Here is a 56,801-nt window from a genome sequence, read left to right on the forward strand (position 1 = left end):
CATGCAAATGACCTTCAGACAAGCCACCAGCTCAGTTCCTGTCTTTCTGGAGGCCTAACCCCATATCACAGGTAGCGCTGTGGTTTAAACTACAGAGCCTAGGGCTTGCTGATCAGAAGGTCGGCAGTTCGAATCCCCGCAACGGGGTGAGCTCCCGTTGCTCGGTCCCAGCTCCTGCCAACCTAGTAGTTCGAAAGCACGTCAAAGTACAAGTAGATAAATAGGTACTAATCCAGCGGGAAGGTAAACGGCGTTTCCGTACACTGGCTCCCTCGGCCAATAAAGCGAGATGAGCGCCACAACCCCAGAGTCGGTCATGACTGGACCTAATGGTCAGGGGTCCCTTTACCTTTTTAACCCCATATCTGCATTATTTGGCTAGGGGATGTGGATGGTGCTGTGGTCTAAACCACTGAGCCTCTTGGGCTTGCCGATCAGAAGGTAAGTGATTCGAATTCCCACGACGGGGTTAGCTCCCATTGGTCTGTCCCAGCTCCTGCCAACCTAGCAGTTCGAAAGTACACCAGTGCAAGTGGATAAATAGGTACCGCTGCGATGGGAAGGTAAACAGCTTTTCCGTGCCCTCTGGTTTCTGTCACGGTGTCCCGTTGCAGCAGAAGCAGTTTAGTCCTGCTGGCCACATGACCCAGAAAGCTGTGGACAAACGCCGGCACCCTGAAAGTGAGATGAGCACCACATCCCAGTCACTTTTGACTGGACTTAACAGTCCAAGGGTCCTTTACCTTTACTTATTTGGCTATTTTGTACACTGATCCCACATGAAGCCTCAACGGGCTTTACTCCTGTTCTAAAAGTGCAATTTTATGCATGGATACTTGGAAGTCCCACTGAGTTCAATGAAACTTCCTCCTATAAACTTCTAACCACCATTGCTCAGAAGTCCCATTGAATTCAATCGGGTTTATTCCCAGGTATATTGAGTTAGGGGCTGCAGCTGGTTTAGTCTGTATACTTTTAAAAATAGTTCTAAGGTATAAGCGTTCTAACAATTTTTCTCTCAACTTTCTGAGATCAGTTCCAAGAGTCCTGTCATCTGTTGTTTGGTCGTTTAGTCGTGTCCGACTCTTCGTGACCCCCTGGACCAGAGCACGCCAGGCACTCCTGTCTTCCACTGCCTCCCGCAGTTTGGTCAGACTCATGTCAGTCAAGAGTCTAACACTCAAGAGTCTACAGGACTATAAAAACTGGCTGGTGGAGGAGTGGAGTCGGTTGCCATGACTACAACTAGGCCTCCGAGGGTCCAAGCGCCGGCTTCCGGCTTCCTTCTGGCGCTAAATCCCCATCATTACCTGCGCTCATCAGCCGCGCTGTAGCTTTCTGATTGGTCGATCTCGGAGCTTACCATCACGTTCAGAGGAAGGGGGGGGTGAATTCCTAAGGGACCGTTCAAGCCAAATGGGTTGCCAGGAAAAAGGCAACGCCGTTTCCGCTCCCCCCCTTTCATGGTTTACTTTTATACAAATTTTATACAAACAGTTTAGGCATTCCGAAGTAGAAAACGAATTGTTTCCACCGCGTTAATAAAATGGACCACACCACATGGAACGCGCCACGCACTCTGAGAATGGAAGGCGGGAAGCGCGCGCGCTGTGACGGTTGAAACGCTTCCCCCCCCCCTCGCGTCATTGATCAAATGGTACACCCCAACCGCCCGGTCCTGCTCCTCCAGAGTTGCCAGTCCGCCAGCCCGTCTCCACTTCCCACGGCTGGTGCGCTCTCAACGCAACTTGCTTCTTCTTCTTTCTCCCTCCCCGCGCGCGCTCTGCCGATATGCAAATAGCGGGGCTCCGGCAGCCAACGGGAAGAAGAGAGCCCGCCACGCCGCACGGCGATTGGCCGGCGTCGCGGGCAGCCGGCAAAGGCTAGCGGGTTAGGGTGCCCCCTTGCGGCTGAGGCCGAAGCGGCGGTGTCGGTGTGAGGCGCGGGCGGCATGAGCAGGAGGCACCGCGGCAGCGGCTGAGGCCGCGGCGGGGCGGGACCGTTGCCGAGCTGAGGAGCCAGGAAGGAGCCAGAGATGGCGGTGGTGGCGGCGGTTCCGGTGGCGGCGGCGGGTTCAAGCGGGCCGCCGCTCCTGGCCGCTTCCGTCCTCCTGCCGGCGCTGATGCTCTTGCTGCTCCCGCCGCAGCCGCCTCACGCCGTGGAAGGCGCCGGCCTGACGGAGAACGTGATCTGGGCGGTCAACGCGGGCGGGGAGGCCCATGTGGACGTCCACGGCATCCACTTCCGGAAGGACCCCCTCGAAGGACGGGTGGGACGAGGTGAGAACGTCCAGACGGGCCTGGTCAGCCTGTGGAACTCACTGCCACATGAGTTGAGGGGGGAGGGGGGACGCGTAGTTCAATATCTCCCATCACCACCACCAGGAATAATACACCTACACGTGAAGGATTGTCCTTAGCAATCATAGTCTCTGCACCCACATTTTAATTTTTTTAAAAAGGACCTAAGGCAGCCAACTAACTGTAGCAGGGAAAGGGATTCTCCCATAGGTTTTGCACTACTGCCCCAAAATGGGGAGTTGTAGCCCAAAACATCTGGACCAACCCACCCCTTTCCTGGAAAAAGGTTGCCTTAGGTGGCTTCTGTTAAAAGCAGCAGGGAGAGATGGGGTGGTTTGTTGGGTGTAATAGTAAAATGCAGCTTTCATGAGCAGGGGTAGGATGCCTGATGTGGTAGCGGTGAGAACAACTATGGCGTCCTGCGTACCAGCTCTTAGAGCATTTGTTGCAGACACTGGGTGCTAGGTGGTCATCAACCTTTTTTTTTTACTCTGCACCCACCTTTAATCTGGACACGTGTTTGGGGGCCCATTTCTTAATTTTCTACAGTATATTTCTATGGTGAAAGTGCTGCTGCTGTGACTCACCTTGGATCAGGCTGTGACCAGGTAGGGTCACAACCCACCAGTTGAAGACAGATGAGGGTAGAGGCTTATAAAGTTATGCATGGTGCATTTAGTTGTTTTTCTTGTTTGGTGCTAGAATTCAGAGTTGTCAATGGAGGCTATTGGCAGATAGGTTCAGGATTAGAAGGAGCACTTCTTCATATAGCACATAATGTGGACTTTGACAATTTGGTGCCCTCCAGTTCTTTGGGGTTGATGGGCATTGTAGTCCCAATCAGCACATCCGTGTATGATGCTGAGGCCGGTGGAAGTTTTAGCTTAAAACGACTAGGTTGAGGAAGGCTGCTATAATGGAACTTGCAGTTGTTAGAAGGCATGGCATAGCCAGCCACTAGGTGATTTTGTGTAGGCAACTTCATGGATTAAGATAAATCTTATCAATTGCTGCTTGCCATGTTAACTACGTGGAACTATATGCAGAGGCAGCACATCTGTGAATGTGATGCAACTAGAGTGGCTCCTTTGGAGATAGAATGCTGAACTAAGGGGGCTTTGGTCTGGTTCAGCAGGGCAATTCTTTATATTATTACTCCAGCAAGTCTGCTGCTGCTTCCTTTCCTAAGAGTCCTTTCCACTGGAATTATAAAGCCATGCTCTTGTTTAGCTCCAGATTGACTGAGCTGGATTAATGTCATTAGTAGCAGTAAGATGCCATGTGGAATGTTCATGCCTGCTAACATGAATTGGAAGCACTAACTGAGAAAGAAACTACCCTGCTCTTAACAACAAAACTCTGGCTAAAGTGGGTTATGTGACCCTATCGTTACTGTATGATGCAATAGTGGTTAATAATAGTTTGAAGCTGGTGTAGCAGCTGAGATGGTAGCCTGGAAAGTCCCCAGTTCAAATATTACCCCAACAGTGAATTCCCTGGGTTGCTTTAGGCAAGCTATTCTCTGATGCACAGCCAGTCTCTTACCCCACCCACTGAGGTGCAAACTTGGGACAATGGCCTACCTTGCACATTGTTCTGATGGTTCTGAGACAATGTAGGCAAAATGCTTAGAACACTCCAAAACACTAGAGTCAATTGCAAAAAAATTCATATTATTTGCCATATAAATTCTAGTTTTCTTTATGCTAGAATAAAGTATTGTCTGCTTTTATTTTTTTACTTGTTGAAAACATTCTTACCCCCAATCCCCCAATTTTCAGCTTTAAAATGCCCTCAGAGCAGCTTACAAATCAGTTTAAAAAAGAGAAAATCCCTGTCCTCAGGGTTTGTTTGTTTGTTTGTTTGTTTGTTTGTTTGTTTGTTTGTTTTGTTCGTTCTCTGGGCTCCTGCCTTGTCTCCTGGGCAAGTTGACTTTTTGTCCCACATTCCACTTCTCCTGCACCCATATTTGCATTCACAGAACCCCACCATATTTCCTATGCTATCATGATGTCAATTCTCCTTTCTTTAGAAGTAGAAATTCAAAGCAGCACAATATTATTCCACCTTGCCACTCTCTTGAGCTATAAAATGAACGGAGTGAACACATGCTTAGGGTAACCCATCTCCTGTGACCTTGAAACGTTGCTCCCACTGTCCCTCCTGTTTGCTGCAATGGCCTGCTTCCCTTCGTTCTGCTCTTCCTTCACCCAGGACTGAGCCAGCTTCTGTCTCTTTTGCTCCACACAACCCCTCTATTTGTGTCCTCTTTTCACCCAGATCCCTTTCTAAATGCACACTGCATTGGCTTCTCTTGCGGCTGGACTTTGTCCCTTCAGGGGCTGTTCCCCCTTTCCCTTATAATCCACATAGCTAGTTTATGAACAGGGAACAGCAAACATGGGGAACTGGACACTTAATGAGCATGTGGTCTGTTCTCATTTTGGTTGGTGCATGACACAGGGTGGGGTGGGTTTCTGTAGAGATGGGTGGGGTGACTGCTGACTCTTGCTAAAATGGGTTCCACGAAGGTTCCAGGTGCTTTTCTTGGGAACCGTTTGTGGTTACTGTAAGCCGGAAGCTGCTTATTATCAGACTCATATCTGCTTGTGTTACAAGACGGCCCCAACCATTTTTTTCCTTTTTATTTACATATTCACTGTTAACCTTCTCCTTCCTTCTGTGCTGTGCTGATCCTTTCAGGTGTTGGAGGACAGCATATGTTAAGTCATTGCTCAGCTTCTTAAAGAGAGCCCCTTGTGTTCGCTGTCATTTACCCAGAAGTTCACTATCCTTCCAGGCTAATTTCACCAAGGTGGATGTGTGTGTTGCTTTCTCTCTCGCTTGGCTGCAGTTTTTCTTCTTACATCTAATCCAAACTCTTGGCTTACGCTGGCTGCTGGCGTCTGTGCCTGCTAATTGTCAGGTAGCCAGCCAAATCTAGGCTGAGAGGCAAACTTCTGCAAGGAGATTTCAAGTGTACAAAGGACTTTGCCACAAAACTGCAGTGCACAGTTGTACACTTCCGTCTTGTTGGGGTGGGGAGGCATGCTGGGGAAAACGTCTTAACAGACTCCATGATTGTGCAATACAGGTTGTAAGCTGCAGTCATGTTTCTAGTCTACCATGCATTCTAGTCTTGCTCAATATCTTGCTTAGCAGAGGGTGGAAATTTCAAGGAAGCACATTTGGATGAAATGTTAGGAGACACTTGCTAATGATTAGAGCTGTTTGACAATGGAATAGGCTGCCTTGGCAGATGGCAGGCTCTCATTTGCTAGAAGTCTGTAAGCAGAGGTGGGATGATTTTCTGAGGTGTTGTAAGATTCCTGTACTGGGTATTGGGGTTGGACTAGATTACCTTTAGAATCACTTTCCAAATTTAAAGTTCTAGGATGTGGTTTTGAAGTATATCCCTTTCTTGTAATCATGTTGCAGAAGCTTCTTGTCTTCTTGTTTCAAATTTTCTTAGCACCATTGTACCAAGTAAAAATCAAGATTTCTCACTCAGAGCCATGCCAAGATAGTACAAATATTGCTTACCTTGAATAGTTAAGTGTCACTGCACTGAAGCGTTGCTAAAGATTTATTTTTTCTGCGAGTACAACCTGCCTCCTCCCTTTCAAATTGCTCTGTTCGGCAATAAATGAGGACTAAAAACAATTTCTTTTACAAGCAAGAGCAATTCTGATTGCTGCACCTCAAAAGTTATTGTAGGACTGGAATAGGTTCAGAAAAGAGAAAACAAAATGATCAAGGCTGGAACAACCCCTCCTACATGAGGAAGGTTACATTGGTTGGAGCATTAACTTTAGAAAGAAAATATAGTGAGGGCATTAAAAAGTTTTGCATGGTATGGAGAAAGTGGATAAGGATAACTTTGCTTCCCACTCTCATAATACTAGAACTCAGAGCCATTCACTGAAGCTGAATGTTGAAAGCTTCAGGACAGAGAAAAGAAAGTACTTCTTCACACGGTGTACAGTTAAACTCTGGGATTTGCTCTCACTAGATGTAGTGATGGCCACCAACCTGGATGGCTTTAAAAGGGTTTTAGACAAAGTCATGGAGGATAAAGGCTATCCGTGGGTACTCGCCACAATGCCTATGCTCTGCCTCCAGTGCTGCTGGAAGTCACAAGTAGGTAGAGTGCTCTTGCACTCATATCCTGATTATGAGCTTTCCAGAGGAGGCATGTGTTTGTCCAATGTGGGAACAGAGTGATGAACTCGGTAGACCTTTGATCTGATCCACCGGGCACTCTTTATGTTCATCGGAGTAAAGTACTCCCTTGCTTAACTTTTAGTGTGGGTCTGTGACAAATGTCACATACTCTCTCTAGGCTTTTGATAGGGACTCTTCTTTTATTCTTTAGATCAGGGTGTGTATGTACTATAAAATTTGCTGCTTGCTTATATTGTAGCTTTGCTGTCCGAAGCAGCATCTGTATATTCTGCAATGTTCATTTCATGCAATAAGCCAAACTATTCCTTTTGCCAGATAATTTCTTGTGGGTATAAGGTTATGGACAAATACATATTCATAACAAACACACAATGTAACTATAGCAAAAGGTCCTAAACCTCTTGGTAGTGTTTGCAGGAGTACACATAAGTGCAGGACATTCATGTGGGTTCAGACACACCTTGTCACACTGGTTCTGAGCACAGCCTTCCTGGTAGCTAAAATAGCCAAACCAACAACACGTCTGTTTCTAAAGTGCTATGAGGTGGGTGGGAAGGAAGGAACAGACTGTCAGTGAACTCAGGGCCATTGGTGTCACTGTGCTCAGGCAGGTGTTTGAAGTGGCATAGGGCTAGACCGCATGTAAGCCTCCTTCAAAGCTCCATCAAAGGTGGGGCTGGCGGCAGTTTCCTCCTGTATTTACAGCTGCAGAGAGGGGTTTGACTCTGTACTCAAATCTGTAGCACAGCAGAAACACAGAACTCAAACATTAACCAGTCTTTATTCTGAAAGAAAAGTTGAGAGAGGAATTGGCCTGTTTTTCTTGTGGGTGATCCACTCACCCCCACCGTTTTCAGTTTGACCATTTCCCCCTCCCCAAACTATGCTATTCATTGCTAACAAAAGCAAGGAGGTGGTGATGGTTTTAATTTTCTATCATTCATACAGGCTTTCTTTGGAAGAGCTATGTTTGGCTGCTTCTAGAAGTATTTCTCTATGAGTCCACAGCTGTTCTAGCTGCTTGGCTTGTATGCACACTGCAGTTTGCAGCAGGCCTTTTTCAAACTGCTGATAGCTGAGGCATCCCCCACCCTGGAAAGCATTACTTTTAGAAGGAAACAATACACACTTTCTTAACCCTCAGAAGAGCCCAAGCTCTGTGTTACTTGGCTCATGCAGAGGTGCAGTGGGCAGCCTCCCCTGAAGGAGTTGTTTGTGGTGTTTCTGCACTCGGGAGTCTTTGGATTATTCAGTTGCTCCCATATAGCCGAGTGGTCCATCCCTCAGAAGAGGCTGATGGAAAGGAGAGCAGATTGGAGCAGCTGATCTGGCAGGTGCCCAGCAGTAACCTCTAGGGGTAGTGTGTTGGTAGCCCTTAAATTTGATTATGAAAATTGCAAAGTCTTCTGTGGAAGCATAACAAACTTCACGCCTCTGGTTGGTCATGGTAACGTAGGCCCAGATATCTGATCATGAAAAAGTGGGTAGTCCAATGTCATTTCTTCGAGGTACATGGAATTCCCCTAAAGTACAGCTAACTTGGGCCTCGTAACACTGTGCATAAAAGCTTTTTCTCCCCACACCCTGCCCCAAATTCAATGAGAGAGACTAGTTGCTTCTGGCATGTAGAGCAAGACTCCAGTGCCCTGCAAAACTGTGAAGTGACTCTGTGGTCTTGTGTCAGAGGTCTGTTTGGAACACAAAAGCTTCTCAAAGATCATTTTTTTGAAAGAGGAACATGTAGAGGGGATTGTCATTGCTGACTCAGACCCAACTGAAAGCTCAGCAAGTGGTCCCCAAAGAGGACCAGTTCACCTATGTGTTTGTCACTTGTGAATCGCAGCATCAAGTGTGTCTTTCATGTGAGAGTTTGTCAGAACTTCCACCCATCTCTTTTTCAGATAGTGACATCTATAAATGAGAAATTAAGGCATATATGTGCATGTGTGACATAGTTCAGGGGTGGGGATTTCTTTTGAATTTCATGGTCCAGGGCCAAATTTCTTTGTGAGCAAACTTGGCGCATGCACGGGGGGGGGGGGGATATGCCAGTGGTGGGCAGAACCAGAGGCAAAAGTGGGCAGACTGCATTCCATCCATGCAAAAGTCAAAGATTTCTACACACTTACACCTCCATATCCAGGTAAGCAAGAGGCATTGTTAGAGCACAAGGATACATTCCACCCAGGTAAAAACCCTGAAGGTGCAGAGCAGGACGTGGAGAGAGCCCTGAGGGCCAGGCAGAGAGACACAGAGGGCCACATTTAGCCAATGGGCCTGAGGTTCCCCACCCCTGCTGTAGTCTTTCTCACAGAGTGTTCCAGCCACCTGATCTGCCCCCTGATCTAGGACTTTGCCCTTAAAATGCTGAGTTTGGGTGAGGAGCTCTTGGTAGGGACAGGTGAGTAGCCAGAAGTGTGGGAAGGGGGGAGGGATTACGAGACAGGAAAACTCCAGCAAGTATTTTGAGAGTGTTGCCATTTATTTTTGGAATCCAGCCTCTGATTATGGCATGAAACTGCCGATCTTGCGATCCAACCCAGAGGATCAGATTCTCTACCAGACAGAACGCTACAATGAGGAAACCTTTGGCTATGAGGTCCCCATCAAGGAGGAAGGAGACTACGTTCTTGTGCTGAAGTTTGCTGAAGTCTATTTTGCACAGTCCCAGCAGAAGGTAAAAAAAAAAGTACTGTGTTCTGGAAGGACTCCCTTCAGTAACACCCATCAATGGTTGGGTCAAGTGCCAGAGGCCTGCTGGTTTTGCCATAAGCGTATGTGGGACTCAAGCATGCAAACATTTCACGACGTGGGAGAACAGAACTCATGTCCCCCCCCCAAATGAAATATCCTGGAGTCACACACACAGATGCTCTTTCAGGGGGGGGGGGGGGACCAGGACCTATCACCACCATTTCTGCTGGTGGAAGTAACTGTTGCCAGTTGGTTAACTGACCTTTGTCATGGGAATATAGGAAGCTACTTCCTTATGACCCAGGCCATTTAGTTCATTAGCATGTACCCTGACTGGCCACAACTCTCTTGAGCTTCAGACAGGGATGTCTCCCAGACCACCCTGGAGGCACCATAGATTGAACCAGGAACTTTCTACATTCAAAGCAGATGCTCTACCACTGAGCCAAGACCCTTCCTATACAGTGTCATCCATTGCACTAGAGATCAAAAGACAATCGTGTGTCCTTCCAGCTCTGAAATATGTTTTTGCTGCTGCTCTTTGCAGTTGGTTGTATTGACAGGTCGTGGTTATAGAATTGTAGAGTTGGAAGGGACCACGAGGATCATCTAGTCCAACCCCTGCAATGCAGGAATCTTTTTGGGACTTAAACCCACAACCCGGAGATTAAGAGTCTCTTGCTCTGGGGCAGCCCCCTCACCCAACCTCCCTGGCTCTGCTAGAGGCCCTATCACTGGGTTCAGGCCCTTTCCCATCCTGTCCAAACTTGAGAGACCTATTTTACAAGCAAAACCAAAAGTTGCTTGTCTTCTTTATTTGACCAGCTAAGGAAATGGCTTTTCTGCCAATAGATGAGTTCCAGGTCTTGGCACAAACACACTCCTCCAGCTGAGATACAAAATCAGCCAGGCAGCATCTCTCTTAGTTCAATGACTGTCGGTAGCATCACATGTAGGGTTTTTGAGTTACACAGGATTTTTCACTGGGCAGTATGGAAAGGCAGCTGCTTCCATCCTCCCTAAGAAGTTTGTGTATACTTGAAAATTTGCATGCTGCTACACCTTGAAAGATGTCAGTTAGGCTTCTCTCCTGGCCCTGCACAGTAGCAAGGTCAGGATGATTTTCCTGCATCGGCGTTCCTCCAATCCATAGCTTGTTGTCCTCCCATCTTTGCTCCTGATCTGGCTTCTACTCTGCAAGAGGCCTCATTCCTTTTCCATATTTCTTTCCAAAGGTTTTTGATGTGCGCTTGAATGGCCATGTGGTGGTGAAGGACTTGGACATTTTCGACCGAGTCGGACACAGCACAGCGCATGATGAGATTATTCCAATTGGCATCAAGAAAGGGAAGCTGAGCGTCCAGGGAGAGGTCTCAACTTTCACAGGGAAACTCAACATTGAGTTTGTCAAGGTAAGAAAAGGCCATTGCTCACAAGTGGCTTCTCTCTCTCTCTCTCACTCACTCACACACACACACACACAGACACACGGTATGGATTAGGAAGGTTCACTCATTCCTTATATATTGCTAAGCCCCCTGGCCCAACTATTCCCAGGAGGAGGCTTAGGCAAGAGCAGGCTTGATTCTCGGTGATAATGGGTTTTGTCACATTCTTGATCCGGCCTCTCTTTATTCAGGTAAAGGGCTACCATTCATGCCTTTTGAGAAAGGTTAAGTACTGAACATGGAGAAATGTTTGTAGGGAAGTCAGATCTGATGCAGCCTCTGCTGGCTGAACATAAGAAGAGCCTGCTCATTCAGGCCAAGGGCCCATGTAGTCCAGCATCCTATTCTCAAAATGACCAACCTATGTTAAACCCCCTATGTCTATGCCTATGTTAAACCCCCAAGCAGGATTTGAAACAAGGGCTGCAATAGGACTGCACCCCCAAGCTGTGTGGGCAATCTTTCCCTTGAAAGAAATCCATTGTCAGAAATCCTATTGACAATGGCATGATGTCAGTGAGTAAGCAAATTTCCACAACATTTGGACTATCCAAAATAGTCTTCCAGGGCCAGATTAACAGAGATTTAAGGAATTTCACCCCTTTCCCAGATGGATTAAAAAGAAAATAAATAAAAAATGTAAAATGTCTTAATAAAATGTGTTGACATTAAGTGTCCTTACATAACTTGGTTTACAATTATATCTACATGGAATACAAGCATGACATGGAAGTAAATCTTCATATGTTTGCTTGGAGTATTTATGCTCCAGAGTTCTCAAGGTGGCTTTCAATATGTGTTTTAAAATACAACTAAACAAACAAGAGGTACAGAGATGTGTACAGGTTTTGCTCTCGGATATTCCACTTTCTGCTTTGCTGAATTATTTTGGGCCACGGCAGATATCAGATGAAATGGCTACTCTATTTACTTCCATGTTGTGGAATGGACTGTCCTGCTCAGTAATTGCCAGTTTGTGTGTCTAGGAGCTTCTGAGCACTGAGCCTTCATGGCTCTTTCTTCAGATCCTTACATGTACATAGAGAACCGAATAGTTGCCCTGAGGCTGTGGAAGCCAAGAGAAGCAACCCATGACTTCAGCTGTTAGGCAGTACAGGGGCCTAGGACTACTGGAAAATTCTTTGTGTACACACACACACACACACACACACACACACCCCATATCTGGCTCCTAGATAGAGCATCACAAGGGGGAAACAATTCAACCATTCTGGCTCCATTCCACTAGCCAGAGAAGCAGCATCCACCCCTGCCAAAAAGGAAAACACTGCCTATAATATTTGGATTGCAAAAATGAAGAGAAACATGTTCTTGCCTCTGGCACCATCAGGAACCACAGCACCCCTTTCAGCACCCATCAGCAAGGAGAGATCAGCCTGGCTATAAATGCCTGCCTGCATCTCATCACTTTGTTCTGACATTGTCCAGCTGGTCTCCATCCTCTATTTCCCCCCTCCACATCCCTTTCCTTGGATGTCTTGTCTCCCCCACCCCCTGTAAACCCATGTTGACCAAAGCTTCTGTATATTACAGAAGGGACATGGATTGCATGCCCAGAGGTTTTTGGCTCTGCATAGCTGCAAATAGAAACATTTTATGTGTATGTAGTAATCACATGAATTTGTCTGTTAAATCTTTGAATGAGTAAGTTGAAAACTTTATATAAATCAGTGCTTTTTTATTACAGTAGTACCTTGGTTCTCAAACTTAATCCGTTCTGGAAGTCTGTTCCAAAACCAAAGCATTCCAAAACCAAGGTGCGCTTTCCCATAGAAAGTAATGCAAAACGGATTAATCTGTTCCAGACATTTAAAAACAATCCCTAAAACAGCAATTTAACATGAATTTTACTATCTAACAAGATCATTGATCAATAAAATGAAAACAATAATCAATGAACATGATAAAAATTACAATTATTAGTTGTTCTTACCAGCACTGATGATAGTCATTGTTTGGATGGGGGTTTTTTATCCATTTCCGCAGTCACAATCAATCAATCAATCAATCAATCAATCAATCCATGAAGAACAAGCCACAGACACAAAAATGAAAAAGCCACACAAACAAAAACGCAAAAAAATTAGCAAAAACAAAAGCACCAAATATAAGCTCCAAATATCACCTCAGAACACTGCAATTGGAAATGGAAGGCTTTGATTACAGGGGGGCGGGGACACAAATTAGCAGCGCAACAGTGAAAACGGGAGGGAAAAGGCTTTGATTACAATGGGGAAGGATGCAAATTAGCAGCGCAACAGTGAAAATGGAAGCTCAGGAGCACGCTCAGCTTCTGAAGCAAAGTTCACAAACCAGAACACTGAATTCCGGTTTTGCAGCATTCGAGTTCCAAGTTGATCAGGAACTGAGCTGTTCAAAAACCTAGGTACCACTGTACTCGAAGTCAGTGGTTTAAGCTGCCTTTATTGGAAGTGTTACTGAATTTGGGAACCCTTGCCTTCCTCAAATTTGAATATTCCGCCAATATTCAAACTTTGATTTCCCTCCTCTTTTTGTCATTCAGACCCATATATTTCAAAGGCTTTAAACTTACCTTTGTTTTTGTTCTAAATAAAGGTCTAATTTTTAAAGGAACTGATGACTTCAAACTATTTTTCTATCTATTTAGTCATTCAATCATTTCAAGTATTTATATACCACTCAATATTCAGAATTTCTAAAACCTGTATGGTTTATATGAATCAGCATTGTAGACAATTTTGGAGTAGCTGACAGAGAATGAAGCTCATTTCTGCTTCTTTCTTTCTTTACAGGGGTACTATGATAATCCAAAAGTCTGTGCACTATACGTCCTCCGGGGAACAGTGGACGGTAAGTCTATTTCTTATAACCCCTCTGATTTCAACCTCCTCCTGGTCACCAGTTGCCTTTTCCCGTTACTGCAGTCAAAAAGTTTGCTCAGGTAAGACCCTATTCCTCCCTTAGACCCCATTCCATGACACCCTCATAGGAACAAAGGAAAGCTTCAACTTGCCTCTGCTAGAGGTTCTCAATATTCTGATTATCTGTGTCTGGGGAGCAACAATGGGAGAGAGCTTTTGCTATTGGGCTTTCCAAGAGGTATCTGTGTGGCTATTGTGGAGAAATTAGTCTGGCATCTGGTAGGCCTTTTGATTTGGTCTAGCATGGCTCTTCTGCATCCTTGTGGATCTTGCAGGACATTCTCTGATATGGACCAATTTCCATCTGTGCATCTTTGTACAGACACCCACATTAGACAAATGTTGCACCAACAAACACTGATCTCTCTGCTTAGAATAAATGATGTGTGGCAACATTCTTACTAAATGTGAATTTATTTGGCAGCATTCATGAATATTTGGTATGTTTGGTACAAATATGAACCTTGAATTCTACTGTGGAATATATTTTACACCACTCATTCTTCTTTAATATTTCTCTAATTATTATGATTATTATTTTTTTGTCTTTTGGTTTTATTTTTCCTGTTTCAAAGACTTTTTTTTTAAGCAAGCAATATACTGAAGACCAAATGTTTTTAAATGGAAAAAATTAAAAGAACGCTAATTAATTTGGGGGATTTACATGCAAAGTCAGTCTCTGGTAGTAATTAATCCCCAATAAGCTCGCTATATGAAGAGTCTCAAAAGTCTCTCTTGCTAATTATGTGTTCTTTTAATGTTTAAAAAAGTATTAAACTTCAAAAAAGAGAAAAGAATAAATGATTTGGTTCAGTGTTAACCAGTTTGGATGGCAAAACCTCAGTTTTTGCCAAATTTGGAATAATTTTGGGAAGCAGAGTGGTTTTCCCGAAGTCGGAGAAGGTTTTTCTAGGACACTCCAGTTGGCTTTGTTCTGCGTACATCACAGACCCTGCCATTTCTCCTTCTCTTCCTTCCCACAGATGTCCCAAAGCTACAGCCCCACCCTGGTCTGGAGAAGAAAGAAGAGGAGGAAGACGAAGAGGAGTATGAAGAAGGCTCCAGCACTAAAAAGCAGACCAATAAGAACCGGGTCCAGTCAGGCCCCCGCACACCAAACCCCTATGCCTCGGACAACAGCAGCCTCATGTTCCCTATATTAGTGGCCTTTGGTGTCTTCATTCCTACCCTTTTCTGCCTGTGCAGGTTGTGAAGGACAAGACTGCAAGGCCAGTGGCAGGCCAGAGGGGAGGAGTTGGACCAAACGCGGAGGCTGTTTCGGTTTCTCATAATTTAAGGAAAATTTTAAAAGGTTTGTTAAGGAGCAGCAGGTACAATAAAGGGCAAGTTTGCATCATCCTCTTTGAGGAAGGCAGCCTTCACCTACCCACCCTCGCAGCAACTGCCGCCTCCTTGAGCCACTCAGCTGCACCATGAGCCGCCACCTTTCTGGTCCAGAGAATCTTGAAAGCAAAGCCTGGGTAGTTCTGGCTCTAAGATGCAGATGAACTATCTTCCCAGCGAACAGCAGGATGGAGGGGCAAGGGCGAGCAGCGGGGAGAACGAACAGGGAGGGGCACGTCTCCCAATGTTGGCATGAAGAAGCAGACTTTGCCATCACACAGCCTTGGCTGGAATAATCCACGTTTGTGCTGGGACTGCTTGCGGGGGTGGGGAAAATAGGCTGGCTTTTTGACTCCTGCTGAAATGTTTGTAACTCAACCCATGGTACTTCTTTTCTTTTCTGAAAGAGAGAAAGGCTCCCCCTTGCTTTTTGGGTAGAAAGGCTTTTGGTGACTGGAGCAGGATGAACAGGTTGGTCTTGTTCAGCTGCCCTGCCTGGGAGAAATGTTTTTTCCATGGTCACTGCAGCATCTGACCGGCCACTCTGGAAAGGCTTAAGCCTCCAGAGGGCAGTTTCTTTTCTCGACACAGAACCCTTTGTTTGTCCCTGAATGGTTCCCACTTCCCATTTGCTTGTCCTTGGGGGATTTCCTCTAATGCCCCATCAATTGTTGCTTTAAATGTCCCTCTATTCTAATGCACGTGCGTGCACACACGCGTACAAACACACCTGTTTCGACACTCAGGACCCCTTTCCATTCTGCATGTCCCTGATGAGAACTTGGTACGTAAAGATTGGAGCTCTGGCAAAGATTTAGGATCTTTTTGATCTCCTTGGTGGCCTTTTAATCTCCCTTGTTCCAGGAGACCTGCCACCTTTTGAGCTGAAGAAGGCATTTTTTCCATTTGTTTTTAGGAGCACCAGTGCAGGGAGACCTCTGTCACAACTTGTCTCCATGCCCCTGGACCTCCTTGAAATGCTTCAGTTGTGTTATGTTTGTGTATTTGTGTTTTTAAATGGACTTTAAAAACCAAGTGCCAGTGTTTTGTTTTTGAATTATCAGGTATATCTCACTTTCACTGGTTTGCTGGCCACCAGTTTCTGGTTGTTTCTCTCCCTCCCCCCCCCAAAAAAAATTCTGGGAGATTCTGAAATAGCCCTTAAAGAAAGGAGTACCATCCCAAGAACTGCAGATTGTATAGTGGCAAATCCTGTGCAGCCAGAATATTTGCGATGCACTGTGAAAGGATGAGCCAAGTAGGCATCTTCTCCTTTCCTCGTTTTGGGGAGGGGGTTACAGAATATGACCAAGAGAGATGCCCACTTTAACCTTTTGTGGTATAGGAGAGAGCTGTAATATTGACCTGGATTGTGATCAGTTTTCAGTGACACCTACATCGCAGGGCCTGTCTGATTCCTGCTTCCCGGTGAAAACAGGGAGAATTATTTTAAATCTGTACATTGGGTTCTTGTGGCTTTCTGGTTTTTCATTGCTGTGACAAGAGAGTGAGAATTGGCAGTCCAGTTCAGGGACAAAACAGCATAGAGAAAGGCCTTTCATGAGGAAACTAAACAGAGGGCGCATCTCCAGTTGTTGGCTTAAAGAAGCAGATTTTGCTTTTTGTCTTGTCTTTCTGCACAGTGAAGATTCTTGCATAACTGTGAACTGGGCATTAGTTGGCACTTGGCAACTGGCAAGGCTGGAGCCCCCCTTGCACCCATTTTTTGCAGGCAATCTTTCTCCTCATGTCACCAGCCGAAGTGGTCTTGCCTAGGCCGACCATTGTGGCTGATCCAGACTGTCGCCTCTTCATTGTGCTCCTTCCCTGTACCCTTATTTCCCTCTGCTCCAAACACACACACAATAAACCTCCTGCCATTTCCTTACACAGTCACTTGAGGATGTCTTAGTATGTGGCTGGCAGCTTTTTTGTGTCCTCTGTCCTGCAGTCCTTGGCAAGACTGGCCTAGCTTTGGGAGCCTTGAGCCCTGAATAGCCTCCTTCACCCCTTCTTCAGAGTGCAGAAGTTTGCAGTTTGTTACTATAAGTTGTCCTGTGTTAACGGTTGGGGCATATGCGCCCCTTGAGGTCCTCTGCTGATTTCCTCCCAGGTACAGTCTCGATGGGGAAATTGTATCTGAAAGGGGCCTTTGTTTCACATTGCCAATAAATGCATTAAACTCAACCAGATACTTCTTTTCCTCCACCCAACCCTTAGCTGCTTGGCTTAAAGGAGAGCCTGTCCAGATTCAGCCTCCTGCTGCGTCTTTGGCCCCAGTGAATGTTGCTTCTCCTCTTTCACCACCACCCGTCTGCCCAGTTTTTGTTCTCCGTGGTTGTTGAGCCTCATCTAAACACATAACTGCAGATACTGGCAGGGATGTGGAATAATCCCTGGGCTTGGAAGCCGGGTGTCCCATTGCACTGCCATCCTGCTGTTTACTCCTTCCATCTGCCCCTTCTCCCAGCACTAGAGCTTGCTTTATGGAGCAGGGAAGCAGCGCTGTGTCTTTCCAATCCCAGCTCTTTTCCAAAGGGATTGATTTGAACTCAGCCACAGTTAGGTCTGGCTGGCTTAATCTCTTCACAGCAGGAAGGTGGGATGTGAGCTCAGGTACATGGCCTTGAGCGTGGGTGGCTGCTTTTGTTCTTCGCACCATTCGTGCGTTATGATCCTGCATATTTAACTTCCTTTTTGACAGCTGCTTATTTCTGGGTCCATTTGGGACTGACAGATAAACAGAACTGCTAGCATGTCATGAAGGCAGCCTGATTCTTCTAGAACTGCAGGATTCCATCCCAGGCAGGGCATCTTATGTCCTCTGAGAGTCGAAGCAGGGTGAAGTGCAGGTTTAACCTCCCATAACAAGGCTAGAGTTTTAAGAAAAACTGCAGCTAGTACAGGGTTCAAGCAAAATGGTGCCACAGGAGAAGAGGACCATGCAGCAAGTCCTCTGCCTGCCAGGTAACTCATTGCTAGCGTTGGCCTTCCCCAACTTATTGCCCTCCCTCCAGATGTTTTGGAGCCCCACTCTCATCAGACCCAGCATCCTACGACCGTAATGGCTGAGGCTGATGGAAGTGGGAGTCCAGAACATCTGGAGGGCAACAGTTTAGGGCCAAGTTCCTACTACCCAGTAGGAACTTACGAGCCCACTTTCATCCCCTTTTCTCTCTAGTCCTGTACCTTCTTGCTTCGAGGACACTGATGGGTACTAACTGCCTCCCTGAATGTGTCTGTGTTCCCATCTGTTTCATTAAGAGGAAAGAGGCCATTTGCTGTAAGGCAGGACCTGAAATGTGTGGTTGAGCAGGATTTGGTGGTGAGGTCAGAAATCGGTCCTTGCTGCACGAGCACTTGCACACAGTGAGGAAATGATGTGATTTTGTTTCTCTCCCCTATATTCTTGAAGGTTCTCAGAGGCCATAGAGCACTGGCTGACTCAAAAGCTCTCCCACTAGAAAAAAATTCAGTGAGAGGGCTGAGATTGTCTTGAGAGTCCCATGCTTAGGATATGAAAAATGATCTGGTCACTTTGCCTACAAAGACACCCTCGGCTCCAGTTGCTGTGCAATGAAAAGTTTGGGTTTGCCAAATGCTGCCCTTGCTTTGGGAGATCTGAGAAAGAGCTCCTCTGATAAGCTTGCTCTTTTTTAATTAAGTTGCGACAATACAACTTGGGCGCTTTCTTCCTTTCCTAATGTTTGGCATCTAAGAGGTAGCAGTGAGCTGCACTATTTTATTTTATTTTTATTTTGGAGGACGTTGTAGGTGGAAACCGAAGGAATGCCAAAGTTGAATCTTACGCCTCTCCATCTTTTTTGTGCCTTCTTTATTTTTCAGGTAGTGAAATGACAACAGGTTCTGCTTGTAATGAAGCTTCTGTTCTAAGGAACTTCTGTTTCCTCTTTTTCAAACAGACAAATGTGTGTGAGATGGGTGGGAAAGCTGTCTCCTGTGAACCAGACATTCCTCATTTACAAATGCAAAAACTGCGGGGAAGTTCAGCCTATGTGTATCTTACTCCATGCATTGTCATATGATTGGATTGAAACAGAATCCTCTTTAAGTACACCGTGAATCAAAGCATCCAGAAAATGAGATGAAGCTGTTGGATCAGGCAGCCTGGCTTTATATATGCTGAAGAGAAAACGAGGGTCAGGACTTGGGAAAGAAACCAGTCGCAAAAGTATTAGGGCAGATCCACACCTGTACATTTGAAGCACATGACTTCCTCCAAAGGGTCCTGAGAACTAGCCCCCCCCCCCCGAGCTACAAGTCCCAGCGCCTTTAAAGTCATGTGCTTTAAATATGCATTGGAGGTCCTTTAAATGTATGATATGCATCTGTTCTTGGTCTCCCAAGACATCCACAAGGGTAAAATCAACTGAGCCTCTGAGCCTAAGCTTCTTCCAATGATAGCGTTGGATGCACATTAAAGCATTGCTTCTTTCTTCAGTAATGATTGTTCAACATAAACTTGCAGGGTCAAAATACTGTCTGAACTTGCAAATGTTCTCTCCCCCCACCCAATGGGGAACAAGAGGAAGTTTTAGTCAATAGACTATTGTCTTGGGGTCTGGCACTTCCTAATCTTAGCTTAAGGAAGAAGGAGAGTGTGTTTAAAGGCCACTGGAACTCATGACCATTGCAGCAGCAGCACCAAAACATTTTCATCATGATCGCAACGGCTGGCATTAGCATAGAGTAGTCTTCACCAACCTGGTGCCCTTCAGATGTTTGGGGCTATATCCCCCATCAGCACAGCTGTGCTAGCTTGAAGCCGATGGAAGTTTTAGTCTGAAAATCTGGAGGGCACCAGGTTGGGTAAGCTGTTGTAGAAAGGATCTCTGCCAGAGCTGGGAAAATACTTATAGTTAAACATTAGAGAAATGGTTTTGAAGAGATGAGATTCTTTTATGGGGTGTTGCGTATACTTTGTCCGTTCAGAAAGGTCCAGATCAAATGCTTTACCACCACCCCTTTATTACTGTCCCTTCTTCCCCCCTGTCTTGGGCAGATGCTTTATTCTAACAAACTGAAGTGCTTTCCACCCTCCCATGGATGCTTTTATGTTCTGGTACCTTGACTATCTCGCAAAAGATCTCTCTCTTGAGGAGGAAATCGTGGGTGTGTCAGTGTTGTCTGCAGTTAAGGAAAGGTTTTACAGAAACGGTCTGCCTGCAGCCTGTTCCCTTAGAGGCTGACTGCTTTGTTCGGGTCTAGAAAGACAGAAAATTTCAGACCCAGAATTCTTAAGGCATCCTTAACCACAGCCTCTTTCCAGAACTCGTGGGGCAAGTTGCCCCAGTCCTTGAGGTTCATCACCTGCTCCCCCACAAAGCTTCCTGACTGCCCAGGGAAACCTGGTGTCTGAAGGACTGAGTGATGGGAGGGGAGAAAAGCAGGAAAGAAGACTAATAGTAGGGCCAGCTGGGGAGGCTTTAAAAGGCTATGCATGCCTTCTTTCACTGGAAAAAACTTGTGTCTGAAAAAAACGAATAACTTGTGTCATGAGTGCAGTGAAGATCCAGGAGCAGGTTAGTGGCCTCTGACAGGGACTGTTTTTGTCCTCCTTTATTGAACACATCCTGGGATTCTCCTGTGCCTTTCACATTTACATGGGGTGATCTTTGGGGTGCCTTTAGGGAGTGCCTTCTGTTACTCCAGAGGAAAGGCCATTTTCCTCCCCCCCCCCCTTTACTTCCTAAGCAGGTAGGGTCAAACTTAAACCCCTGTCCTATCCATCAGTTGTTCAGCAAGATTATACTCTTTATCACTGTTAAAGCAGGTGGGAACTTTGAACTCCTGCAGTTTTCAGATGATTGAGGGCCATCTTGCTTTACCGTGCTGGGCTCCTATCAATCTCTCCCACACCACACATGAAGCTTGGATCTGTGCCCCTGCTTACTTATGAGGCATTGATGTGCTTTCAGGCAGCTGATCTCCTGGGCTCGTAGGACAAGCCAGATGTAAGTTTGAAGATTACAAGCCTAAGCTTTTATGGAATCGGTTTCTGTACTGGTAGTTCTGTAACTTCAAAGTTAATTCCTGATTTTGAAGGAGGGTTGTGTCTTTAACCATCTCTTGCTTTCTATGTCTAATCATCTGCAGCTTTTCTTATTGGTGTATGTTTTGTTTTTTAATAACTTTGGGCAAAGGGTAAAAAGCACAGGTGTGTGTGTGTGTGTGATTGTACTGGCTTTGCAAAAGGACTACCCCCAAAAAAAATTCCTGGGGAAGTGGAACAGGTATGAGTGAATTATTCTTGCTTTATTTCTCTTCTCCCCATTTTCACCCCTGATACATTTAGCTGGTTGGGTTTTTTTTAACAAATAAAATTTTCTTGGGTTTACTTTTCTTTCTCCCAGGATGTCTGGTTTGAGGGGAAATGTTCAGAAATCTACTGGCTGGCAGTTTTAACCAGCAGTGTGTTTAAAAATAAATAAAAACAAAATTATATTGTCACTCAAAGGAACTGGCGTTTTTCTTACAAACAAATAAATAAATAAATAAATGAGGGACATATTTATGTCAGAGACAATGTTTATAGCTCTCAGCTATATGGAGCCAGAGGCTTAAACCGCACTGCAGCAGCTATTGCAGGCTGGCAAAGAGACTTAATTTTTAAAACCCCATCACCACAACTCAGAATTATTACAGCGTCCGAGCAACACTGCTCCTGCCTCTGCTGAAAACTACCCTGTTGCTCATCCCTATGGGTGGTGGCATCTCATTTATCTCTATTCTAGTGGCTTGTGCATTTAAACTTTCCTGATCCTGAGTGGCTCATGTGTGAGTTGGGAGTCCTATTCCTCCACATCAAATCCCGTTCTGTGAATGGGGGCAAGCATACATTTAGTAAATAGTGGGTCCAATTTTTAAAAAGGGGAAATGTATTTTGTAGAGGGTATGTGATACTAAAGCTGCAGATGGCTGAATTCTGTTGTGTCACCTTAGATTGGGAAATGGATTAGACAGTACCCCAAGCATAGGCAAATCAGAGAAGTCCATTCCTACCTGTCCCTTAAATTTTGAATTGGTCCAGTGGCTGGGCCTAGTCCAGTTCTCTCTCCTGTCTTGTGCCAAGGCCCTGGGCATGATCAATTTGTGATTCATCATCCCCTCTTTGGAAAATATTTATTGTGTTATGCACTAGAGTGGAATAGTCACAAAAATAGAGCCCGATTTAAAGTGGGCTTCACCAGCACCATAATTTTATTTCTAGCTTCATTTTTTTAAGAAGAGAAAAAGCAAAAGACAGAAGGTGAAACATCATTTTAAAAAAAAAAACAAAAACCCAAAACACCCCTGGCTGCCATGTCATAGGGAGGGTGAGATGTGAGTGCCCAGTCAGCAGTGACTGAAAGCCAGTGCTGGTATCATAGTGTGCAGAGTTTTGTTACTTCAGCCATTATACCACATGGAGAAGAGAAATCTGCTGCTGCCCTGCTGCTATGTGCAGCCGTAGATGACTGTCGGTGGGTTCTTGGTGGTGGTCCAGAAGCAGTCTGTCCGGCTGGAGTTTACAGCCCTTCAAGCCACTCTGGCCTTGTTTGAGCTGTGCTGTGTTGCCTTGCCAGGCAGAGTAGCTGGGCGGAAAAGGACCCAAAAACGTGCATGAAGCTTGCACGTGCTGATTTGCATTTGTGGACGCAAACGTAGAAACAATGACTCACAAACCATGAAATAGATCTCATCCTAGTGGGGAAGACATCAAACCCGTCTTCACATAGCAAAAGAAAAACAGTAATAATAATAATAATTGTATTATTTATACTCCGCCCACCTGGCTTGGTTTCTCCTGCCACTCTGGGTGCCTTCCAGCACAGATAAAAATATAATAAAAAGTCAAACTAATTAATTTAATTAATAGCAACTGAATGGGTAGTTCCAAGGCCCCTTTCTGGTCCACCTTTTTTCTGGCGAGAACCCAGCAGCCTTTCAGAACAGAGGACTGTGCTCTACGCGCAGCTATCTTTCCCTATAATAATAATAATAAATTTTATTTATACCTCACCCTCCCCAGCCAAGGCCGGGTTCAGGGCAGCTAACAAGCAATAATAATAACAAGTTGAATGAATACAACTTAAAAACAAGATTAAAATACAACATTATAATATTGAAACAATAAAATATTAAAATGCAGCCTCATCACAGGAGGAGAAAAGAAAAGAAAAAAGAAAGAGGGGGAGGGAATCAAATTGGCTCCAAGCCAAAGGCCAGGCGGAACAACTCTGTCTTACAGGCCCTGCGGAAAGAAATCAGATCCTGCAGGGCCCTGGTCTCATGAGACAGAGCGTTCCACCAGGTCGGAGCCAGTGTTGAAAAGGCCCTGGCTCTAGTTGAGGCTAATCTAACTTCCTTAGGGCCCGTGACCACTTTCTTGTTGTTTAGTCGTGTCTGAACGCCAGGCGCTCCTGTCTTCCACTGCCTCCTGCAGTTTGGTCAGACTCATGTTTGTAGCTTTGAGAACATTGTCCAACCATCTCGTCCTCTGTCGTCCCCTTCTCCTAGTGCCCTCCATCTTTCCCAACATCAGGGTCTTTTCCAGGGAGTCTTCTCTTCTCATGAGGTGGCCAAAGTATTGGAGCCGCAGCTTCAGGATCTGTCCTTCCAGTGAGCACTCCGGGCTGATTTCCTTCAGAATGGATAGGTCTGATCTTCTTTGCAGTCCATGGGACTCTCAAGAGTCTCCTCCAGCACCATAATTCAAAAGCATCAATTCTTCGGCGATCAGCCTTCTTTATGGTCCAGCTCTCACTTCCATTCATCACTACTGGGAAAACCATAGCTTTAACTATACGGACCTTTGTTTGCACCGGGACCACTAGGGTGTTGCTATTTATGGACCTTGAGGCTCTCCGTGGGGCATGAAGCATTCAGCTGCGGAGGAGGATAGTCCTGTAAAGTTTCGGTTTCGCTGCCTAAAATCCGCCTTACGGAGATTTGCCTGCCTGCCTGCCCTGTCCAAATGCGCCCCAAACAGCTTCGCGCCAAGACTCCCTTCCAAAACCGCAACATCCCCTCCGAGGTCCCAGGAGCTTCCTTCCGGAGTGCGCATGCGCGCGGCGTCCTTCGCCCCACCCACCACCCCTACCTCCCCCCAACGTGCCTCCTTTGGCTCCGCCCTCCTCGACCTCCGTCAACGGCGTGTTCCTGGCCCCGCCCCCTCGCTCCCATAGCTACGAAAGGAGGCGGCGGCGGAGGTGGCAGCCATCTTGGCAGCGGCGGCGGCGGCGGGCCCGACGGGGCGATGAGCGGCTCGAAGCCCAGGGTGGCGTCGGGGGCCGGCGGGGCTCTGAGCCGCTTGCGAGGCCGGAGAGGCTCCGGAGACGCGTCGCCCGCGGTCGTGGCTCCTCTGAGGGCCGCCGTGTTGCCCCGCACCGAGGCGGAGCTGCTGGCGCTGGACGCGGTCCGGCCCGAGCACGTCCTGGGGCTCAGCCGCGTCACTGAGAGTGAGTAGCAGGGGCGCCCCCGGAGGGGGGCGAGGAGCAGCTGGAAGGAGGAGGCCCCCGGGCGAACCCCGACATTGTGCCAAGCCCCCTCTGCGCCCCGGTATCGACTCCCCAGAGCCCCCACCCCAGTTCGTGGATTCACTTAGGTGGGCACCTATGTATCTACCCTGCCCCTCCTCTCCGTAGGCCAGGGGAATTGGGAGGGGTGGTCCTCACGCTCCCCCAAAAATCTTCTCTTGCCTCTGAGGGTTGCCCCTTCTATGGACTCTTCTGGGCACCCCAACATCGATTATGCTTTTGCTCTGAATACAGTGATACCTCAGGTTACATACGCTTCAGGTTACATACCCAGAAATAGTGCTACAGGTTAAGAACTTTGCTTCAGGATAAGAACAGACATCGTTCTCCGGCGGCGCGGCAGCAGCAGGAGGCCCCATTAGCTAAAGTGGTGCTTCAGGTTAAGAACAGTTTCAGGTTAAGAACGGACCTCCGGAACGAATTAAGTACTTAACCCGAGGTACCACAGTAGTCATGTTCTTTTTCCAATCAGAGCGCAGGAAATTGGGAGCGGCGGAGCACATTCTACACGCCCGTAGCATTTTGCTCGGAAGAAACCTCCCTTTAATGGCCCCACCGGCTAGACCCATAAACGTAGGCCCCCAAGTATTTATTAGGTTTCCATTTCCTTCCCGTCCCGGAGTGCAGGAAATTTGTGGGAGACAGAGCACGCACCCTGCTTTCTTGTTTCACCCGTTGAAGAGTCAAAAAAATCTATTCCCCTATTTGCAACTAAGGGAAACTCAGAATATATATATTTAACTACACAGGGCTTTGTCTAGCCCCAGCTGAAAGGCTGACGCAAAGAAAGATTCATTCCATCATTTAAAGAATTGATATGGATAAATTCTCACTCCTGGGTACCCCTGAAATTGGGAAACCCTGAGTACATCAGCATCAGCTTTCTGTGTTGCTGCTGCCCCCCCCCCCCCACTTCATGTGCACAACATCTCTGCTTACTTACCAACTAACTAGTCCCTTTTTCTGTCAGAATAACTCCACCAAGGACGCAAAAATCTGGGATCCCCAAGGCACCCTAGCACCACCCTGCCGCATATTAGTGTATCAGGTACTCTGAAGAGCATTTCCATTCCCCCCCCTTTGAATAGTCTCTTTACTCCCTCTTACTTAATACAGTGCTTTCAATTAGCAAGATGGTAATAGCTTCCCTATGCTTTTCTACTTGCAGAACTCTGAGCACACCTGAAAGTCTTCACTGCAGTCATAATTCTGAATAACTTCTTTTCTTTCTGCCGTCAGTCCTTTCTGGCTTAGAATGACTTTCTTTCTGCAGTCTGCCTACAATTGTGGAAATACAGGGTTGCCCAGGCTTGTATTTAACAACTCATGTACGGTAATAACCATAGGGTGTTCCAGTATAACACTAATCAATGTGTTCTGTCAGTGCAAGAATTTCCATTTGTGCATCAGAACTTCCCTACTTCTCTCCTCTGCACCCCCCTCCTGGCACAACCCCTAAATCTGTTCCTTCAGAGTAGATATGGTGAAAGCATAGGGAGATGGAGAGGGAATTCTGTGGTGTAAACAGAAATCCTTGCGCTGATGTAATACATTCAATGGGTTCCACTCCATACCAGGAATTTCCTGCAGGCCAATGACCAGCCTGTTCCTCCTCTGAGTCCATTGATTGATTGATTGCATTTATACCCCACCTCAAGGAGCTCAAGGTGACATTTTATCCTCACAACAATCCTAGAGGTAGGTTAGGCTGAGAGTGAGTTACTGGCCAAAGGTGAGCTTCACGGCTGAGTGGGGATTTGAACCCTGGTCTCCCAGGTCCTATTCCAACACCCTAACCACAACACCACACACTGGCTCTCTGTCTTACACTTTTCTCCACAACCAGTATGATAAGACAGAGGGCTGGTGGAGAAGGGACATTGGAAGCTCCTCGGTCAGACAATTGGTCCATCTAATTCAGTATTGTGCACCCTGGCAGGTTGCTCTATCCTTCCTTCTTCAATTAGCCTGGGCAAGGAAAGGCATCACTAGCTTGTCAAGTGGCTAGAAGCCTGTGTTTTTATGCATGCTTTATAGGAAGCTAGTACTTGGGGGTGGGCAGGGAGCAGGCTAGTAACATTTGTGGGCTTATTTGCAGTGTTGCCGCAATATCTACTCGCCTTTCTTTTATATACAGGCGGCAACCATTTCATGCAGGTGTTCCATTCCTGGATCCCAAATCCGTCGATAGAGCACATTTAAGTGTGCCCAGATCCTGTTCTGCCTTCTTGCGGATCCAAAACGACCTGCGTGTCAGCGATCACACGTCAATTGGACTCACCTAAAATGGTGACCGCCTGTATATAAAAATGAGGTCCTTGGGTTTATGTAAGCATGAAGCTTTATTTCTATCAGGACAGACCCATCAGATTGGCAGTAGACCTCCAAGGCTTTGGGCTGCAATGGCTCTTCCCAGCCCTGAAGCCCAAGATCTCTTTCCCAAATGGTAATCCCCCACATGGGACTTCTCAGGTTTCCTTTCCCTTTGTCTCCTAGACTATCTCTGCCGACCAGAGGACAACTTTTACAATATTGATTTCACCAAGTTCAAGATCAGGGACCTGGAGACAGGGACGGTGCTATTTGAAATTGCCAAACCTTCAGCTTTAGGTAAGTGGGCCCTGAAGAAGAAAAAATAGAGAAAGTGAGAACTTGTACATGAAGCCTAAGGTCCAGTCTCCATCTAGAAATTGCTGGGATTTTAGAATCTAAATAGTTTCTTCTAAAGAATTGAATGATTTCTGCAATTCTGCCTCTTTTTCTCCTTCCCTCCCCCCTTCTGACATTAAAGTTCCCAACAAATATTTTAAATAAGTTTTCAAATTTTCTATAGGGATTAGGAAGGCAACCTAATAACTTTTATATAAGCTACTCTGCGTGGCAATATTGCTCACCACTAATATAGACAAGCTGGTGGGAGTTGTAGTCCAAAGCATCTGGCAGGCACCAGGTTGGGGAAAGGCTTCATTACATTTTCTCTTGCATGCAGTATACGGCACAATAGGGCCCTGATACTGCTGTATCTAAATACCACCAGCTTTGCCCACCCTGCAGTTCAGCCCAGCTGAACTAAATCTGTCTGTAACGTGAATCAAGTCACCAGCGTAGCACGTCGCTAGCAGATAGAGAGCTGCTTATCACTGTCATTGTTATTATTATTAATTTCATTTATAGACCATCTTATGTCCATGGCCTCAGAGTGGTTTAAAATACATGAAGAATACTAAAATGCAAACAATTTCTGTTACAATCAATAACGCACAAAACATTAACACCAATAGTGACCGTAGAGCAGCAAAAACAAACAAAGACACCACAGTGTGATTGATTCAGCATGCAAAATGTCAGCAACCTGGGTAAATTAAACCTGTTCAACTGATGTTGGGGGCTCTGCATCAAAAGTGCTTGGTGCAGTTCTGGGAGTAGCAAGGTGCTGCCACAAAGAAGGCTCAAATATGAGCTTGGGTGGCAGGCCATGGTGGCCTGATGGGAGAATCTGCCCCCTTCCTGACGGGCATAGCTGAGTGAGTGCCAGCAAAAGGTGTGCATGATATCTCATGGGTGACTTGCTTCTTAAATGTCGCTTCTTGCAGAGCAAGAGGATGAGGACGGTGACGCCGGCGAGGTGGACACCAGCGCAGGGCGCTTTGTCCGCTATCAGTTCACGCCCGCCTTCCTGCGCCTCCGGACAGTTGGCGCAACGTGAGTAGGAGCTTGTGGAGTAAATGGGAAAGGGTGCTACCATGCTAACCCTGTGGTTGCAATCAAATGATTCTGAGATTTTATGAAGCAGGTTCATCAGCTCACAAAGAATATATACTGGAGAAGTGGCTGTGTCTGGGGCTCAGTGTAATCTGTGATTCACAATAAAAAATTTTTTAAAAAGGAATGGGTTGTATCCGGCTAAGGCCTACTCAGGGTAGGCTCATTAAAGGACCTATGTTAAGTCTGGTTCATTAATTTCATTGGGTCTGCATGGAGGAGAACTAACGCTGGGTACAACCCAATATATCTGCAACACGAGAAGTGGCACTGTGCAAATTGTAAAAATTCACAACATGCTTGATTTCACTTCCTTGTCACAACCCTGCTATCTTCATTATTTTGCATAATTTATTTGGCTAGTTGTGGATAGGAGCAAGGAGCCCTAGACTTGTTTGCTGCAAATAGTCAGTTGCTGAGATGTCATTAATGTATGTCATCAAACATACATTCACAATCATAGGCACTAGGAACCTTTGATTCTATTATTCTGTTTAGGAAATGAAAGCCGGTATCTTTAGGAACAAGTGCTTGTGGGCAGCCCTGTGTTTTACTCCTGCAGGTTAGTTACAGCTCTGTCTGTGCCCATCACAGGCAACATTGCCTCCAGGGCTGGGTCCTTGCAGAAACCGAGTTTTGGCTTCTAGTCAGGAGACTATCTTGACCACCTAACTGGTTGTTCTTCTCTTTCCCTCCTGTCTCTGCAGCGTGGAGTTCACAGTGGGAGACAAGCCTGTGTCGAACTTCCGTATGATCGAGAGGCATTACTTCAGAGACCGCCTTCTCAAGAATTTTGACTTTGATTTTGGCTTCTGCATCCCCAGCAGCAGGAACACTTGTGAGCACATCTACGAATTCCCACAACTTTCAGAGGACCTCAGTAAGTATCTCTTGTGTGACCCAGAGCTGGCTCAAGACCAGCCTGGTGTCCTCCAAGTCATTTTGGACTATAAATCCCATCTGCCCCAGCCACTGCAGGCTGCAGAGTGGGGTTGATGGGAGTTGTCCAAAATTGGAGGGCATGAGGTTGAAGAGGATACAGTAGATTTTGCTTCAGTACCAACTACCAAATGCCATGTATTGCTTTAAACCTCTCAAACTGAGTTGTACTCAGAAGCCAGTCGGTAGCCAGTGGAGTTCTTGTAACACCAGCAATAGCTGTTCACTGGTCAGTCCTGGCTAGTAACCCAGCCACTGTATTCTGCACTAACTTTGCACAATCTTCAAAAGTTGCCACATGTACAACCTGACCTAACCTCTTCCTGCTAGCTGCTTAAGCTGTTTTTCACAAGGAAGAGGATAGGGCCAAACAGAACTTCACACAGAAATCTTAAGTGTGAACTTGATATATTTCAAATACCATTCCTTTTAGAATTGTGGCCGCTGCAGCCTAAAAAGAGAGAGAAAAGTGGGGAGTATTGCAGTGCTGCTAATTTCAGTTTGAGTAAGCACAGCTCACCCTCTTCAAAAGATTCCTCATTCAGGGGAAGAATGTGGTTACGCAGAAGCACTGAATTGGTTGACTTCTCTGTTCCACTACAAACTTTGGGTGTTAAAAGTATGTTTTAGAAGGTCATAGCAACCTAGAATTGTTGAGTTGGAAGGGACCCTGAGGAACATCTAGTCCAACCCCCTGCAATACAGGAATATGCAGCTGCCCCGTACAAGGATCAAACCTGCAACCTTCCAACTGAGCTATTTAAAACTCTTTTTTTGGAAATTTTAATTGGATTCTTATTGATGTGTTTGCCACCTTGGGCTCCTTAGAGGTAGGTGCAGGATATAAAGTCAATAAATAAATATTTGCTTTCCATTCACTGGCTGCACTTATGTAGTTCAGTTGCTCTTGCACGTAAAATAAGCGATCTCATGTAGCACGTCTCAATTTTTTAGTAAGTGGTCAACAGGGGAGTTGTTACATATAGAGATCTCCTTACATGCTATGTTCTATGGCTGAGGCTAACTGACCTATCTCTGTCTCTCTTCCTCTTTCTCTCCCTCCCTCCCTCTCTTTCGCCCCACGCAGTCCGTCTGATGGTCGAGAACCCCTACGAGACCCGCTCAGACAGCTTCTACTTTGTGGACAACAAGCTGATTATGCACAATAAGGCTGACTATGCCTACAACGGAGGGCAGTAGCCGCCGCCGCTGCATCCCCCTCCCCCCCTCCATTGGACTTTGCACTACCGCCAGCCATCCTGGTCACATTGGAGGAGAGCAGGGAAGCTGCCCTGGACTCCGAGGCCTTTTGCGGAAAGCTCTGTGAGGCTCAAGATGTGATGCTGAAGGGGCTGAGGTGGCAACTGGTGACAGTAAAGGAGCTCCCCTGGCAAACCCGAACCCTTTCCAGCCTTGTTCCTTTCTGGTCCTCTGCTCGGTCCCCAGTGGCACCTGGGTCAGGTTACAGGTTGGACTGTCTGTTAAATGTTAAACTGATGTAGCAGTTCTTGTAGTTTGGCGCACTTAGCCTGTGTTTCTTGTATGTTCTTCCCCTTTCCGGTGGGCAAAGGGTCCTCCGACACAAAGCTGTTGCCTCTTCCAAGTAGCCCATGAAACGTAGATAGCAGGTTTTCCCCCTTTGGAGGAGTGTGGCAGCGCTGGTGAATCACCTTGGCAGAATCGGTGATCCAGCCTGTATGATTGACTGTGAGGGCCCACCACTCACAACCAACCTAAAACAAAACGAAAAGGAGGAGAGGTGTTGTTGTTTTTTAAGGGATGCTCCAGATTGTGGCTTTGTTCTGTGGTCTTGAATGTTCCTTAAACTCTGTTGGGTACCGGTTGGCAAAAAAAGGCCTGTGTCCCACTGTGAGGTCTTTTGAGGCCTTTTCTGCCAACCAGCTTAGGGGGAGGGAGACTGAGATGAGCGTTTCAACCTGAACACTCCACACACTTCTCTATCCTGCCTTCAGCCTAGGTTCCGTTCTGCATCTCAGTTTTGCTCTTTTCCTTGAAAGGAGTGCAAAAGGAGGTGGGCAAAGGTTACCGGGAGCCAGGAATTGCCTGGTGGAGCCTGTCCAAGCAGCAGGGCAGATTTTCCCAGGACAAATCTTCCGTTTGTGTCTTACACGTATTAGTGTAAGAAATGGTGGTGTTAACCAACTTGTATTGCCTGCCTTGGTTTGTGCCACTATTGAAGTGGGCTCCATAGGCTCCCCAGTGCAATGAGATGTAACGGAATCAGCGTGGCTGTGAAAATAAGGGACTTTCCCCTCTTGAAACTTGTAGCTCTGAGCTTTTACTGGCCCCATTTAAATGTGTAGGAAACCAGCCAGCTTTTGCTGCTGAGATGCCTCTATGCCTGTTGGTTAGGCATATCTGAGGAGGGAGTACTGGATGAGGGCCTGGGGAGGTGGGTGTGTATCAGCCAGTGAAGCAGGAATCTTGCCCTGAGGCGACTGTCGGCAACTACAAAGCAGTATTTTTGTTGCTGTCGGACTCCACTCCCAGGCCTTTCTCTCACTTCAAAGTTAAGCTGGTGTTCAAAGGCCTTGCAGTCAGGGGCCGGTTCTGTGTCAGATGCTAATTCAGCCTGCACGGGGAGAAAGCCTTCCAGGCTCTTGAGACTAGCCCTTTTTGGAGGGGGGGTGGAGGCACATGCACATTACCCTGAAACAAACCCTTTTAGAGAGGGGAGGAGGATAGTTACAGATTAGAGCGTTTGTAGGAGGCGAAACGCAAGGGGGAAATGGCTTGGACTCTTTAGCTGTAAGGTAGGATGTTCTTAACCACTCCCAAAATATTGGGGATGTAATAAAGGTGAAAAGGGCAGAGCTTTTTGTCCCTGTGTAGCCAAGTTTGTGGGTTAAAAGAAATGAAAACCCTCTGTATTTTTGTTCTTGTTTTCTTCCGAACTTGTGATGTTCCAGCTCCTGCACTGTGTGGCCCAGTTGTCTCTACCGATAGATGATGGTAGTCAGTTCTGCTGCAGTCCGCTTGATGCTTTCCACAGAAAGGTGCCTTTTCTCCCCATGTCGAAGGCCACATTCCCAGAGGAACAGTTGAGGGAAACACTTCCTCATTCCACAGGAGGAGGTGGTGGTGATATGGGGTTCCAGAGTCAATGTGATTAAAAACACCAGGTGCCTTTTAAACATCATTCTTACTGTTGCTCAGGCTCCTTCCGAGGACGTCCCGCCTTTGCTTTCTTACGAATTTATCCCAGGAGCAGTTGGGAAGGATGGGCAGCAATCTGAGCCAAGAGCAGGTACTGTACTTTGCAATAAACTCCCATCTGCTGGCCCCCTTCTCTGGGCTCCAGATTCTTCTCTTCTCCTTCTCACTTCTTCTTTCTCAAAAACTGAAACTCTCTGCCCCCCCTTCCTTCCGAGTGTTAATGCTCTGTGTGTCCTTTGCAAGCTCCCATCTCTTCAAGAAGAATCACGAAAGCAGAAATGGGGCGAGGGGCTTGCTTGTTAAATTCTGCCTGTTGCTGCTTCTGCCTTACGGGACCAAATACGTGAAATGGGGAAGGAAGCGTGGGGCAGCGAGAGGCAGGTATCCTGATGCCCCAGAGGACGTGGCCAAATGTGTGGATTTGAGCTCTCGGGAACACTTTGCGCCAAGAGAGGGGGGGGCTCTTTGAATTACCCCACCAGATAGAAGATGAACCTGCCCTCGTCCAGCCGGCACTTTTATCTCTCATGCATTTGGCTGCTACCCCTTGGGACCACATACTCCATTTTTGTGTGGAAGCCTGTCTCTCCCTCCCCCACCCCCTGAGCCATCTTCCTGTCGCACCAACACTGCATCCGTGGGTTGCATATGGAAGAGGAGGGGAAGGGTCTGCTTCTGCTATGTTGACCATAGTGTTAGTGCAGGGTGTGTGGGGGTTAGATACAAGAACAGCATTTATCCAAAGACAGGGGCACCTAAATTTATATCTGGAATAGATGGGCCATCTCCCCCAAGCAGTTACTTGCCATTGGAAGGCGTCAACGATTCGTTCTTCCTCCCCAGCCATAACCTGGGGGATGGGGGCTTTCTCGTGGCCTCTGCTAAGTTTGGCAGGCCATCTCTCTGGCTTGATTTCAAGCCCTTGTCTTCCTCTTTGCATGTCCTCGTCCCTCTGGAGAATTGTTAATGAAACTGAGCCCTTCCCTGTTGAATAAACCACACAGGACACTTGAAAGCAAGAAGTGGCAATGAGGAAGGGAACTGGAAATACATTGACTTCTGTATTGTATGCAGATTGATACTGATGACAGGTTTGCCATGAAAAGTATCTGCCTTAAAAGCATTAATCTGTAAGGTTCACTGTTGCCCTCCGATGGTGTTGACAGCGGCTGCTTCCATCATATACTCTGTGGCTGTGCAGGCACTGAAGTCCTCGCATTGCATTGTCCGCTTGCCCCATCCTCACTAATGGAGAGACCTGGTCATAACAGGGCTGCTCTGTTACATTTCCCATTTGGTGAAGCACCAGCAAACATGTTTGGACCTCCTATGTTTTTTTTTTTTTTTTAATTAATGGGGGTTTTTATAAGGTCATGAGACCCAGGCAAGGGGATAGTTTATTTCTCAGTCCCACTGATTTTCCTGGGATGACTGGAAAAAGAAAACTGTTTTCTGGTATCCTGCGATCGGTTTTACCAGCAGGGAGAAGAACATTGGCAGGGCTGTGACAAAATGCATCTTTCTCCAGTTTGTCTCTGAATTGGCCATTGGAAAGATTTCCCCTGCAAGATTTGTTTTTAAAATAGGGCTTTCTATTCCATTGTGGTCCTTGCCTGACAATAATATACCCATTTTTGGTCTGTCTGTGTGCATCTGTGACCGTTTGGAGAGTGGCAGGTTGTTCCTTTGAAACTTTTGAATTCCAGAAAAGAGATCACGGACGTTATATTTTTCTGTCAAGGTATTTTTCCATAGAGGATGACAGGAGTGTCCCAAGAAGTCTGTGTGACCATTACGATCACCACATTGAACCGTCGCCATGCTGTTGTCATCTTGTGTGTCTCCTAAACCTACAGTATACTAGCTGACTCGTTTGTATAAAATGTTACTTTGTTGAAAGCAATAGTAATTAAAAACAAAAAAGCAAAAAAACCATCAACACACAACTTCTGTTGTCTTATTTGTTGCGTGACCTTAGTGCTGGGAGCTGGGTGGGTGGTGAGCAGGCAGGTCTTGTGTATTGTGAACCTGGAAATCTGAGAACCCTGAAAATGCAAGTGGGTAATAAATAGGTTCAGATCACCTTAGAATAGGTGCTAGGTGTTGAAAAGAGGCTAGGCAGGAGATAGGGGCTCATCAGTGTCCTTTAATTCCTGGTTGAGGTTATGGTGGGGGCTGTTTCTGGACTAGAATAGGAGCAGCATTTCAGAGGCCCTCTTGGTTCCAGCATCCAAATGTAACGTGGCTTTGTCACTGCTCCAACAACATGAGTTTGCATGATTTCATGGGAATACCTTTTAAGAAGACATAAAAACTGCATTGGTTGAAGCTCCATCTGGCCCAGGGGGCTCTTCCTGACACAAGACCAGCCAGTTGGCTCTGGGAAGTGACCAAGTAGAGCATGTAGCAATAGAATCATAGAGTTAGAAGGGTCTTCTAGTTTAACCTCCTGCATTTGAGCCCTGGGTGGTTAGTTGCTAGGTGCATAACACCACAGGAGAAGCCATTACTTGTTTATCCCCTGCATCCATCAATAAGATTTATCACGGATTGTGTGATCTTCATGATGTGCTCTGGAATGTCAGGATTCATATTCCCCCGTCTGTGGAATGCTCTCCCCAGAGAGGCTCCTCTGGCATGTTCGATACATACCTTTTCGCACCAGGTGAACCTTGCATACACGTGCTTGGGTTTGTTAGTATTTTGCTTCCTTGCAGTAAATTTTAACACTTTAAATTCTTAATAAACGCCTGTTAGCACTTTCCAAGAATAAAATCCTCAAATGTGCGGTTGCACAAAATGTAACATTTGAAAAAGGTAAAGGGACCCCTGAACATTAGGTCCAGTTGAGGCCGACTCTGGGGTTGCAGCGCTCATCTCGCTTTATTGGCCAAGGGAGCCGGTGTACAGCTTCCAGGTCATGTGGTCAGCATGACTAAGGCACTTCTGGCGAACCAGAGCAGTGCATGGAAACGCCGTTTACCTTCCCGCCGGATCGGTACCTATTTATCTACTTGCACTTTGACATGCTTTCGAACTGCTAGGTTGGCAAAAGCAGGGACCGAGCAACGGGAGCTCACCCCGTCGCGGGGATTCAAACCGCCAACCTTCTGATTGGCAAGTCCTAGGCTCTGTGGTTTAACCCGCAGCGCCACCCACGTCCAACATTTGAAATAACCTCAAATAAAACGCATCTCAGTATTTCATAAAAGTTATACACCGCTTGATAGTAAAAACAACTCAAAAGTGGTTTACAAAGAAGAAACGTAAGAATTATCAATAATTTAAAGACTTGAAAAGGTAAAAAAAAGAAACTTGCATCTACTTTATGGGTTATTAAACATGATTAAAACCAACATGACAGGCCCAGACCCTTCACTTTCTTTCTCATCCCGTTCTAGGTGGAGGGGGAGGTTTAGCTTCAGGCATTTTTTCCATTGCAAAAAAAATTAAATGAACCGACCCAGTGCAAAGTGCTGAAAAGTGTTTTTTAAAAAAAGCAAAAAAAATATCTTCCAATGGTTAAAAAAAAGAAAAGTTGTGGGAGGGGCTGGGAGCTTATTAATGCTAATGAGGAGGCGGAGCTTAATGAGGCAGGCAGGAAGGGCAGCAAGGGAGGGCGGTCTACTCCTGGGCCCGGCATGGCGGCGGTGACGGGTCTCCTCGCTCGGCGCAGAGGCGGCATTGGAGGTAAACAGAGGCGACCAAGTTTAATTGTCTCCCCCCGCAACTTTTGAGCGCTCCCCTTGGTACACGCCGGGATCCGCACGGCTGTTAACGGAGGTGGGACTGGCACGTACCAAAAAGAGATGGAAGCGGGGGGGGAATTAGATGAGCGGGAGCAAAATACTGGGGAAGACTCCTTTACTTCGTGAGGGGCGGCAGCAGTTGGGGGTGGGGGAGGGAAAATAAGCGGCTCACTTTCTGGGGGCTTATTCCACACACCCTTGGGACCCTTCGCATACCACTGTGGGATAGCTCAGAGGACCCTCCATGGACCGGGGCAGTCTATCTCAAAATAATACCGGATGCAAACCACAGCCACCTTCATGCTTAGATTGCAAGTATCCAGAAGCTGCACCCGGGCTCAGTGGCCCTTTGGATCTCAGTCGGCAAGCCCACTCACTCTCTGTATATTTATAAAAATACAGATTACTGTAATGCGCTCTCCATGGGCCTGCCTTTGAAGACTGTTTGGAAACCTTTCCTGGTGCAAACTGTAGCTGAGCAAATGCTTGTCCAAACGCCAGTGTTCTGCCACCAGTCCCACTTGTGCATTTCCAGACTTAGCCCAAGATGCTGCCGTTAAAACTTCAGTGGCCATAAATGGCTTGGAGCCAGCACCCCTAAAAGAGGGACTACAAGGTCACAGCCTTAGCCAAGTGGGGTTTGCATCCCCAACACTGCCACCATACAAATACAGTGGTACCTCAGGTTACAGACGCTTCAGGTTACAGACGCTTCAGGTTACAGACTGCTAACCGAGAAATAGTACCTTGGGTTAAGAACTTTGCTTCAGGATGAGAACAGAAATCTTGCGGCGGCAGCGGGAGGCCCCATTAGCTAAAGTGGTACCTCAGGTTAAGAACAGTTTCAGGTTAAGAACAGACCTCCAGATCGAAATAAGTTCTGTACGGTGGTACCTCGGGTTAAGTACTTAATTTGTTCTGGAGGTTTGTTTATTTAGTTTTAAATAAATTAGGAGTCCCCAAATGCATGTTCTCTGGTCCATGGGGTCATGAAGAGTCGGACACGACTAAACGACTAAACAACAACAAAATGCATGTTTGAGTAAAGAAGCTATAGCCCTTCTCCTATAAATACAGTAAGATTCAAGCCCTCATTGTTCTGGATAAAGACCTGGTTTAAATAGTAACAAGGAAGCTGCCACCTTACTGGACCATCTAGCTCAGTATTGTCAACACTATCAGAAGCCCGGATTTCAGGCAGGGAGCCTCTCCCAGCCCTCCCTACCAGGGATTTAATTTGGGACCCTCTGCATGCAAGGGGGTGGCAAGTGTTGTTCAATGTGCAGAAAGCCAGCCAGGAAAATGGAGGCCTTGAGGCCTTGCTTGCTTTCTCACCTCTAGCAAGGGGGCTGCGGAGGGAGGGGTATGGCTCCTTTCACCTTTCCGCTCAGTTGGCCAGGAGCCCGTGGGCGCCTGTCGGTTTGCTGCTCCCTCTCGGATTGCAATTCATCTCCCTGCAATTCCTCTTGTTCTTTACAAGCCGGGTGTCTTTTATAGGCAGATAAACTTTTGCCCCTTCTGTAAAGTTGGAGTACTACTTGTCTCCTCTGCTGTAAAATGGGTGCTGTAAAATGAAAAGACCCTGAGGCGGGGTGCTGGGTGTGCAGGTTCAAAGCAGCTTCTGGGTGCTTGAGTTTTAGGAGCTAGTGTCACAGTGGTCAAGTGGCTCTTTGCCTTTCTCCCCCCTCCATTTTGCGCACTGAGGACTTTAACCCTGACCTCCCCAGTGGAAAGGGACAGGGGCAGATCTTCAGCCTAGCCTAACCTGACTAATTCTTCTGCTCACTCAGCAGCTAACGCCACAAGAAACCTTGCAGACTCTTTTGCTAAACATGGCTAGAGACGTCTCTTTTTTTCTTTTTGCCCCTTTGCAGAGACCAGAACATAGACAGAGTCAGAGCATTGGTACAGGGAGCTCAGTAATGTGTAAACTGACTGGCAACAGCTCTCCAGGCTTTCGGACATTCCCAGCCAGATAGGCGGGGTATAAACAATAAAATTATTATTATTATTTTACCTAGTGATGCTGTAAGGGACCTTCTGCATGTTGCCTTATACCAGGGGTCGGCAACCTAAGGACCGTGGGCCACACCAAGGGATGGAAAGATCACGAGGTTCCAAAAATAACAGATTGGCAAATCAAATTACAGGAATTGGTAGAGACGGCTCAACTGACTAGTAAACTCAGAGGAAACTCAAAGCAAAAAATTTGCGGGAAAATGGGATGGTTATATAAGATATGTTCAAAAATAGAATAATAGTTTTGACTCCGTGCTAGCATTCGAGTGATAAAGGAACTAAAAGGAGATGGACAACAATTAAGGATTTATTATGTTTTCAGAATGTATTAGAAAAATTATATACAAAGGTTTATTGTTTTGTGTACATTCAAATGTAAGATAAAATATATGCAAAGGGACTTGATAGGAAGTCAAAGTTGAAGAAAAGATTTTGGAAGATAAAAGGGGGAAAAATATTTACTTTCACTATTATCATTTTGTGTGCGGGTGTGTGTGTGTATGGGTGTCTTCACATATGTGTGTTGTTGTATGCAATGTTTGGGAGGAAATAAGACGGTAAATAACAAACTAAATATCGATGTATGTAATTTTTATTTCTTAATTATATTTAGTGGTAGTATGGCTGTATTGTTTTTGTAACATAAAATCACAAGTGGCCCATGGGGGTCGTTTAACCGGCCCATGGACCCCTGCCGCCCGCTTGATTGGCTCCCGTGCGCCACACTAAACCGGAGCAGAGCGGGGACTGCCTTCTGTGACACTGGCCGGCTTTTCACTGACTGCAGGAAGCTCCTGCAGCCAATGAGAAGCTGTGTACGCCTCCTCTGTGCTAGAAATAGTGTTTGCACATGTGTACATGCACACACACGTGCACACTCCAGTCCACTGCGGCATCAACGGGACTGTGAACCGGCCCAAGCCACAAAAGCTTTGCTAACCCCTGCCTTATGCCATTGGTCTATGTTCAGTATTGTTCATCCTGACTGGCAGCGGCTCTCCAGGGTTTCATGCAGGGCGTCTCTCCCAGCCCAACCTGAAGATGCTGTAGATTGAACCTTGGACCTTCTGCACGCAAAGCAGATGCTCTACCACCGAGCTACGGTCCATCCCCAACAGGGTGTTCTGTTTAGCAGCACAACTCCAGGTCTTCTGGGCCAGACTGAAAGGGCTCTTCATGCTTTCCCATTTGCAGCTTGGACTTTTCAATGTCTGCGAAGGCTGCACACTGTATACCAGACGGTAGAATTGCCAGAAACTCACCAGATGCTTCGCCAAACATGCCGTGACTTCGCTGAAAAGGAGCTGGCCCCCATTGCTGCTCATCTGGACAAGGAGCATCGCTTCCCTGCAGAGCAGGTATGTATGTGACTCATCTCCAGGTAACACAGGCCCCCGTCTGATATTCTGAATGACCCTGAAGACCTGTCACAATCCAACAGGTTAGTTCCTGAGAAGAGCATCCATGTTGAGACTGAGACCTAATGGCCTGGTCTCCTTGACCATTGGGATGTTTAGCTTGGTCTCGGCAATGCCCAAGTCAGACACGAGCTCATATCCATTTGATTACAGTCAAAGCTCGTTTGTCAAACGTAATCCGTTCTGGAAGCCCCTCCAGCTTCCAAAATGTTTGACAACTGAGACACGGCTTTCAGTTGGTTGCAGGAGCTTTCTGCACTCAAGTGGAAGCTGCGTCGGACATTCGGCTTCCGAAAAACATTAGAAACCAGAGCATTTCTTTCCAAATTTTCAGCATTTGGGAGCCAAAACGTGCCAAAATGGAGGTGTTAAGGATCCGAGGTTTGACTGTACTCTGTTTGCTTAAAATTAGAACCAGAATTCTCATCCAGAAAAGCTGAATTCTGCAACCCGTATAATGCAGGCTGTTTACCTTGTTATGCCCAAATTTGCCTCTTTGATTCTATGAACATAAGAAAAGCCTGGCTGTTAGATCAGGCCAAAAGGGGCTAGTCCTGCATCCTGCCTGTTTTCATAGTGACTAACTAAATGCTACAAGCAGGACCTGACTACATGAGCACTCTGTTGCACTGAACCCATTCCTCTTGCCTGCTTATTTTACTATCCACCTGGCTTCTAAGATGCTACCTTGCTCATATGCTTTCAAGCATGTTTTCTCTACCATGAGGGCTAGGAACTTGATTTATTTAAAAACAAACACCTCCCCCTCCACACACTCAATGTGTCAACACCTTTTTTCGTAAACCGCTTTAAGATTTTTTTTCTGCAACCAAGTGGTTTGTAAATTTTATAAAATGAGAAAAAATAAAGTGAAAGCCAAGATTCACAAAACTGAATTGTGCTTTCTCTCACATAACCACAGTTTTTCTGTCCTCAGAAACAGTAGCTATGCCCACCTTAGCTGCCAGCTCACAAATTACCTTGTTTTGTATTGCACTGGCTTCACACTCCTTAGATTTTATTGGTAAGGCTGCCTTGCACAAATGTTCTTTCAAAGAGCAGTTTAATGTAAATAAAAGAATGAATTGCACGACGTGTGGTATGCTTTCTCCTGGCAGTGTGTGCTGTTCTGTAATTAAGTAATTGCTATGGTTCTGCTAGGAAGGGAAGAAGTTATGGCTGCTACTGGATGACTGACAAAGGCAAGTGTAATCCAGTGTGGAATTGCTTTAATTCGTCTTTCAGCTGGGTTGTTTCTGCCACTGGTGCTGTCTCCCCTAATCAGCTTTACATCATCATTTCCTCCCCCACTTACAGGTCAAGAAAATGGGTAGCCTTGGACTTTTTGCAATGGACGTACCTGAGAAGTATGGAGGAGCTGGTCTTGATTACTTGGCCTATTCCATCGCCGTCGAGGAAATCAGCCGAGGCTGTGCATCTACTGGCGTGATCATGAGTGTCAATAATGTAAGAGATTTCCACAGATGTTAACCTTGATTGGCATTCATTCATTGTATCTAAGAGTGAGTGGCTTGTTGTTTAGTTGTGTCCGACTCTTTATGACCCCATGGACCAGAGCATGCTAGGCACTCCTGTCTTCCACTGCCTCCTGCAGTTTGGTCAAACTCATGTTTGTAGCTTCGAGAACACTGTCCAACCATCTTGTCCTCTGTCTTTCCCTTCTCCTTGTGGCCTCAATCTTTCCCAACATCAGGGTCTTTTCCAGGGAGTCTTCTCTTCTTATGAGGTGGCTTCTCATGAGTGGCTTAGATACAATCAAAACAAGGCAATCTCTGGCCCGGCAGGTTTACAATAAAAAAAAAAACATGGCACACAGGGCAAAACGTACAGGGAGGGAAGAGGAAAACCATCAAAATTCAGACACAAATTTCTAAACTGTTGTTCCTACACTGACCAGCTGGCACAGTGAGGGTGCCTGATGCTTAAAGTTCATGCAAAAGTGGTACCTTACCCCGGTAAAGTTATATCTTTATAGGAATGTTTCAGCAACTTGTTGACAGGAATGTAGTGAAAGGGATAGCTATAAACACATCTAACAGACATGTGTCAGGGTAATCAGTGTTCCAAGTATTCAATGAAATGGACAGACTTACATGGCAGTCTGTTAGGAAGAACCTGCCCACTTGCTCTACTAAATTTATTTGCAGATGATAATATGGACTTGAGCTATTAAACCCCCTCATAGGATACTTTTTGGTTCCTGCACATATGACTGTCGCCACTTTTTAGGAGGACCTGAAAGGAGCTAATTTAACAGCACGAAACGCAAGGGTTCAGCAGGTAGCTCTAGTTGAGAAACATACATGTAGACTAAGGATAGTTAGAGAAATAAAAAGCAGAGGCGCATTTGCAAAAGGCTGGTGGAGACTTATTTTAGGCAATGAAAGGAAGTCCCCTAGAGTGTACTCCAATATATCAATTAAAATACTGTACCTCTGCATTTATTAGAACATTTTGTGCTGAGTTTGTACGTAGAAGCCTCTTGGGTTTTTTTGTTCCTAGTTTCATTCAGTTGTTTGTGGTCTAGATTTTTGTAGTATTCTTTTTTTCTACTTCTAAGCTTTGTCATGTTTGTTGTGCCACTTAATAAAAAGTGTTTTTTTAATTGTAATAATATAAGGCCTCCAGGAGCTGTTCAATGCAGCCTCCTCCAGGGTGCCATCTCTCCCTTGCCCCTCCACGCTGAATAATTCTTCTGAGGGGTGGAGTTGGTTGCTTGGCATTCTGGTCAGGGTGGTGTGTAAATCAGTATAACTCAGGGGTCGGCAACGTTTAGCTCGCCTGGGCCAGTTCACTCCAGCGGAGATCCCTCCATGGGCCAGATCACGTGCATACCTGTGATTTCCAGTGTCTGCGCAGACGCGATTTCTTGCGCCACAGAAGCAAGGCCCATGCCACGCTGTGCTGGGTTAGCTGGGACCTGGCGAGTGGGCAGCTCGTAGGCCGGTTAAACGAACCCCATGGACCTCTTGTGGCCCATGAGCCTTAGGTTGCTGGCCCCTGGTATAACTTGTCTTCCCTCCCCATTTAGTCCCTCTATTTAGGACCAATTTTGAAGTTTGGGTCTGAAGAGCAGAAACAGAAGTGGATTGCACCTTTCACCAGTGGGGACAAAATAGGGTGCTTTGCCCTAAGTGAACCAGGTAGGTTAGGCACACAGGTAATACCTTGGGGTCCTTAAAAATAAATTACCGTATTTTTTGCTCTATAAGACTCACTTTTCCCCTCCTAAAAAGTAAGAGGAAATGTGTGTGCGTCTTATAGAGCGAATGCAGGCTGTGCAGCTATCCCAGAAGCCAGAACAGCAAGAGGGATCACTGCTTTCGCTGCACAGCGATCCCTCTTGCTGTTCTGGCTTGTGGGATTCAGAATATTTTTTTTCTTGTTTTCCTCCTCCAAAAACTAGGTGCGTTTTATGGTCTGGTGCGTCTTATAGAGCGAAAAATACGGAACTCTATACTCAGACAGCTTCCCATAAGAGGGAGTGATGGCCACCAGCTTGGATGGATTTAAAGGAGGGTGAGACAAATTCATGGAGGTGGCGGCTATCAGCAGCTACTGCCTATATTCTGCCTCCACTGTCAAAGGCAATGGATCCCTCCAATACCAGTTGTTGGGAATCAAGTGGGCGGAGACCTGCTGCCCTCATGCCCTGCATGTGGGTTTCCCATTTGGGCATCTGGTTGGCCACTGTGAGAACAGAATGCTGGACTAACCGCCATTGGCCTTATCCATATGCAGAGCTACTCTGATGCTCTTAATCTAGAATCTGTGTCCTGCATACATTAACACAAATGAGCATATTTTGCTTTTTTTAAAAAAAATGCTTTATTGGTGTCAGGGGTTCAGAAGGAGAGACACAGGAGGGGGAGCAAATGGAGAGTGAGGAGGAGGAGTACGAGGGGGGCGCAGGCAGTGACAGTGGCCAGAGTTATTCCACAAGCCTCTCTAGCGAATCGGAGGACTCACAGAAGGGAGCGCCGGTGGCCAGAGCAAGGGAGATTCCAAGGGAGAAACCTCAAGAGGGAGGGGCCAGCGGGGAGTCCCTGAACAGCAGCTGGAGATCAGGGCCAGCGTCTCCACCAGAGCGCAGTGGGGAGGGGGAGTCCCAGGAGTCGGGACCAGTGTCCTCACCACCAGAGGGAGGAGAGGAGTCAGGTTTGGCAACACCCACATCAGGAAGCGGGGAAACGGTCAGAAGGAAAGTCACCGGCTGGGCGCGCGCGCCAAGTTCAAATGTACAGGAGCGCGGCACAGCGGGGAGCCCGGGAAGGGAGCCAGGTCCTAAAGCCCGCCGGAGGGAGGGGCAAGACTCAGGAGGCTCCGCGTCAGAGGAGTCCAGGAAGGAGGGAACCCCAGAGGGCAGAAGGACCCAACGCAGGAAAGAGCAGCGCAAGAGGTGGAGCCGGGCTAGAATCTTAAACTGGTGTGGGTGGAGCAGTGAGTCAGAGGGGACTTAGCCGGTCTAGCGTTAAGACGTGGGCCTGCGCGCCCAGAGCTTGGAAATGGAAACTAAACTTCAATAAAGACTTTTGTATATAATATCCACTGGGCGTTGGTCCTCTGTGAGCTGGGACCTAGCGGCAGTCCTGACAATTGGTTTTAAAAAAACTATGTAACGTATGTAATCAACAGAAAAAAGGTCATATAAACAAACATTCGTTCCATAGTTAGCGCTTGTATGGAAAGGAGACGCTATCCCATCCAAATCAGACTGGCAAAATAAGATGTGATCATATGCAGAGCAAGCCAGATTATCAGCAAGGTTCCGAGATGTTACCAATGAAAAATTTAATAGAGAGTGGGAAGTGTACAGAGTTTATCTAAAAGAACATTGCAAAAATATAAATCCATTGGCAGGTCTGGACTGACTTATCTGCGTGTAATAGGAGAATCTCACAAAATTATTGTAACTGGAATAACCTAGAGGAGATAAAGCTTAGTGTGCAATTATGGAATGATAGGGGAACCAGAAATGAGCATATTTTGCATTCATTCTGTTCCCCGCAAGTTGTTATCCATTCCCTAGGCATGTGGAGCATTAAGGAATTTGTGTTATGAATATTTAGTCGTGCCACCCATGGGTCCCCAGAGGTGGTTGAACTAGTGACTGCCATCATTCTCAACCAGCATAGCCAATGGTCAAGGATGGAGGGACACACACACACACACACACACACACACACACACACACACAAATAAATAAATACTGGTGGTGTCTCTAGCTCAGGATGGTTGTTTATTCTTACCAACAGCAGCCAGAAAGTCTGGTCTGGCAAAGAGGGGTGGGTGTCTTAAAAAGGCCTATTCTGCAATTGAAATACAGCTGGAGGGTGGGGCTGCACAAGGAGATGGGACTCCTCTGCTGAGTCAAGACTTGAGTTTTCGCAGTCCCCTCGGAGAGGGAGCAGCACAAGGTCTTTGAGTCAGAAACCCTTTTGGTTTTCTCTTGCTAAGGCAACGGCAGCGACGCCGGAGCTGCTTCAACGGTTGCACGGCTGGTTGGGGACGAGTGGGTCCTGAACGGCACCAAAGCCTGGATCACAAACGCCTGGGATGCCTCTGCAACAGTGGTCCTTGCCACCACAGACAAGTCTCTGAAGCATAAGGTGAGTGTAGCCCTTAGGGTCAGTCTTCACAACAAGGAAAGTTGGGGCTGAGCTAGGTCCACACACAAAGAGGCTCTGTCCCACGGGTGTATTGGTTTTTTTTTTTAAATGCAGCCTTTCCCAGTGATGCAAGAGGGACCGAGAAACTTTTGACTCTGCTGCTAGCCTTTATTCCCTGCTCTGCCAAGCAGAAGTAGAAATGGGAAAGATGGTCTAGATCAGCCTTTCTCAACCTGTGGGTCCCCGGATGTTGTTGAACTACAACTCCCATTCACCCCTAGCTAGCAAGGCCAGAGCTCAGGGATGATGGGAGTTGAGGTCCAACAACATCTGGGGACCCACCGGTTGAGAACCGCTGGTCTAGATGCATTGGAATTACGACTCGCTTAAGAGTATGGCTCCCATGCTGGCTGAAGCCAATGGGAGTTTTAGTCCACAATACTTGTCTCTGGTTCGCCACATGACCCGGAAGCTGTCTGCCGGCCCCCTCGGCCAATAAAGCGAGATGAGCCCACAACCCCAGAGTCAGTCACGACTGGACCTAATGGTCAAGGGTCCTTTTACCTTTACCTTTTACTTGTAGGGCATCAGGTTGGGGAAGGTTGGTTTATAGCCAGCCAGGTGGTATAGTGGTTAGAGTGGTTGGACTAGGATCTGGGAGGCTAGGATCCAAATCCCCAGATGGCCATGAAGCTCACTGGGTAACCAGTCACTGCCTCTCAACCTTGATAATCTCACAAGGTTATTGTGGGGATTCAAAGCTTCCTTGAGCTGTTTGGAGGAAAAAGTGGAATGGCAATGCAATGCAATGCATAAATAGCCTGCCAGGGATCCCAGCTCAGGCAGGCAGGAGAGACTTGTCAAGCCACTGATGGACCACCGGTCATGCCAGCAGACCTCCTTCTGCGTGAGCAACTGCGAACGTTGTTCTGTCTTGTCGCGCAGGGCATCAGCGCCTTCCTCGTCCCCATGCCAAGCCCTGGCCTGTCCCTGGGAAAGAAAGAAGACAAGCTGGGGATCCGAGCCTCCTCCACCGCCAACCTGATCTTCGAGGACTGCCGGATCCCCAAGGCCAACCTCCTGGGGGAGCAGGGGATGGGCTTCAAGATTGCCATGGTGAGTAAATTCTTTTAATGGTGAGGAAGAGGGGAGGGAATGGGGTTAAGCAGCACCGTCTGCCTGCACTGGAAGCACAAAGGGTGGCGGTTCTGGCCTTCGCACCCTCTTCCCCTCCATGCCCTGTTTTCAGCCTTTCAGGAATTTGGCGGATCACTATGTAGCAGTTTTCCTTTAAAGTGTGTGTTGGGGAAGACTCGTGTCCTTCATGCCCACTCTGTCTGGCCCACAGGCTCCTCCTTAGACAATGCACCCCTCTCACTGCCTGTCTGTTAACTCTAATAAATGCCTCTTGCTTGTCTGGATAGGTAGTCATTGCCCAAGTGTATGTAGGAACTAGCTTATGTCTATGAGAACATCTGTGGTTTCTTTAAATTTGATTTTCTGTTTTTTGCTAATTTTTTATTACGCCTAGTGTTTTTTATTGCTATTTTTAACAAATGTTTTATACAATTTTGTAAGTGGCATATAAAACTTGCTAAATAATAATGTGTATCCCCTGGCTAAGTAGAGTAGGGGGCCACCTACTCTACTTAGGGAATTAAACTCTGGAATTCACTCCCACAAGAGGCAGCGAGGGACAATAACATGGATGACTTTAAAAGAGGTTGGCGCCAATAGCCATGTTAGCTGTGTTTTACCTCCACAGCTGGAGACAACAATGCTTTTGAATACCAGTTGCTGGAAACCACAGGACGGAAGAGGGCTTTTGTGCTTGGGCATGGGACACGGGTGGCTCTGTGGTCTAAACCACTGAGCCTCTTGGGCTTGTCGATTGGAGGGTCAGTGGTTCAAATCTCTGCAACGGGGTGAGCTCCTGTTGCTCTGTCCAAGCTTCTGCCAACCTAGCAGTTCAAAAGCACACCAGTGCAAGTAGATAAATAGGTACTGTGGCGGGAAGGTAAATGGAGTTTCCATGCACTCTGGTTTCCGTCATGGTGTCCCTTTGCGCCAGAAGCGGTTTAGTCATGCTGGTCACATGACCCAGAAAGCTCTCTGTGGACAAACACCGGCTCCCTCGGCCTGAAAGCGAGAGGAGCGCCACAACCCCATAGTCACCTTTGACTGGACTTAACCCTCCATGGGTCCTTTACTTGAGGACTTTCCATTGGGGCATCCAGTTGGCCACTGTGAGAAGAGGATGCTGGACCAGATGGGTCACTGGCCTAATCCAGCAAAGGCACCTTGTGTCCTTATTAAGCATCCTTATAAAGAGACCATTGGTCCATCCAAACTCAGTATTGTTGGCAGTGATTGGCAACAGCTCTCCAGGGGATTTAGGGATGTTTTTTTCCTTCCTTGGCTCAACCTGGCCATGCTGCCAAGGGACTGAGCTTGGGGCTTTCTACAGGCAGAGATTAAAGCAGTATGAGGCGGCGGGAGAGGAGGTCCTCCAGTATGTATCCCTTCTGAAAGGTTTGAAGTTCTGGGAAAACCCAAGAGCTGCACTGTAGTTTTTTAATCCCCCATTTAAGACAGTTCTTGCTTTCCCAAAGTGGTTCATATCATAAATAATAGTAATGGAAAGATAGAAAGGCAGGCCTTGAGATTAGTCTCTTGTAATAGATAAGAGATAAGGTCAGGTGGATCACAGTCTGAGACAGCAAAGCCTGAAGCCATAATCTACTTACACTGGTATAATACTGCTTCCACCCCAAGGATTGTGAGAACTGGACTTCTCTAAACATCCTTGCCAGACTGCAGTTCCCAGGAATCTTCTGGCAAAGCCAGGATAGATTTAAAATAGCGTAAGACAATATAAGTTTCTACTGTGTGCGTCTCTTCATTGTGGCTCATCTGGAGGTAGTAGCAAAACTGCCCCACTCCATGCTTCACTAACAGCTGCCTATATTTACTAGATGCTGGGCTTTGCAAAGTCTGCTCAGTCATTCCATAGTCTTAAGATTGTCTTCAGTTAAAGTTGGCTTTTTCTGATGTGGCTGGTTGTAGTGCACAAACTCATTTTTTTTGTCTTTCCACCTTCCTTTCAGCAAACCCTGGACTCTGGGAGGATAGGAATTGCATCTCAGGCATTAGGAATAGCCCAGGCAGCTCTCGATTGTGCTGTGGATTACGCTGAGAAAAGGGTGGCTTTTGGCTCCCCCATTACTAAGCTGCAGGCCATTCAGGTACATAGATAGATCTCTCTCTTACAGGGGCTATTCTCTTTGTAGTTCCAGGACTCATCAATACTTAAAAAAAAAAAAATCAGGGAGGCTAACCTGCAGCCCCACTGTTTTTGCTGAACTAGAGCAGGAAGGCTTGCCTGGCGCCCTCATTACATATATTTAGGTGCTGAACAAAAACATTTCTCTTCTCCAAGGCCTTTGGCTAATTAAACAATCTTTGGCATTTTAAACTGTGGGGGAGTATTTGTTTTCGTTTGTTACCGTGTTATGTATTTTTGTGTTTTTATATTGTTATCCTCCCTGTGATCTTTGGATGAAGGCTGATACAGAAATGTTATTATTATTATTAGTGCTCCCATCAGCTCTGTGCAGCATGGGAGTTGTTGTTCAGCAGCAGCTGATGGGCTGCAGGTTTGCCACCCTGTTTTAGAGAAACATGTCAAAACAGAAGAGCTGGAATTCATTGTGTACTTGTTGCACAACTTGATTACTTTGGGAACATCAATATATTAAAAGTGAAATGGTTTCCCTGTCCAGGACCAGCCCAGAGGGCACACCCTTCCTCCTATAATTAACATGGGGCACAAGGGCATTCAAAGAACCATCATCCCCAATGTATGGTTCCACATGAGATGGATTTCTTAGTCTTCCACTTGATGTTCCTGCAAGACATTCAAAATTCGTGAGACAAGGCATATGCTTTGCTTTATTCAGAAACTGGATTGTGGTTGAGCTTCTGTTAAGTACTTGCTATGTTCATTTTGATTTGTTGCATGCAGAACCAGCCTTGCCTTTCGATGTTTTGAACTGCAGCTCCCATCAGCCCCAGCCAGCACAGCCCCAAACGGGAGTTGTAGTTCAAAACATAGGGACAGCACTGGCTTGGGGAAGGCTAGGGCCACTGGGGTTATTCAACCCACCATGGTGTTTTGTGTCTGTAGTTCAAGCTGGCTGACATGGCACTGGCCCTCGAGAGCGCCCGTCTGCTGACATGGAGAGCCGCCATGTTGAAGGACAACGGAAAGCCCTACACAAAGGTAATAGTGCTTGTCTTCACAGATAATGGACAGGTTGCAGGCACCCTAGAAATGTGTGCAAAGGCAAAAAAAAAAACCCATTCCCTGGTCTATAGAAAATCCCCCACCCCACCCTGTTTTGCAAGGTGAGCTGGTGTGCTATTTGGGCTAGGGTGGTGACTCTCCTTATCACTTATGCAACACTTAGGGCAGTGGGGTTAGATTTACCTGGACTGTAGCACTTTCCTCTCCTCTTCTCCAAACAGGAAGCTGCGATGGCAAAGCTGTCTGCCTCCGAGGCTGCAACTTCAATTTCCCATCAGGTAAGCCTGTGCCTCTTTGTGCCCATGAGCACAGAGGGAGAAGCTCTCCCCTTCCGTACAGCTGGCACGCTGCTGGCTTACATGGAGCAGGAGACACAGCAGGAATCTCTCTCCTTGGACCATTCTGTCACTGTGGCCACAAACGAGTCCTTGTAGGTGTGGGGGGCTCTTAAATGACCCTGGCAAACGAACAGAGCATGAGGTAGGGGGAGCTAGTGGTGTACTTCCTTTCCATCTCCTGGATGTAAGTGCATCCCTCCCCATTTTTCATCTCTGTTGTCGTACTGCAGCCACAGCATCCAATGCTGACGTACTTGGGATGCTTTTTTATTTCAGGCGATCCAGATCCTGGGAGGGATGGGCTACGTGACAGAGATGCCGGCGGAGCGCCACTACCGGGATGCTCGGATTACAGAGATCTACGAGGGAACTAGCGAGATACAGAGGCTGGTCATTGCAGGGCAGCTGTTGAAAGCTTATCGAGGCTGAGAGGGAGAAGATCTGTGTTTCAGCGCCTCCTACTTTCTTGCAGAGATGCACGTGCGATTAGAGATGATAGACCCTGGGTCTGGTTCCAAGCCAACACAGAGCCCCATTTGCCAGAGTTTGGGCAGAGTAGGAAACTCGGGCCACCAGTTGCTGCAGGCCACAACATTCACTGTGAGAGTTGAACAGTAAGCCAGAGCGGAGAGTCTCAAGACAGCAAGATAAAAGTGTCCTCTGCCTTTACGGTGCCTTAGATAAAGATATATATATACACATACATACACAAAATGAATAAATTGCACTACCAAGGGTTTGATTTCTCTCTCCTCACCCCCCTTTGCACTACAGCCTCAGGTTGCATTCAATGGACATTCATTTGTGTGATGTTTCTTTAAACTACCTCTGTCTGCAGCAGAGATCAGGAGTGCAGAACTGTTGTGTGGATAAAAGGATAAATGAAAACTCTTCTCCAGCATCAGATACTGCCCTGAGTATGTTAATAGGGTGCAGGGGGTGGGCACCCACTAAGAATATCCACTGAGACCTGTGGGTATAGGGTAGTATACAAATTTAATAAATAATAATCTGGAAGCATAGTAATTATTGCCATGGACCATTAGCAATAAATGGAAGATTATGTTCATGTTTGTTAATAGTGGCAACAGATAAAAGTCACAGCTGCTCTGGGTACTTAGGAAATGTCCTACTGGTTGGTGAAAGGCAGTCTCCTTATCCTCTCTGTGATGTGAAGATGCCTGTGCATCTTTTTCTCACATACAATACGGAATCTTGCCAGCATTCCTTCTGCTGCGGTCTCCGCTATGTGGGCTCTCTCTTGCAGGGGGAGAAAGAGACGAACCTTGGACTCTGCAAAGCTTTCCACATCTCAGCCTGGGTGTTGGTTCAAGCACGGTGCTGATAATGCCAAGGTGGCAGGTTCAATCCCCGTTTGGGACAGCTGCATATTCCTCCATTGTGAGGGGCTGGATCCTCAGACTCTACAACTCTATGATTCGATCAAAGCAGTTGACAGTGTAAAGCAGGGGTCGGCAAAGTTTTTGTGGCTTGGGCCAGTTCATGGTCCCGCAGACACCGTGGTGGGCCGGAGTGCGGACACACGCACTCGCAAACACCATTTCCAGCACGGAGCAGGTGTGCGCAGCTTCCCATTGGCTGTAGGAACTTCCTGCAGCCAATGGGAAGCCAGCCAGCATCATGGAAGACAGTCCCCGCTCTGCTGTGTGCCGGTTTAGCGCGACACACGGGAGCCAACCAAGGAGGCAGCAGGGGTCCCTGAGCGGGTGGCGGGGGTCCATAAGCCAGTTAAAACAACCCCCGTGGGCTGCTTGTGGCCCATAGGCCTTAGGTTGCCGACCCCTGGTGTAAAGAGCAATTAAGAGTACTGCTATAGCAAATGCTCTCACAGCTAATGGCTCCTCTTCAGTTGGGCAAGGAGATTCAAGATGCAGGCCACTTATTCCACTCTAAAAATACAACCAAACCCCACCTCCCTGCCCAATTTCTAAAATCAATGTTTAGAATTGCACACAGCCATCTGTGGTTGATTTCCACCTTTCCTACCATGGATAACAATTATTGCAATACAACATTGTACATAGACGATGAGGTGTGGTGGCTACTCAGTATGACAACTAAATAGAACAAACTTCAAGCAGCAGCGGCACTCTACCTCTTACTATAGGATTTTAGCACTAGACAACTGATGAGAGAAGTCAGCTTTCTAACCTGTTTTATGAATGTGTTGAAAATAACTTGCTGGTTACAATGGAAACTGTTCTGGACTTGGTGGCCTTTTGGTATGAAACAGCAGAACAAGCTCTTAGTGGGAACATAATACTCTCAGCACCACTTGCAGTAAGAAGCCAGGGTAGAAGTGGCCGTCCCTGTTCTGTATGCAAATCCTACTTCCTCCACACCAGAAACACTCCTCTGGGGACACTCATGCCCCACAATAACCTAGAGAGGCCATAAACATGTTTAATTTGGTGCCTGAGAAAAATCCCAAAGCTGCTTTCTTGTTTACTTGGGGAATTAGTCTGCATGGCCTCACCTAGAGTATGAATGAAAGATATGGCTTCCGGCAGAGTGCATTGTGATCACAAGGCAACTTGGGCTCCCAGTTTTAATTAAAAAAACAAACAAACCAAACTTAACCCAACAAGTTTTTCTTAATTTAAAGAGGGAATAGCAACCAGTGTAACTTATTCAGCATTTTATCAAGCTTGCCGGATCTCCAGTTCGGTTTGTGGTAAGTGAAGGCCAGTGAATTCCCTTTCCTCTTTCCTGGGAACTATGCAGCGAGCAACCTGTCCATTTACTATTTACCATATTACAAGTAAACAGAACAAAAACAACACCCCCCGCACACCAAACACATTTAAAAGGCTGTAGAATGTTAAATCATTCAAAGATCTGGTTGAAGAACATTTTCACAAGGCACCTAAAGATATATAATGAAGGTGCCAGGCAAACCTCTTTAGGGAGAGCCATTTCACAAACTGGCAGCCACTGCAGAAAAGGCCCACTCGTGTTGCCATCCTCCAGACCTCATGTGGAGGCACACAAAGAAGGGCTTTAGAGGAAGAACGCAGGGCTGGGATCAGTTCATATGAAGAGAGGCAGTCTTTGAGGTATGGTGGTCCTGAGCAATTTACAGCTACTGCTTTGCTAATATCTTCTTCAGCGATCACTCGTAGCCGAGTAAGATTGTCTTCCATAAACACGATTTTAACAATGAGTCTGTAAGTGACCGTGGAGGCCAATTCTGGATCCACACATCCTTCCACAGTGAGGACATTGGTTTCCAGACAGGAGTTGATCACGGTGTGGATTTGCCAAGGGTGCCTTCCTCTTAGCACGTTTCTCCCTTGCGTCCTGAGTTCGAGTATCTTCAAAGTCCCTGACACCTTTGGTAAAGGCTGCTCTGCAATTGGAGTGCTCACAGGCCAGTGTTTCCCAGTTGTCAGTGTTTATACAACATTTTTTAAGATTTGCCTTGAGACAGTCTTTAAACTTCTCTTGTTGACCACCAGCATTACGCTTTCCGTTTTTAAGTTTGGGATAGAGTAGTTGCTTTGGAAGATGATCATCAGGCATCCACACAACCTGACCAGTCCAATGAAGTTGATGTTGAAGAATCATTGCTTTGACACTGGTGATCTTTGCTTCTTCTAGTACACTATGATATTAGTTTGCCTGTCTTCCCAAGTGATGTGTTAAATTTTTCAGAGACACCTTTGATGGAATCTTTCAAGGAGTTGGAGATGGCATTTATAAGTGGTCCATGTTTCACAAGCATATAGTAAGGCTGATAGTATAATAGCTTTGTAAACAAGCATTTTAGTTTCCCTGTGAATATAACCCTTGTGGGGCACGTCAAGTGATTTCTGACAGTTTTTGCTCCTCAAAAACGGTTGGGAGACATTTCTCCCCCAAATAGTTTGCCGCCAACTCTCAGTGCTCTTCAGCTGCACAGTTTTACTTTCAAACACCAACCTCTGCAAGCTGCAAGCCCATGGGGAGAATGGAAAGATAATCATGACAGAATTGGGATTCAACTGAAGCCCTTGGGAAAACTGGACCCAAACGAACAAGATGAATTTAAATGTGGACAAGGCTCTACACCTAGGCAGGAATAACCAGCTGCACAAATATTAGATGGGGGACACCTGGCTTGCCATTATTACATGTGAAAAGGATCTAGGGGTTCTTAGTAGACCACAAGCTTAACATGAGTCAACAGTGTGATGCAGCAGCAAATAAAGCTAATGCTATTCTGCGCTATTCTATGGTTTTGACCTATAAAGCTTTATACAGCTCAGGACCTCAATACCTCAAGGATCACCTCTCCCCATATGAACTGATCCAGACTCTGCAACCATCATCTGAAGCCCTTCTTCATGTTTCCTCCCCCCCCCCCCCACTGGAGGTTTGAAGGGTTGAAACACAGGAATGTGCCTCTCTTTTTTTGGCGGTAGCTTATTTTGGGGGATGCTCTCCCCAAGGAGGCTCGCCTGGTGCCTTCATTACATATCATTAGGCACCAGGCAAAACCTTTCTCTTCACCCAGGTGTTCGGCTGATTAACATTCTACGACCTTTTAAATGTGTCTGTGGGAGGGGTGTTATTATTTTGTTTTGCTTTGCTTTTGTTTTATTAGGTATCTTGCATTTTTGTTGTGAACCACCCTGTAATCTTCAGATGAAGGGCGGCATACAAATTTAATTAATAAATAATGATGAAGATGGACAAGCATCCTCATCAATTCAAGAATTTAACTTCCAGATGCTGTGCCCCCCCAACATGCTGCAGACAAAGGAAGCAACAAAAAAAATCCAAAGCCAATTTTTGTCCACTGAAGACTGAACACTTCACTGCCCTTTCCAATTCAATACAATGCTGCTGCAGCCACTGTAGAATTCATGGCACTTGCTAGGGGTAGAATCCAATTTGGTGCCACTACTCTCAACTTAACCATGTAAAGATTTCTTGTTGAGCAATTGAACGTTCCCCCCTCCATGTGAACACCCACTAAATGTGGTCTGTTCCTCCAACCTTTGGAAGAGCTCTGCACAAGGGAGGCGACGCGACAGTTGAATAGGTTTTCAGCAAAAGATATTTCAACAGCACTGTGTGCCCTTAATTCCCCAAGGCGGTGCCAGTGAAGCAAGCAAAGGGCTTCAGGAACTGCACAGGACTGCTGAGTAAAGCCCTAGACTTGTCAACACAATACAATGAGGTTGGGCAGGCACTACCCTGGCCAACGCCTCCTGGCCCAATCCCAAATTACACAGCAGTGGGATTAACAGCTGCCACTTCCACAAGAAAACCTGCTTTGTAAAGAGAGCCAGGATACTGGACAAATTGATTACGGTGAAGTTGGCATCGTGATAGCTCGTGTGGCAAAATGGCTCCAAAGACTGCTGTGAATCAGGGAGTCTCCTGCTTCAGTTCCACCAGCAATGAGCACACAGCAGAACACTGTTCCCCTAAGCAGGACGGCACATAACAGGGTGATATTATGGCTGTTCAGGATAGAAAGAGAATACAAAGGAATATACTTAAGCCTTATTTGAAGTATCACTAGTAGTGGAATAAATGAATCCGTCTCTTACAGAACTAGCTTAAACCCAGTGATCATAAATGCACAGCAGGTACGTAATGTTGAAGGTTGTGGAACATCAACTATAAAATCACACCTTCCTCCTGCAGTGGAAAGTCAAAGCAGAAAATGCTACCTGTCTTAAGTAAGGGCTGTTATTTAACCCACTATTGTACAGTGTTTCGCCTCCTTATGTGCTGAGAGAGCTGGTTATTACAAAACGTTTTTTAAAAAGAATTTTGAGTAAACAGGGCCTTGAGAGTCAATGCCTCAATTATGTATAATTTCCACACAGTTGGTTTTAGGAAATCTTAAGAGAACTACAGGCAGCAAATTAATAGGCACTCTGGATGATGGTGGGGTATTAATTACTGCACCATGACAGAGTCAGATTCCACTGCTATATAATCCAATTTGAAATTGCTGAGTTTTAAAGTAAGATTTACATGGCATGGAGAGCCTTTCCACAAGTTTGTACAACATGTAATCTGGGTTTATAATGAAGGCCACCAACCTTGATGTCTTTGAAAGATTAGACATATTCATGGAGGAGAGGGCTATCAATGGCAACAAGCCATGACGGCTCTGCTCTGCTTCCACAGTTGGAATGCTTCTGAATACCAGTTGCTGGAAACCAGAAGGCAAGAGTGTTTTTGTGTAGAAATCCTGCCTGGAGGTTTCCCACAAACATCCGGTTGGTCACTGTGAGAACAGGATGCTGCGCTAGATGGGTCCTCTTTGGCCTGACGCAGCAGGCTTGTCTTGGGTACTGAAGGCTGCTTCTACCGAAGGTGGCCAGACCTGCTTCCTTCATGTTCTGAAGTGTGCTTGCCACATGCAGCTAGTGGAGGAACAGGGCAGGAGGGCCACAGCAAATTACTATCCTCTTGGGTGAGCCCCACTGGTGCCTTCGCTACTTGACTCAAAACACAGGCATCTTGCACCAATTCTAAATTCACTAGAAAAGCCCATCCTCACAGGAGCACACTGATCGTTTGGTATATACATTTAAGCAACAAACAGTTAATTCATACTGACAACTAGGCTGCTAAGCTGAGGATGAACAATGATATGATGCTGCCTGAAAAAGTTAAGGATGACCAGGTGCTTTTCATTTTAAAAATTACAAATATATCCTTCACAACTGCAAGTAACAATTTGTAATTATTAAGGCAGCAATCAATAAAAGTTCCGCCATTTGGAGGGGGTATGTTGGCTGTTTGGCCGCATTAATAAAACATTCACATTCATTTAGAGGGGGCTTCAGTGCCCCTTTGTCCTGCCCCCCATCCCACTGCCAGACCTCCAACCTAGTATTATCTTTCACATACCCAAATCTGAGAACAGCTGGCTCACGGCTCACACTTCCAAAGTCTAGGTACTTTGACTTAGGGGTGTGCAAGTTATGCAAAGCAAGCACATGTTAGAATAAATTAAAAGGAATGTTTAGGATACAGAACTCCCAGCAGAATGTAGGAAAT

General features: G+C 46.5%; 2 protein-coding genes across 3 annotated transcripts; both read left to right on the top strand.

The window, feature by feature from the left end:
• Positions 1 to 1,793: 1,793 nt before the first annotated feature.
• On the top strand, positions 1,794 to 21,366 carry MLEC (malectin). Its single transcript, XM_083717630.1, has 5 exons — positions 1,794 to 2,279; positions 8,984 to 9,162; positions 10,415 to 10,591; positions 13,423 to 13,480; positions 14,535 to 21,366. Exons 1-5 carry the CDS (start codon positions 2,036 to 2,038, stop codon positions 14,762 to 14,764), a joined length of 888 nt encoding a protein of 295 aa, XP_083573756.1. The 5' UTR covers positions 1,794 to 2,035; the 3' UTR covers positions 14,765 to 21,366.
• A 2,721-nt stretch (positions 21,367 to 24,087) lies between these two features.
• Positions 24,088 to 50,509, top strand: ACADS (acyl-CoA dehydrogenase short chain). Of its 2 annotated transcripts, XM_083717412.1 has the most exons (13): positions 24,088 to 24,356; positions 26,931 to 27,044; positions 28,028 to 28,136; positions 28,904 to 29,076; positions 39,275 to 39,438; positions 40,816 to 40,965; positions 42,551 to 42,662; positions 44,977 to 45,128; positions 46,074 to 46,244; positions 48,236 to 48,373; positions 49,315 to 49,410; positions 49,656 to 49,712; positions 50,049 to 50,509. In XM_083717412.1, the coding sequence occupies exons 1-13, from the start codon at positions 24,155 to 24,157 to the stop codon at positions 50,199 to 50,201; spliced, it is 1,791 nt and encodes a 596-aa protein (XP_083573538.1). In that variant the 5' UTR covers positions 24,088 to 24,154; the 3' UTR covers positions 50,202 to 50,509. The 2 variants fall into 2 exon arrangements, with proteins under 2 accessions (XP_083573538.1, XP_083573537.1); XM_083717411.1 differs by lacking the exons at positions 24,088 to 24,356; positions 26,931 to 27,044; positions 28,028 to 28,136; positions 28,904 to 29,076 and adding an exon at positions 35,880 to 36,002.
• The last annotated feature ends 6,292 nt before the right edge of the window (positions 50,510 to 56,801 follow it).

Source organism: Podarcis gaigeae (assembly GCF_964106915.1).
Source record: "Podarcis gaigeae genome assembly, chromosome: 16".
Taxonomy (NCBI): Eukaryota; Metazoa; Chordata; class Lepidosauria; order Squamata; family Lacertidae; genus Podarcis; species Podarcis gaigeae.

Coding starts and splice junctions, on each gene's coding strand:
- ACADS (XM_083717412.1), top strand. CDS start 24,155: ATGAGCGGCTCGAAGCCCAGGGTGGCGTCGGGGGCCGGCGGGGCTCTG. Junction 40,966..42,550: donor TGATCATGAGTGTCAATAAT/GTAAGAGATTTC, acceptor CTCCCCATTTAG/TCCCTCTATTTAGGACCAAT. Junction 48,374..49,314: donor CTAAGCTGCAGGCCATTCAG/GTACATAGATAG, acceptor TTGTGTCTGTAG/TTCAAGCTGGCTGACATGGC.
- MLEC (XM_083717630.1), top strand. CDS start 2,036: ATGGCGGTGGTGGCGGCGGTTCCGGTGGCGGCGGCGGGTTCAAGCGGG. Junction 9,163..10,414: donor TTGCACAGTCCCAGCAGAAG/GTAAAAAAAAAA, acceptor TTCTTTCCAAAG/GTTTTTGATGTGCGCTTGAA. Junction 13,481..14,534: donor CCTCCGGGGAACAGTGGACG/GTAAGTCTATTT, acceptor TCCTTCCCACAG/ATGTCCCAAAGCTACAGCCC.